The following is a 72089-nucleotide window of genomic DNA, read 5'->3' on the forward strand; positions in this document are numbered from 1 at the left end:
GTGTAAAGATTCAAGTTGACAAACTTAATGCAGCGTCTACAGGTACATTTGAAAGAATGTACTTTTGTCTTCATGCTTGCAAGCAGGGATTTCTTGATGGGTGTAGACCAATTATTGGTCTAGATAGGTGCTTTTTAAAGAGTGCATTTGGTGGCCAATTATTATCTACCTTAAGGAGAGATGGTAATGATAATATGGTCCCAATAGCACTGGCTGTTGTCGAAGTTGAAATGTATGACTCATGGAGGCGGTTCCTACAGCTTTTGCTGGATGATTTAGGATTGGGGATGGACAACATACCTTGGACCTTCATTTCAGATCAACAAAAAGGACTTGTAGCTCTTAGACAGCTTTTTCTTGAGTCTGAGCATAGGTTCTGCATAAGACATATGTATCAAAATTTCAGCCAAAAATTCAAAGGAAAAGAGCTGAAAGACTTATTTTGGGCATGTGCAAGTGCTGGAAATAAGGTAGATTGGTATGTGGCAAAGAAAGACATGGAAAAAGTTGACTCACAAGCATTAGCATGGCTTTCAAAATGACCAGATCACACTTCAGTGAAAGAAGTAAGTGCGACATATTGGTTAACAATTTAAATGAGTCATTTAGCAATTATATTCTTTCGACAAGGGAGTTGGCTATGGTTGAGATGTTTGAATGGATTAAAAGAAGACTAATGCAATGATTCCAGTTAAAGAGGACTAGGATGGAAAATTTTCAAAGTAAAATATGCCCAAATTGAGAAAAATGTAAGATTGAGAACGACATGTGTTGTTGTATGGGTTGATGGCTGGAAATATGAAGTTGATGCTCGTATTAACAAAATTGTAATGGTAGACCTAGAGAATTGGACCTGTACATATGGGTTATTTCAATTAACAGGTTATCCATGTGTCCATGCATGTGTAGCAATATAAGCACGTAAAAAATCAATTGCTAATTTTGTCCACAAATGCTATAGCAAAGAGACTTTTGTAAAGACATATAGGCATGCAATTATGCCCGTATCAAGTACAAGGTATTGGGTGAAGGCCAATGAACGGCCAACTAATTCTCCACTGATAAGAAAGATGCCCAGAAGGCCAAAGAAGGTGCGGAGGACTACACTTGATGAACCAAAGAAGGGACAAATATCAACCAGGAAAGGTGTGACGCCCCGAAAAGAATGAGTGTGAGAATCCGGAAATTTTCTAATTTTCTAGGGTTTATTTTATTTAATTGCCCGCCGAACCCTCTGGTTCGCCTTAGGGGGAGTTGGGGCTGTCACAGTTGGTATCAGAGCCATATGCCGACGGTTGGGACTCTACGTCCTTTTACTGGAAAAGCCCCGAGCCTCTCGTTCGTGAAGAGTCACGAAGCGAAACTCTCCGTAGGGGATGCCCGCGTGCCGGTGGCAAGCTGATAGGTACCTTGTGATGTGACCCTGAGAACTGTCACAGTTGGTATCAGAGCTTAGGCTTCAGATCTCTGTAGTGTATCCTAGGCTTGAAATTTAGGATGCCGGACTGTGGGTTTGATTTGACTCTTAGTGTTTACTTGGAATGCTTGAGTGATTCTTGCGGGATGTCTGGGATGTCTTGACTTGATTGGTACAAGATGGAATGTCGAGGACGACATTCTTTTAAGGAGGGGAGTTTGTGACGCCCCGAAAAGAATGAGTGTGAGAACCCGAAAATTTTCTAATTTTCTAGGGTTTATTTTATTTAATCGTCCGCCTTTTCTACATTTTCTTTATTAGAAAAATTCCCCAGATAAAGTTTATGAGCAAAGATAGTTTGAAAATGATTTTTCTAGTATCGGTTAGTTTTTGAGAAATTAAAAGCGTATTTTGAACATGGGACCCGCAAGTGCGGAAAAGCATTATATTTTTGACAACTTGTTGGAATTTTGTATTAAGTGATATTATTTTACAAAGTGTTAAGATATTTGTATTGGAGAGACAAAAAGATAAGTTTTAAACCAAAAGGTGACACGTGTCACCTTCTTATTCAAAGTTGGACTTTGACTAATTTGCATCACCTTTACTAAACCTCAAAAATTGACCAATTTCTCTCCATTTTAAGCTTGTCTTGGCCGAACCTCTTGGAGCAAAAATACAAGAAGAAAGCCTTCAACTCCAACTCCATTTCTTGCTCAATCTTGTGAATCAACCGTTAAACTTTCAAATTCCTCCACAAAAGTCACTTGTTTAGGAAGATTGAAGGTTGTGGTGGAGTGATTAGAGAAGGCAAAGGACTAAGCCATCAACTTTCTTGATATTTCAAGGTTCATGTCTAGCAATCCTTTCTTTGTTCTTGATTATGCTAAATTAGTGACTTGTGATGGCTAAAGAGATGGTTTGATGGATTATATCTTGAGTTGTGGTTGACTTGATGAAGTTTAATAATTTTTGGGGATTTTTCTGTTTTAATATGAATATGGTTGTGTGGTTATATATGATGATTGGAAATGATGTTTAAGGACTCTATGAGGTGGAAAAAGTGGTTAATTACAATCAATTTCTGTTTTGGAAGAAATTTCAGAAAATTAGGTTTTGTGAAGGAACATTCTGCCTGAATTTTTAGCTCATAGTTAGAGGCCGAATTGGCCTTGAATTAAAACATGAAAGTTGTAGGGAATGACATTTTAGAGGTGCCTACAAAATTTCAGGTCAATCGGAGTAGCGTAGAGTGAGAAAAGTCGAAATTACTATTGCTATTCTGGTTTTACTCGAATGTAAGAATTGCGCCTGTAATTGGTTGTTTTGGCTGGAATTGCTTCCGAATTGGTTGTTGAGGCCTTCTGATGAAATTTGGCCCTGTTTCTTAGCTTTCAGTTGGTTTTGGAATTTCTGGATTTGGACTTGGATAGCCTATTTTATGAAGTTTCCGCTAGAATGCGTTCTGTGAATCTGTTTTTGTGATTCTGGTATAGTATCTTGCATTTTTGACCTGGTTACACTCGAAACTGGGTTGAGTGACCTTCTGTAATATTGTAGCCCTGTCTCTTAGCTTCGAAACGGTGGGTCTTGTACCTTCATCCGACAATCGTAGCGCCTTTGGTACCATTACCGCAAAATGACGTCAAAACCTATTTTTCTGGTTTTGAGCTTAACTTTCATTTCCGGACTTTTCCCTAGCTTGACTTGTACTAGTACTACTTGGAGCTTGCTGAATGGCTATTGGATGAACTTGTTGTTGTGTGTGTACCTTTGGGACTGGCTGAGGAAATAATGAAGCCATGATGGCTGGAAAAGTTAGCAAATTCAGGGGAAGTGCTGTCCGAACTTTGAAGGAACTTGTTTGCATTGAGTTTGTGATTTAAGACTTGGATTTGAGCAAGGCAATGATATTTGATGGATGATTCCTGAGCCATGGAGGTGAGTGACCCTAAACTATTTCCAAAGTACTTGCGAAACGTTTCTTGCATTATTTACTCGAATGCATATCATGCGTGCTTGCATGTGAGTTCATGACAAGTTTTGGCTTTACTGAGTTCTTGGGGAGTCTTGTGCTGGACACCAACGTCTCCACCCTGTTGATGATTCATGTTCATGTTTATCTGGAGCTCAAAAAGGGGCTCCCTCTCTGTTAATGTTAAATGATCTATTTGAGCGTTAGGTGTTCAAGTGCTATGATTTCACTGGCTCACGAGAGCAAAAGACGTACATTTGATCTCTGATTCATGACATCATTGGAATACATTACTGTGCAATATATTTGATGACTGCTTTTACTGGTTACTCGCTGAGCTTCTAGCTCACCCCAAAAATGTTTTATTCCCCTCCACAGGGCTCAAGGCGAAGGAAGGGCTTGTAGTACTTATTCACGTGACTGGATGGCTTATTGGAATTGTTTCCGCTTCGCTTATGACATGTAATTTTTTTTTGGAGAATTTGATGTATATTTGAGATTTATATTGTAATTCATTTGAGGATTGTAGTGAACGACTGAGTCCCGGCGAGAGTTGGGCAGGCGGCCCGCCGAACCCTCTGGTTCGCCTTAGGGGGAGGTGGGGCTGTCACAAAAGGACTTACTATGCATTGTAAAAAATGCTTCAATCCTGGACACAATTCCAGAAGTTACAAGAATCCAATCCATCCAAATTTTACAAGGTATAATCTTCTTATGTATGGTATAGGCTCTTCTTTATTACTAACACTTCATAACTTCTTTGTTTTGATGTCATAGGCAAGTCAAGAGCCTAATGGTGAAACTTCATAACCACAAGGAGCTAACCACTCCGCTAGTCACACTTTAGAACCAGCCTTTTAAAGAAAACTGGTTGATAATCCCAATCCATCTAAATTAAAAGTTCCAAAGAGAAAGGTATATACTCAACCAACAAAGTCTACTGTCAATAAGGTTATCACTAGGAAAATTGCTTCTTCTTAGGTATTATTCATGAACCATAGTACATAATACTTAAAACGTATGTCCTGTTACTAACATGCTTTCATTTAACAGCCTACAGCGATTGGAAGACCTGCTAAGAATATTGCTGGTGGAAGAGTTAGACCTCCAATAGTTGCTGACGTGCTGCATAAAATAAGGGCCAAGAGAACAAGAACAAATCCATCTTCCTAAACTATATATGTGTATAATTCGTAGTTAGGTGATGTGATGCAAACTGGCTTAGATGGTTGCAAATATGCCTAAACTATTTTGTTTTTCGTACTGATTGTTGGGTGTTGATTTTGGTTTAAATAGATAATAATGTGTTCTATTTTTATATGAATGATCTGAATGGCTATTTTTATACGAATGGAAAGATGGATAGCATTTTGTGTCTAGTTTATTATCCTTCTATTGAATAATTGATGGATATCATTTTGCAGGCATTTCAATTCCCTTCTTGTTGAATGGTTGTTTTTGTGTGAATGAATAGATGGAATATCAAAACAGACATTTCATTTCTCTTTCCAGGTTTTAGTTTCATTTATCGTAAGTTGCATGACAAAAAAGGAACATACCCCATCTCAATCACAGTACGAGGTTCACATTTAACAATAGCTATCCAAAAGACAATGATGGCAAATTTTCTTTTTCATTTCTACAAAGCAAAACACGAAATCATTATTGTACACATGAATTTTCATTACACTTTTCCTTCCCCATTCAACATCACTACCAGAACTAAACAAAAGATTAACACATCAGTTTCACATCTTGGACATTAACACTAAGAGTCAAAACACCGACACCATTAGACAACAACAAAGAGCAACTTTAGGCTATTTAGTTCCTCATCCACTTTCTACCAACTTGACATCATGCTAGCTTCCATACTTGGTCGCTCTTACTCCGTTGATTTTCCAATACCAGCTTCCCACCTTGGCTACTTTCGGCTAGTTGGAATACACCAACACTAAAAGACACATTCATCTATTTCACAAAAGAAATACAACATGCCTTTGGTTGGTTTTTCTGATTCAATAATTTTTATCTTATACTTTCTTCCACAATCACTTGGCCTATACTGATATCTCAAATTCTTACTTCCACTCCCACTTCTATAACTTGAGGAAGAAATTCTTGAAAACATCTCAAAATAACCAATTTAGAGTTCTTACCTCTCCTCCTAAATCGATTACATGTTATGAGTAGATCCAAACTTACCAATTTTTCTTCATATGGCTGCGATTTTGGCTTGAAGATGAGCGGACCTAAAATCACCAATTTTGCTTCAGATGGCTGCGATTTTGGGTCAGAGCCAATTTAGGGTTTGGAGAAGAAGAGATTTGGTGGGGAGAATTCTTACTTTGCTTTTGATAAACACACGAGGGTATCTTTGGCAAGTGAAAATATTATTTTTTCTAAAATATTATTCGTCGCAACCACAAGTGCATAGCACTCAAATACTATTATTGTAGATGTTTTCTATTAGATTTTCACTTTAGTTGAAACGACAAGGAGTTAAATTGTAGATTTTCAAATCAGAGGGAGCTAAATTATATATTAGGCAAATCACAGGGGGTTTTTGTTATTTTACCATTTTATTTAAAATAGATGACAAAGCCCTACGCGAATTTCCTAAAATAATTCCCAAAAATAAATTTTTTTAGAAGTGGAAATATTTGGGATGCGTTTGTAATATTAAAGTCGCCGAAATAGGTAAATGCTATGACCCTTTTTTATATATTTTTTTAACTGTCAAACTTGGTGTTTGACACTTTTTTTAGAGAATGTGTGTGCAATGACAGACGTATTTTTTGTTAAACTTTGTTTTTTTTAGAACGTACTTGTTGCCGCACAATCTTATGCAATGACAAACACATTTTTTTAAAACAAATAAGCTTGCATCTTTCTTTATGCTTTTTTAAACATAATTTAAATTTTTTTAAAAAAAATGAACTACGAACTGATCAACACTAAGTTAGAATGCACCTTTTTTAAACTAATACAATTGCACAATTTGTTATCTAAAAATTGTTTAGATTAAATAAAGCCCTTGCACAATTTTTTTATGTACAAATTATACTGATTAATTAAAATCTAGTTAATTAGTTAATGTCCACATAAAGTCATAAAATCGTACAATTGATATAAATAAGTGAAGAGTGTTGTGAAATTTGAAGTGAGGAATTTTAATAAAAATTATTTAAGTGTAAGAGTTTACATGTTAAGAAAAAAAAACTACTAAGTCATACCTAAATGCAGGAACACATGGAGGTGTGAAAAAAATTTTAGTAGGGAGAGTTGGGGTGTAGATAGGGTGTTGTTTTTTGCATGGGTCGAAGTTTGAGTGTACTGACCTATGGGCACTCATCCTCGCGAGGGCCCGCGGCCTGCTTGCGACACCTACCGCCTCAACCATATCCACGTACCTCCCTGGGTAGCTTGTTGATAGGCTCAAGGTGTGGCACATCTTGAGTAGTAGATGGCCCAGCTTCCTGATGGTCAATGGAACGCAGTGCCATCCACATCTCTTGATTAAGATACAGCAATGTCCAAAAGGCCTCATCTTGTATCGACATTAGCCCGAGATGAATATGGCGTGAAGCCGTGAAGGATCGTCTAGGTCAAGTATTTATTGCATATCCATCTTATCTGTAACACCGTATTGACCTGTCTAAAAGATGTTATAAAAGTCTTTCAAATAGTTTGCATATATTTTCAAGAAAAAATGTTATAGCTGAAATGAAAAGAAGATTTTAATAACTTACCAAGTGATCAAACTATCTCGCACACCATTAAAACGTGTATATCAACAGACACACAATGTTTAAAATATTATGTTTAATAAAATTTATTTTGGAAAAAATTGTATCTGCCGCAGCATAAGTGTGTGCAGCAACAAGCACATTAAAAAAAATAAAGTTTTAAGAAAAATTGTGTATGTTGTCACACATGCCCTTATGCGGCGACAGACATATTCTTATAAAAATAACTAGGGGAGTGCCCGCGCATCGCGCGGGTGTTTGGTGCCTGTGGGGAAGGAGGTTTTTTTGTTGAACAAATAATAGTACATTGTGAGAAGAAATAAAACTTAGTATGAAAAGATAAACGATATAATCAATCAATTCACACAGCGTTACAATAAAACTGTGTCAAATTGAAAGTCGTTGATAATGCAGAAAGGCAGAGTAACACAGAAAGCTAACCTTATTCCAGAATCCCCACCAAGAGCTCTTTCTTGCTGTTGCTCCAAACCTATAAGATTATAACCAACCCAAACCAATTGGGGTTAGGCAACGCGAAAAATGCTATCTTGCAGCTAGGCAACGCGATAAGAGTCGCTAATTGTAGGTGCTAAGAACACACCGACAAAATTAAGGGAGGAATTGAAAAATTGGGGGAGGGGTGAAATCTAACCTCACGCTGAACCACCGGGAGTAGCTGGGATTGAAGAGCATTCTGAGCTAATTAATATGAAGCCAGGTAGAATTATCCCAATCTTAGAATGCGAACAGGGAGAAACTGATAATCAACCGTTTAGGCATTAAGATACCAACGGTTCGGCAATGAATTGGGTGTAATTAATGATGAAATAATAGGTAATTTCAGAGTTGAGCTCGAATGGAAGAGAAAACGATGAGGCAAATCGTTGTAGACAAAGGCAAAAAGGGAAAACTTAACTCTTAAAGCTGAAAGGGAATAAAATAACCAACGTTTGTGACTCATCAATGCAGATTATAAATGATAGAGAAACGGGTTCCTACCATTGATAGAGAAATCATTGGCTCATTTCCTAAATTTGATTGCCATTCAAATGTTTCAGACAAAGCAACATCTCAAACGGTTATTTGCGGCTGAAAAGGGAAATTATTGGTAGTTAAGGGATATTCCGATAATTACACCAACACACAAGCATATATGGGTTGTACAAAATGCAAAAACGATTGCACACTAATTACACATTCCATTAATACCCAAATGGCTCATCAATGACAACTTTAAATGTATTAAAATAGGGTCATTTCAGTAAACATACCCAAATACATGCTTCCTTCACTTGTACCTAAAACTTTTAAACGAATACACAACATTTCACATTCTCAGAAAGCCCCCACCTATGCGGTTGAAATTCAACCTATTCTTTGATCAAAACTCAATCTTATATAGTATAAGGAAATAAAATGTCTTAGACACCAAGTTTGACACTTAAAAAAATAAAACATAGAAAGGTTGCCGCATTTGCCTATTTCGATGACATTAATATTGGAAACACCTTTCACATTCCCCACTTTTGAGACAAATCTATTTTTGAGGAATATTGTATGAAATCAGCCCAAAGCCTGCCTAACTTTCTAGTGATAAGGTTTAGCCAATTAGAAATAACCTTTGCCACTTCCAGATTTATGCTACATTAATCACCACTTTTTTACCAGAATATTATATAGGAGTACCAACACTATACATGTAATGTTGGGTCAAAGAAAATTTAGTTTGTTGCTTGACTCAATCTCTCTTCCGTTTGCTCTTTCCCTCTTGTGAGTTTTCGAGTCTCCCATTACATAAAAAACAAGCATTTACTCTACTTAATCAATGTGGCAAAGGATGATGTTTGTTTTACTTAATTGACTGTGGTATATAGCAAACAGCAGAATGAATACACCCATTTCTTTAAGAGGTGGCTCTAGTATAACTTGTTTAATCAATATTTTGACATAGTGGCTGAGATAGGATAACTTTCCAATATGTATGCAAGGTACATATAAATACATGCAAAAATCCTTGGCAGCTTGTGTTACCCAATAATTATCTGTAGCTCTTTATGACAACGGCTTTTACTTGTAGTCGTTATTTAATATTATTAATTGCATGATACTCGTGTATGTTATTAATTATTGTTACCAAAGTACTGCTATGCACATATCTACATTGAACTATTACAAATTAGCATGGAAAAATACGAAATTTTTCTAAATGATCAAGACCTAAAATAAAAAATTTTTTATTAATGGGATCACAATTACAAATTTAGTGAGATAAAGATAAATTTTTGTTAAAAAAAATCACAGCTAATATAAGCATTTTTTTGTCAGTGGGAGCACGTGCCCCACTAGCCAATAGATAGATTTGCTAGTGTTTTGACACATCAAAAATTTCAAATTGTTTCAAAACCAACTTAGAGGTGTACCATATTGGGACCTAAAATCTCTGGACGTTGTTTTGTCCTAGTAATTGTAAGAGAAGAAATCCTGCTGTAGTTGATAATCAAAAGGTTTAATGCAGACAAATTTTTGAGAAATTTAGTTCTTGTCCTTTCTGCACCATTTGATTGAGTAATCCTTTGTTTAACTAATTTCTAAGTCTCGCATGTGGCATTTGTCTGTAATATACGAGATCATGCTAAGCATATGATCAGACTTTGAGTTCCTGATTCAACTTTATATTTGTAAGGAATAACAAAGATATGCACAACTGAAAATTTAAAATGTTTTATTCATTTAATAGATCGACCTTTAATTAAATTTATGAGACATAGAGTTTGTTGAAAAGGGATCCTACAAAGATATTCTTAAGCCGGTGGAGATCTAATGCAAAGTATCTATATCTATATGTATTGCAGAAGGGGCTTTTAGCAGAGATCCTCTCAATGACTTCCAAACTTCTCATTCTTTTTTCTAGTTTTTTGTATTTATTTTAATACATAAAAAGTAGTGAGTTATAACTTATAACCAACTCTATGACTAATCAAATTTAAAATTTAAAACATTCCCATTATTTACTTCATAAACCGTTTGTAGTTTGTTATTTATACTTTAAATTCTTTTTACTCCTTAATTAAAGACAAATGCTCATTCGTATGCTATTTTAATACAATGTTACATTTTTATAATTAAGAAATATTTATCACCACACTAACCCTATAACCACCCCTACAAATGAGTTTTGCAAATTACAATTACGTTTCAAAAAAATCACAAATGTACAACTAAATGTAAAGTTGCGGGGGTAAAGTGTAGCTAAATGTAAAGTTGAGGGGGTAAAGTGCAGTTAAATGTAAAGTTAAGGGGTTTACTATATTTAACCCTAAAAAAAATCCTAAGAACGTAACAAGTAGTGGGTTATAGATTTTTGTATTTATTTTAGGGTTAATCACATTTTATCCCTTAAAGAATACCCCATTTGTCAGTTTACCCCATAACCTTTAATTTTGCTCACTTAACCCCCTTTAGGACAAAATTGCCCTTGCATTATTTTGACTTTTCATTTACCTTGTTTTCTTTTCTTTTATTTCTTTTTCTCTTTCTTCTTTATTTAATTCTTCCTCTTTCCCACAAAAATTTTCACCTTAATAATTGAAATTAAAAAAGAGGAATTGCATAGATCTATCTTCTCCTTAAATGATTAAAAAAATATTCAAATCATTTTCCTAAAATACAATTTTTTTAACCTTTCAATTCTTTTAATTTTGGGTTTTCCTCTTTCCTTTCTAGTTTCTCATTTTATTCTCAAGAAAATATCATAAGATGAAATTGTTTTCCTTTATTTTATTTCTTTTTCTCTTTCTTCTCTCTTTCATCCTTCCCAATAGAAATTTCATTTCAACGAAAATTTTTGTTTTGAGTTTGTAATTGCATATTTTTGGGTGAAGGTTTAAAAGGCATCAAAAACTAATTTTGATTTTTTGTATAATACCACATGTCACAAATTTCAATTGATGATTATTAATCAGGTCATAATTTAATCTTAAGATATTTTCTTGGGAATAAAATGAGAAACTAGAAAGGAAAGAGAAAAATCCAAAATTAAAAGAATTGAAAGGCTAAAAAAATTGTATTTTAGGAAAGTGATTTGAATATTTTTTTTAATCATTTAAGGAGAAGATAGATATTTGCAATTTCTCTTTTTTAATTTCAATCATTAAGGTGAAGATTTTTGTGGGAAAGATGAAGAATTAAATAAAGAAGAAAGAGAAAAAGAAATAAAAGAAAGGAAAACAAGGTAAATGAAAAGTCAAAATAATGCAAGGGCAATTTTGTCCTAAACGGGGTTAAGTGAGCAAAATTAAAGGTTAGGGGGTAAACTGAGAAATTGGGTATTCTTTAAGGGGATAAAATGTGATTAACCCTTTATTTTAATACATAAAAAGTAGTGGGTTATAACCAATCCAATTACTAGTCAAATTTAAAATTTAAAACTTTCTCATAATCTACTTCATAAATTGTTGGGTTAATCACATTTTATCCCCTTAAAGAATATCTCATTTCTCAGTTTACCCCCTAACCTTTAATTTTGCTCACTTAACCCTCTTTAGGACAAAATTGCCCTTGCATTATTTTGACTTTTCATTTACCTTATTTTCCTTTCTTTTATTTCTTTTTTCCTTACTTAATTCTTCCTCTTTCCTACAAAAATTTTCACCTTAATGATTGAAATTAAAAAAGAGGAATTGCAGAGATCTATCTTCTCCTTAAATGATTAAAATAATATTCAAATCACTTTCCTAAAATACAATTTTTTTAGCCTTTCAATTCTTTTAATTTTGGATTTTCCTCTTTCCTTTTTAGTTTCTCATTTTATTCCCAAGAAAATATCTTAAGGTGAAATTCTGACCTGATTAATAATCATCAATTGAAATTTGTGACACGTGACATCATACAAAAAATCAAAATTAGTTTTTGATGCCTTTTAAAGTTTCACCCAGAAATATGCAATTACAAACTCAAAACAAAAATTTTCGTTGAAATGAAATTTCTATTGGAAAAGATGAAAGAGAGAAGAAAGAGAAAAAGAAATAAAAGAAAGGAAAAAAATTTCATCTTATGATATTTTCTTGAGAATAAAATGAGAAACTAGAAAGGAAAGAGGAAAATTCAAAATTAAAATAATTGAAAGGCTAAAAAAATTATATTTTAGGAAAGTGATTTGAATATTTTTTTTTAATTATTTGAGGAGAAGATAGATCTCTGCAATTCTTCTTTTTTAATTTCAATCATTAAGATGAAGATTTTTGTGGGAAAGAGAAAGAATTAAATAAAGAAGAAAGAGAAAATAAAATAAAAGAAAGGAAAACAAGGTACATAAAAAGTCAAAATAATGCAAGGGCAATTTTGTCCTAAAGGGGGTTAAGTGAGCAAAATTAAAGGTTAGGGGGTAAATTGAGAAATGAGGTATTCTTTAAGAGGATAAAATGTGATTAACCCTAAATTGTTTATAATTTGTTACTTATACTTTAAATCTTTTTTACTCCTTAATTAAAGACAAATGCTCATTCACATGCTATTTTAATACAATTTTAATTCGCAAGCATACAATATGATCAAGAAATAGCAGAACCAATTAGGACTAGATTTTGACCAAAAAAAAAAAAATTAGGCCTAGATGGCACTCACGTTGCCGTAACGTGCGATGCCAATTAGGACTATTTAGTGTTTTTTTTTTGCAAGGAGTTAGGACACTGTAAAGCTTATTTAAACAAACTTTGCCTCATCGATGATTTGAGTATCAAGTTATTGAATATACTACAAATCCTATAATATCAGTCTGCTACAAAAAAATAATATTTTACTAGCATGTGGTATTTGTATACGAAATTTCAGAGGTAAATCAAATGTTTTTACTTATACTCTATATAATTTGAATAGTTTTTAAGCGAATATAACCATACTATGCAAGACCATCATTTTGTACAATTGGAGCTAGCAAATTGTATATCAATCACAATTTAGATTTTGCTCGATACCTGCGCAGTTGGTGAGTTCCATCAGTAACACTACATCAAACTTTTAATGTTGTTTCATACTCTTATCAATAGGTATTTCAAAAAATTGTAGGTTTGAAAATGATACATGTGCTAGAAAGTTAGTTACGTGGTTGAGGTCAAGCAATTTTACAACATCACAAGCATTGTTGATGGAAAATTCAAAGAGAATATGGATATTCGAATATACAATCATGCGTACGGTAAACTTACTCTATTTAATTTAATTACTGTATCAATTTTTTAATTTTATAATCATAACCTACACTTTCTTTCATTCTTACTAGGTTAAATATTTTCGAATACTTGCTTACATTCAGAGCATTAACATAGAAAACATGTTCTATGAGCTATGCAAAAATTGTGGATAACTATGTGAAGGTCATTTTTCAAAAACAGGGTGTATGCATTGTAATGACATGGTCGACATTGTTGTTAGGTAATTAATTTCATGTATCTTTAATTTCAACAAATTTTTCTGTATTGTATATAACATTTTATTTGTCAAACAGGTACAATGTTAACATACAAATCAAAGATTCCAGTGGTAACATGCATCTTAATCTACATGATAGACATGCACGATTTATATTTGATTGTAACGTTTCTTATTTCAGAGAATTACAAAGGAAAGTAGAATTTCTTGATATATGTTTATTTTTTATAATGTTATTTATAAACTATGTAAAAAAAATACACTAATTTTGAATTTCGCACGTACTTAATTCTCAGGACAATGGTGATAGGTTGTTCAACCAACAAATCAATTCATGCAAAGATCGTGCATTTTCATTTGTAGTACGCATTCCACAAAATTCAACAGAATTAATTAAATCACTAATTTTGGCTTTTGTACTAAAAGTTGATTGGTATGAAGAGTGTTCGCACCTTCATGCAAGATTATCAAATCGAATGCACAATATTTGTAAGTATTTTATTTTAACAACATTTAATTACATTCATTTTTATTCATATATCATTCATTTTCTAATATAAATTTCTATTATATTTTCAGGATGTATCTTCCGAAAAAAAGGTAATTTTTGAATAATATACACATTCTATCATATTTCAAACTATTGTTAGACAGATATTATATTTTAATTGTGTTGGTACAATTTTTTAACTTTTTTAATTTACCCTTTTATTTTCATTTTTTCAATAATGTCAGTAACGTGCGTAGCACGGGTATTCACACTAGTGGTAAAGTAATTTACATAGCTTCACACGTGTCCGACTTCTAATGGTAATCCACATGAACCTCCTTAATTCTAATAGTGATCCACACGAACCTTTTTAATTAAAAGTTTCTACACTCAATTAGTTTAAACTAAATTAATGCTAGTTATTGCTGGAACACCTCAGACAGATCAATTAGTTTAAACTAAATTAATGCAAGTTATTGCTAGAACACCTCACACAGATTGGCTGAGGAAAAGCCTAATTTTTCACCATAAAAAGCTGTCCCCAATGAGAGAAGAGAAGAGATGTGGTTTTTCCTTATTTTCTTGGACAAATTTATGTATTTTTCTTTTAAGATTTTTCTCAAAAATCTCACAATACAATTTGTGTATCCATTAGTCTTGCTAGCAAAAGCTTGATGGGTTTTTATAAACAAATAAGTTGTTCATATTCTTATGGAAATTGAAACCAATTTTCAATAGGATTCAACTTTTTTATTCTAATAAAACTTTTGTATTTGGAAGACTAAAACTTATTTGGACTACAAGTTCCTCAAGTTTAATTTATCTCACAAATTAAATTATAAGTTATAAAAATTTATCTTTCAAGTCCCTATGTGAAATTCTTTTAATCCAACTAAAGAAGTTCGTAGTGTGTGTGACCTATTAGGCTCTCATATACGTTGGCAACAAGTATGAGTTATAATTCTTAATAAATAAGAACTAAATAAATGAAAAGACCTTTACATTTATTATTGATTCCACTAATTAATCAATTCATTCTTATAAATCAAGATTGGTATCTAGCAATGCATCACGACCATCTAAATAATAAGCAAAGTCAAGTGGATAACTTCACCTTTCAGTGAATATGTACTGCATAGTTAATTTCTTTTTAGTATTCTTGTCTCAAATTAATCTTGGAGTAAGTTGTGCTTATTCGATTATGTAATTAATGTTCATTTCTTATATCAAAATATAACTCCAATGAAGGAATACTTAGAAACACTTTCTCAGACTCTTCCAGTTAGCGGTAAGAATTCTGAATTATACTTTTTCAAGTGATCAGACATGAGATAACTTCTCTTCCATAAGAGGCGGTAAATTCTTATAGACTATTCACTATCTTTTTATGCTTCAAATATATACCCAATTGCTAATGATGTGAGCATTCCTTATTATAGGAGCAATCATATGGGAAATAAAGTATAACCATCCCTATCCAAGATACTATAATAACTTTAAATCTAAGGATCACTTACACAAATGTCACTTAGAGATCAATCCTTTAACACTTAAAGGATATCTCTAAGTAGATCAATCTAATGAATTTGATCATCTTATCAAGCACCCAAATACTAGTTTAGGTGTCTCATACACCATAGTAAATGAGGTCTACTATTTCCCATATAGAAGCGGTATAGTATATGTTAGTCTGATCATATTAACAATACTCTATTTTGTTAATATTTGGACTAGAAATATTTAAGAATAAACCTTATCTATAATCGAATGAATCTCACCATCATAATTCTTATGATTTCATCGATTAGGTTTAATTTCAGGGTTTTAGCATGTAAATATAAATATATAAGCAATCAATATGATAAAAATATCATTTATTATTATATAAATAGTTGAAGTGCATATTAAACCCTAGAAATTGATTGATTTTCGGGCATATGCACTTTCAATGTAAGAGTGATGCAACTATGTTTAATCAAAATTAAGAGTTAACTATTAACTAATCCTGTTAATTTTTCCAACTCAGAAAGTGGGTTGTTTGCTTTCCCTGTTGCACGCATCCCAAAAATATCTTACTACTAGGGTAGGTGCCGCTAAGGAGAGATTTACTTAAAATAATTCGACCTATTCCACTGATTTAGGTGGAAAGGGATTCATATATTAATGGAGAATCACTTAAAGAATTATTGAATAAAAAAAGAAGTTTTGCATTATTGATGTTGATGATGACATGATTAAAGTAGTAATATTTTACTTGCCCATGTTGGCAGCCTACCAAAAGCCAAAATAGGAGCAAAATTTTGGTTTAGCAATGTCATCGAGGATTTTTTTTTTCCCTTTTTGGCTACACGCGCAGAGTTTGTACTAGACTAGCAATTCTAAGGAGGCTTTTGTTTTGCATTCTCGACTTGGAAACAAAATTGTAATTATAATTAACAATGACTACGAGTTTTTGTCATTCTCCATTACTTGTTTGATTTGGGATTGGAATGAGTTTTATTCAACCAATGAGTTAATTATTCCGAAACAAAAATCATCATTGGAGAATGATAAAGGGTAAGATCTAATACTTTCATTTTCATTATATAATCTTTTATAGTTGTCTACCATACAATAGGTATAAATATCAATACTTTTCATATCCATTTATCAGACACCATCTAAGTTTTGCCAATTTCTTAGCTTATTACATCCTAAATTGGAATATTTTAGTTTCAATGGATGACTAGAAAAGGATGACAATCATATATAAACTATTTTTAAAAAGATAATGGACATAAAGTTTAAAGGAGAAGAAATCATGTAACATCCGAAGTCTCTTTTAGAGACAACGAGACAAATATCAACACATTAAAGTAGTAGCAATTAGTGAAAGGACTAAATAAATTGTTTGCATTAATAATTGCTGAACGTCTGCTTTGGTGCTTCATTTTGTCTTTTAAATCCTGATAAGACAGCTCGCAGCACGGGAATGGAGCACCACCATTTATTCTTTTTCATTGTATTGTCTGTGCCAAACATAAAATATAAGAAAATGGTACAGCGAGAGCCCAAATTCTTAAGAGTCAAAAACCGGATTTTGGCAGTGCCAAAAGTTAATGATGAATACCTAAAGGGAATCTGTGAATGTAAGGACAAATCGACACTCTCCACTTGTATACTGCTTAAATGCAAGTGTTATTGGCATTTGTCCTAGTGGTCAGGAAAAATTTTTATAATTCTTCACTAACAAATTTAGGATTTGCAAGTTAAGTCTTACAGTTACGAGTGGGAAGGATACGAGGAGATATAAGTGAGTTTAAAAAAGCAAAAAATTACTCAAAATGTCTCACATTTTATCAAATGAATTTTTTTGTCCTACACTTTTAAAGTATTAACTACATGTACCTTACAAATTCAAGTTAGCAAATTTAGTTCCAAATTAAGTTTTTCACCACCTTTTTAGCATGAAATCACCATGTGACTTACGTGTAGTCATTTTTTTATGTGTAGAAAAGTCAAATCTAAATTTTTAATAACAAAAATGAAAATGGATTGGATCCAATCTCACTCTTTTAAGGAAAAATAAATATGATTTAAATCAGATTTTACTTTTTTAGGATAAAAATGAATATAAATTTGATTATTTGTTCAAGTACAAATGAGAAATGTAACCTTTTGCCCTTAAAAAGATAACCATGTATGGGTTACATGATGGATTCAAGATAAAAAGTATTCAAAAATCTAGATTGTAATTAAATTTTACCTACTTAATTTTGTAAGGGGCCTATCATTTAAAAAATGAAGAATGCAAAAATTCATTTAATAAAATGCGAGAGACGTTTTAAACGATTTTTCCTAAAAAAAAAAAGATAAAAAGTAATAAAAAATCTAGATTGTAATTAAATTTTACCTACTTAATTTTGTAAGGGGCCTATCATTTAAAAAATGAAGAATGCAAAAATTCATTTAATAAAATGCGAGAGACGTTTTAAATGATTTTAATAAAATGCGAGAGACGTTTTAAACGATTTTTCCTAAAAAAAAAAAAGGCTAAAATTCACACTGCACTAGGACTAGAACAATAAATCAACTCTCTTGAGTACAATACTTATATTGGCATTATTGTCCCAAGAAAACATTAGTAAATACAACTACTATCCCCACATAGGTTGTCCTTGACCTTATCCCACTCTTCCTGCTCCCTACCATGTCCTATGATCTCCGACACCCATGCCGGCTTCACGTGAACCGGTTATGGGGGTAATTCCCGGAGTTTATTCCCAGTTTACTAGCTTACAAATCTCCAGGCATTAAACGCAATATCAAAAGCCTGAGACATTCAAGAAAAATATTCAGTGAACATGCTTTGATATGATAGCTCAACTTCATACTTTTAGTCATTGCCTCCCATGGCAGTTTGGCACCCTATTTTAAGCATCCTTCCAATATTAACAATCTCTTCATTTTGTTTTCATACTTAATATGTGCACTTGAGAAATTCCGTGGCCAAAACTGTCTTGGAGTTCTTGTATTATTTAATTGGTAATACAACTTTATATCACCCTTCTTCACAAGTTTCATTGACAAGAATAGTTTTCGAAGTCCAAATCTTTGTGTTTTACAGTATTGATTCAATTTTGTTTCAGTTGCTTCTTGATGGATACCCTTTTTCGTGGGGACGGTCACTCCATAAATGCTGCCAATGAGTTCCCGCAGCTTGACTTTGATCAGCAGCATTCATTGTCTCAAGGAAATCTTGTGAATGGATGCCAATTTGATCATCTGTTCAACAATGTCACGGGCCTTTCAAAGTTATCATCACACCTTGATATCAATTCAACTCCATGTGAAGTAGGGGATGATTCTCCAGTAGAAGGCGATTACTTCGATGGGGTCTTCAAATATCTACAAAGGATGCTTATGGAGGAGGACGACTTGTTGGATAAGCCTTGCATGTTGCAGGACTGCTTGGCTCTCCAAGCTGCGGAGAAGTCCTTCTATGAAGTTCTGAATGAGAATCAGCCTTCTACCCCTAGCAGGTCTCCAAGAGCAACAACAACTTTTGGGGGTCAAACTTTTGATAGCCCAATAGATGATTTTGCTGAAATCTGGCCTAATCATGTCATTGATCATGTTGCTCCTCATCAAACCATTCAATACAATTTTCAGCCAACTTGCATTCCTGGTGACAGCTTGGATCTTAGTGTTGATTACCTGGTGGACACTTGTTTAAGTCCTTCCCAAACTATACAATCCTCCACTAACATCAATACACATGTAATGCCTCAGTTGGGAGAAGATGTTGAAGAGTGTAGAATTGTCAAATTCTACCAGAATAAAATGCCTAGCACACTAGCTGCTGCTGGGGAGCAATCATCACATCATCAATCAAGAAAGAAGAGTACTAACCATGATCGAGAAGGCGGTGATCATGATGAAGATCGTCCTACCAAGCACTTTGCAAGTCACACTGACGAAATTGCTAATACAGATGATTATGATAATGCACTGCTTTGTCCTGCCAGAAATCCCAACTTTTATGGTGAATCTCCATCAAGAGGTGGAATAGAAAGTCCAGATTTAGAGGGGACCAAAAAACAGCAATATGTTCCACCAACAACAGCCAAAAGAGGAAGGCCACGTGCGGGTCAGAAGCGAGACAGCATAAGGGAACTAGTTGATTTGAGGGACCTTCTAACTAGATGTGCACATGCAGTTGCAATATATGACAATTGGACTGCCAATGAATTACTGAAGCAAATTAGGCAGCACTCTTCTCCTTATGGTGATCCTACTGAAAGATTGGCTTATTGTTTTGCCAATGCCCTCGAGGCACGTTTGGCTGGGATGGGAACAACACTCTATTCAGCATTGACCACAACGAGAGCGTCAGCTGCAGATATTCTTAGAGCTTACGGGGCTTATTTAGAAATATGCCCATTCCAAAGAATGTCAAACATTTTTGCTAACAAGTCTATTGCGAAACAAACAAGCACAGTAACAAGAATTCACATTATTGATTTCGGTATTCTATATGGTTTTCAATGGCCATGTTTGATTCATGGAATCTCCCTCAGGCCTGGAGGACCACCAAAGCTTAGAATCACTGGGGTGGATCTTCCACAACCGGGATTTCGACCAGCAGAGAGAATTGAGGAGACAGGGGGTCGCCTGGCGAATTATGCAAAGAGATTTAACGTTCCTTTTGAGTTCAATGCTGTTGCAAAAAGATGGGACACTATCACTGCAGAGGATCTTGCAATTGACGAGGACGAAATGGTGGTGGTTAACTGTCTGTACAGGCTAAGAAATGTTCCTGATGAGACTGTAATACAAAGCAGCCCAAGGGACTCTGTGATGAACTTGATCAAAAAAATCAATCCTGAGATGTTTGTCCATGGAGTCCTTAATGGAACATATGGTGCACCGTTCTTCGTTACACGGTTCAAAGAGGCTTTATACCACTTCTCTTCTCTGTTTGATATGTTTGAGGCCACACTACCACGTGAAGATCAAAATAGGTCAATGTTTGAGAAAGAAGTTATTGGAAGGGAAGTGATGAACGTTATAGCTTGTGAAGGGACTGAAAGAATTGAGAGGCCAGACTCATACAAGCAGTGGCAGGTTCGCAATCAGAGGGCTGGATTCAAGCAGCTCCCATTGAACAGTGAAATCATGAGAGAAGTCAGGGCTAAGGTGAAATCATATTACAATAAGGATTTTCTGATTGATGCAGATGGTGCTTGGATGCTGCAGGGCTGGAAGGGTAGGGTCATCTATGCTCTCTCCTGTTGGAAACCTGCTGGACTATAAGTGGATGTATTTGTAATTATCCTTCTTAGGGAGGATTGGTCAACGAGGATTAGTGTTTTTTTTTTTTTTGAAGTTTTTCACTTCTTGTAGTTCTTCAGGAACTGAATTTGTCAGCATGAGTAATGTCATTTTGCTTAAAGTTTTCAAAAGTTATTTTTCAGCAATAAATTCTTCTAGAATTCTTGTCAGATTTTCTAAATTAAAATGGTAGCCCTCAATATTTTTCTTTTTCTTTTTTGGTAAATATTAAGTTTGGGTAGTTTTAACTCTCATAAACGCCACGGATTAGGTCATGTCCTCAAACCTTTGGTCGCTTATAAAAGTACTTGCCAACGTATACCTCATATTGGCAAGGGCATATTTTCAAATTTTGGGTCGGTAATAAAAGTACTTGTAGTTACCATCTTGGTTATCAGAACTAGCTAGGAAAGATATGGGGGTAGTTACCCCGTTTTGTAATTAACTCTTGTAATTTCAAGTGTTAATATATATAAAATTGGTATCGTTTGTCAAAAACAAAAAATAAATAAAAGTACTTGTAGTTACTCGTCAATATATACCTCACATTGGTAATATTGCTGGACCTTAGGTTGATTGTAAAAGTACTTATAAATTATTCACCAATACATACCTCACATCACCAACAGGATTTAGACACAATTTTTGTGATGAAGCGGTTTATCTTTTATCAATTAAACTAACTTGTATTGACAATCTTCAAATCCATATGTTGTTAATTTTAAGAAACTTACTCGGAAGAAAATTGATGTGATTCTGCAAATTGCAATGGGTCATAATTAGAAGGTAAACATCAATCGACTATTGCTTCTCGATCGGCCAAAATGGAATTCATTGTAGAGCATACTTGCGACTTGCAAGATTTGTCCAGGGTGTCCATCCATTTTTCGGCGATCTACCTCTTTGACTATTTGTCCAGGATGTCCATCCATTTTTTTGCTTCCTTCTTTAACTTGATATGTTATGAAATTAATGAAGTGATAAATATAAATGTTCATTTATTTTTTCAAGATGCTAATTTTTTTTTAGCCACATGCGATGCGTAAGAATGCCCTGGGTCTGTGTTAATCAAGATCAATTAAAGGCAAGTGGATTAATGTAAAATGGTTATATATTTAATACATGATAGGTGTTAGTAACTATGAGAAATTTAACTTTAGGTAAATTGGATATTGTTGCTATTCGTTTACTCATTTGATTTGTAATTTTGTCTAGATATTCAATCATTGGCTTAAGATGTTTGCAAATTCTTGATACTATAAATAAAATGATGCATTCATTTGAAATGTACATGTACATACAAATATCATAAATGTGGTGATACTAACCACTTTTAAAATTGTGCACACGCTATTTGTATCTAGTTAAGAATGAAATAAGTTTAAACAAGTAAAAGTGTTTTTGAAACCTATTATGAATAAATACAACGGTGGTGTTAATTATTTAAAAAGAACAATCATCACATTTCTACTAAATAAAAAATGTCAAGAAATTGAGAATTATTCACGGTATAGTAAAACAAATATGCTTCTAATAATTGCAGCAAAAAATATCATATTGATATGTGTTATTTCTTGTAGTAATCTTTCCAATAGAACACGTCTTCTCAAATTTCTTGCACTCATTGCAACAAATTTTGGGTGTAGTACATAGATCATCATCATCATCATGTTTTTTCTTTGCATCCCCTTTTCTATGCAAAGACAAATAAAAAAGCAGAGATCATTAGTCAATGAGATGAACTTTTCCTTCTTTTCTTTTTTCAAGCATTCTCTAAAGGAGGACTTGAACAAATGATAGTAATTTCAAGACATGCAATATGTAGTATATTTTACCTTATAACCTTAATAACCAATTGGACCTTAACTACTATTTGAATTGCATGAGGATGCCTAGATTTCTGTTTGAAATTGCTACAAAATGCTTGGATTTTTGCTTGAACTTGTTGCAAATTTCTTATACATTTGTGGGAATGCATTAATAGGAGAATTACTTAGGAAGTACTAAACATTAGATAGAACAACTGGAGAAACACATCATATTCAGATTCACTGTAATGTATTATTTCTACCAATGCAAAGCAATAGTATCCTTGCATCTACAAATTGGTCTTAGTGTGGACCATCCAATATTGATTTATAAATGACCAAATTGGGATTTATCTCTACCTTTCTCGTACCATTGAAGATTCTAAAGGTATTTTCCATGTTTCCTTGCTTGCAATACCTATCAATCACGAATCATAACTGACCAGAGTGGAATAACTCACACTTACAAACACATTACATTGTAAGTTGATTTATATATTCTTGATTCTAAAAAAAATAACTGATGAGTTTAATGGGCAAACAAACACCTTCAATAAAATTTTTCCAAACAGATTTAACTTGACCATAGTATTGCACAACTTAAATGCCCCTCCAAACACCCATTTCTAGAATATCAATGAATCAGTGCTGTGTAAGTTCTTGACCAATTCATGAAGAAATTCCTCTACTGTAGCTGTGACAGCCCCACCTTCCCCTAAGGCGAACCAAAGGGTTCGGCGGACCGCCTGTGCAGCTCTCGCCGAGGCTCACTACAGTTCTGAAATAAATTACATCACTCACTTCCAAACATAGGGTACAATCCTTAATAATAAACGAAATAACATTTCCCAAGTTCAGAATGTATACTTACATACATTTCCATCTCAAAAGTAGTACAAACCCAAATGTACAAAGGTTCTCAATTCTTCATACATCCAACCCTTGCCAAGCGCTAGGGCGAGAACCATTACAAAAATTTAAAAGAACTAGACTAGGCTAGTCTGTACAGATCTCTCGTCCTTGCTTGCATCCCCTATTAAGGAAAACAAAACTAACGGAATGAGCTAAAAGCTCAGTGAGGTTCCAGACACATAATCAACTTAAACACGGACATTAGTCATGTAACAACAAGTAATCCAGGAAACATTAACAATATAAAACATTGATAACACATTCATTAAAAGGATACATGCTCACATGGAGCCTTTCGTTCTTTCATTCACCTTTCATTTCCTTATTCCTCCAATCATTTTAAAATACATTTTGTAAGCGAAAACCCCTCCATTGATATTGTCACTTGTTCATTCGTTTCATCTTTCCCCCTTCTGGACATTGGCCAGACTCCACCCGACAACGTGGTAATACTCGAGTATACCAAACTTTCACCCATGGTCACCAAATCGCCCGACCGAGTCCGCTTCTGGCTCGAGTCGACCGGCAACGAAGGGCAAGAGCCCAGTTCAGCCACAATGCTTACATTCATGCACAACTAGCGTATAATCAAATAATCATTGAACATTTCACATTTATTTAGGTCGAGTGCGATAAAGTACACACTGTCTAGCAAAACTCAATTTCAGCAATCATTGAAAACATTTAACAGTTAATCAAACATCCACAACAAGTCACATAGTCAATGGAAACATAACGTACAAAGAACACTCACCTATTTACGCAAAATAACGTCCAAAGTAACCCTCCGGGTAATACCCTCAATCACCAAGGAACCCTAATAATAACCAAGAGAAAATATTACAGTTAAACCATCCAAAGTTTAGGTGAACCAAAGAAAATCCGAATAACTACTAGTACAAGTATAAGTATAGTTTTGGAAATGAAAAGAGTACATTTAAACCAAAGGACATGAGTAAAATATTTGTAAAATTTATGCTCGCTCATAAAACTTTGAAATCTCCATTTAAGTCGAAGAAACGAAGAAAACGTATTTCTATTAGTCGTAAATTTCATTTTTCCAAGGGTACAAGTTTTGGCCAGATTCTAACTTATATACCCCTAAGAAAGAAGACTTGAATACCTTAGATGATTCAAGTTAGTTTCATCCTCAACCTTTACTCAAGTCGCGAGTACATCTACCTTGCCCTCGTGTGCAAATTTGGGTAGCACGCCCTTTGTATTTACCTATTTTTCAGCCATTCATGGCTTCATTATTTTGCTCAATCAATCCCCAAAATCGCACACAAATAATCTCATCACAATAGCCATTCAATAGGCTAAAAGTCATTCCATTACAAAATCAAGGTAGAAAAGTGACCGGAAATAAGGTTTAAAACAAAGAATAAAATGACAGGTTTGACGTTTCTAAGTGTATTGGTCACCACCGAAGCTACACTTATTGGATTGGGGTAAAATTTATACCGTTTCGAAGCTAAGACAAAGGACTACAACTTTGACGAAGACAACTCAACCCAGTTCACAGTGTATCCAGGTCGAATCTACAAACTACAGAACTAGAATTTCACCGTCAGGCTAGTTAACAGCACTGGATTCAAATGACAATAACTCAGGCTACACAAATCCGATTGAGATGTTTTTGGATGCGTTGGAAAGCTAAAACATAAGACTACAACTTTCATGTTTTGACCAACTGCTGATTTTGGAACAGCCCCACCTCCCCCTAAGGCGAACCAGAGGGTTCGATGGACCGCCTGCCTAACTCTCGCCGGGACTCAGTCGAACCTCAATCAAATCCAAAATAAAACCACAACATCAAACGAAATAACAATCCAAAACTTAAAGCGAAACTTATATACATTTCTATCTCAAAAGGAAGTACAAATATCGAATATACAAAGGTTCTCAATTCGTCATACATACAGCCCGTGCCAAGCACTAGGGCGAGAACCATTACAAAACAAAAAAAACTAGACTAGGCTAACCTACACTGGGCTCTCATCCTTGCTCGCATCCCCCTGTTAAGGAAAACAAAACTAAAGGGGTAAGTTAAAAGCTCAGTGAGGTTCCGAACACATATTCAACAACAAAACCAATACATTAACCATCGATAATCCATAATTCAAGAAACATTTACAATGGAAAGCGATAATAACACATACATTAAAAGGATACGGGCTCACAGGAAGCCATTTGTTCGTTCGTTCGTTCGTTCGTTCGTTCTCCTGTCATTCCCCTTATTCCTCCAATCATTTGAAAATGCATTTTTGTAAGTAAAACCCTCGTTCGATCATTCATTTCATTCAGCCCCTCCTGGACGTTGGACAGGCTCTACCAACCTACAAGGTAATACTCGAGTATACCAACGTTCACACCCAGAGTCACCATATCGCCCGACCGAATCCGCTTCTGGCTCGAGTCGATCGGTAACGAAGGGCAGGGCCCAGTTCAGCCAAAAGGCTTACATCATGCACAACTAATGTATCAATCATTAAATCATTGAAAATTTCACGTTTCATTTAGGTCGAGCGCAATAAAATACACGCTCGCCTAGAAAATTCGTTTTGGAAATCATTGGAAACACTTAACACATTATCAAACAATAAAAACAAGTCATGAAGTCAAGGAGAATATAACAAACAAGGAACACTCACCTATGTACGCAAAACAACGTGCAAAATATCCTTCCAGATATTATCCTTAGTCACCGAGAAAACCTAAGATTAAACGGGAAAGAATATTACAGCTCATCTAGCACAAACAATTAGGTGAAATCAAACAAACTCAACAATTGATGAGTAGAACGTATAAAAAGATTTTAAAGTGAAACGAGGACATTTGGACCTGTGGACAAGAATAATTAGGGTTTCGTAGACCAAACGTGCAACCAAACTAAAGACAAGTCGGAATCCAACTAGATAGGCTAAGAAATACTGTTTTCGGAATTGTTTATATGGTTCAAAATCATCTCATATTCAAGTAGATATTATACACTAAAGGTCTTAATAAAATTCATGAAAAAAAGAGGTCAAAATACCCAAGAAAATCCTAAACCACTCCTCTTTATTTGGGTAGGAGTAAGTACACATTTGGAGTTTCCAATTGAAGAAGGATCATGTTTTAAGATGGAAAACGGTCATAGTATTTGCCAAACGAAAAATATACAAGTTCAAATAAAAACTTAGCCCTCGAGCGAAAATTTGGGCAGCACTCCCTTTGTATTTACCTATTTCCCAACCATTTATGGCTTCATTGTTTTCCTCAATCAATCCCAACATTACACACAACATAAATAGCCACTCAATAGGCTCAATGTCATATGATTACCAAATCAAGCTAGGACATGTGCGGAAATGACGTTTAGGTTGGAAAATAAAAGGCAGATTTGTTGTTGCTTAGCGGAACTAACACAACTGAAGAGACACTAGTCTGATTGAGGTGCAATTTACAACGTTTCGAAGCTAAGAGAAAGGGCTACAATATTGAAGAAGGCCACTGAGTCCAGTTTGCAATGTATCTAGGTCAAATTTACCAAAACAACCCCAGATTTTCCAGTTCGCAGTTCAACTAGCAGTCCTGATTCATTCAATCATATCTCAGCACATACAACTCCAATTCAAGTGATTCCAAAGCCATCTGAAAGCTAAGATACCAGTCTATATTTCTGAAGAAGATATCGACAACCAAATCTGTAGTATTCCCGGTCAAACTAACCAATTACAGAAGCTGATTATCAATTTCGGACAGAAACAGGGCAGCAGAGGTATTTCGGTCTTTTCGTAGGCTACGTTGCTCCGATTAGGCTGAAATTTTGTAGGTAACTATAAAATATCATTCTCTACAACTTTTATGTTTTAATCCAAGGCTAATTCGACCTCTAACAAGGAGAAACAGTACCGGGCAGAATGGGGTAAAAAGTGAAACCCTAAACTGGAATTCATGCATTCAAGTGCAAATCTTCCACAAAACAACATTTAAAACAACTAAAAACCACTAATAAGCAATTAATTGAAGTAAAGAGGATGTTCTTGGAAAAATACCTTAAAACCACAAGAAAGGTAGGAGCTTAATCTTTCCCCCTCCAAAATAACTCCACCAATACCTTTAACCTTCCCTAATGATCACTTGTATGGTTTAGTTTGCGATTTGGTTGGTTGGAACTCAAGATTTGAGCAAATTTGGAAGCTAGAAATTGAAGAGCTCTCTCTTGTTTTCCTCCTCAAGAGGTTCGGCCAAGACACAAGAAAAATGGGAGAAAATTGAGTCAAAATTGATTTTAGGAAAGTTAAGAAGGTCTTGGTCAAAAGTCAAGGTCCAATGGTTATGTGACAAATGGTCCTCTAGGGTTTTAATCTTATCCTTTTATCTCTCCAAGATTAAACCATCTAAGTAACCTCTAATTATCTCTTAATACCTAGTATATTAATCCCGGTATACAAAACATAACCTACTCGGTCGAATTTTATCAACTTACCGCACTAGTGGGTCCCACAACCGGTATACGCTCTTAATTTCTCAAAAACTAATTAATACTAGAAAAATCATCGAAAAACTATATTTACTCATACAAATTACCTAGAAAATTTTTCTAATAAAGAAAATGCAGAATAACATGCAATTAATTAACATAAAACCTAGAAAATAAGAAAATGTACGGGTTCTCACAGATTTAATACGGATCAAGGTGAAAAATGAAGCCAGAATGGGGAAATGTCAAAACTGTCCGCAAAACTCTACCAATGGCCGTCAAGGGTATTTTTGTCATTTCACATTCTAAAGTACTCAGAATGAGGTGAAATTTTGTAGACAGCTATAAAACATCATTTCCTACAACTTTTATGTTTTAATATAAGGCTGATTCGGTCTCCATCATGGCCAACTGATCATGGTCAGAACAGGGTAATACAAAACCAAAAAACTGGAATTCATGCATTCAAGTGCTAATCCTCACAATTCTAGCTTGAAACACTACTTCACCTCCTTATCTAAACTTATTCACATCATATTCTATCAAAACAAGAAGAAATATGGCTGAACAAGTCAACCTTAACTCACAAATTCGCCATAATCATCAAAACTACTTGCATAGCTATCAATTAACCAAGAATATGAGTTGTGTAGCAACTTAAGCAAGATTAAGGGAAATAAAGATGATGGACAGCCAATATACCTCACTAAGATGCTTGTAAGAGATATCCACCACCTCTCCTTGTAAAGTTTTAGCACACCAAGCTTCCCAAGTGCTCAAAAAAAGGATTAATCAGTTTAGTTTCTTGATTTTTCACTCAAACAAGATGGATTCAAGGTGAAAGTTGGAGTTTTCTCTCTTGTGTTTTTCTCCCCTCAAAATTTTGTCCAACAAGCCAGAAATGGTGAAGAAATGAGGTTAATTTGGTTATAAGATGATAGGAAATTAATTGGTCAAACAACCATTGGATGGTTGCCACTTGTCACCTTAGGATTCAATCTCATTTTTTTTCTTTTCTTTCCTTTTCCTTAGTCAACAAAGATGGCTGGATTAAGGGGTAATTTAGGGCTGATTAGTCAAGTAAAAACAAGGGGATTAAGGTAATAAAGTGGTGGTCAAGTGGTGTATTCCATCGGTAGAGAATGGTACCCGTCGGTTCCAACCGTTTTTCCTTAAATCGCGTATAATAGTGTTTTAATGTATGATTCACTCACTTAGTGTTAGAACTTCTAATCACACATTTAATATCATCTAAAACTCACTCTTAATCACTAAATTTAATGCACACACTGTACCAATTACTCATACTACGAAAAGACGTAAAAACCCTAATTTATCGTAACAATGAAAGTAAAAAGGAAACCTTTGTTTATATGATTATTTGTAGCTATTGGGGCAGTGAATGTGTAGTAAAGTTATTGTAAAGTAATAAATTCCAAATTAAAGGAAATTTTAAGAAAAATATAAGGAAGTTTACAAGTCCTCACAGTAGCCACACACCTAACTTCCAAAATCAATTGGTGAGAGTAGTACAAGTAATTGGATTAACTCAACCCTCTGACATGGTTCCCTTTTTCCGTGAGAAGTTTGAACCCAAACTAAGATCAGTACGTTTCACCAGGACTGCCACAACAAAAGCATCTGGAAACTAAAGGGATGCCCTTCTGCCGAAGCTTATCATCTAAAGGGAGCCAGCCACGAAGTAGCCTCCAAACGAAGAAAGAGACTTTAAGCGGGACCATTGGACTCCAAACCCTCGTATCCACGAGAGAGAGGTTGCGCCATTGGCGAAGCTCATCCCACTTAAAGTCATATGACAAGCACCATATGAATTCATGATAAGAGCAACAAATGTTCCTGCATAATCCAAGCATGTTTTAGAAAACCCTGATAGCTTCAAACAAATTTCTTGGAAAAGCATAAATAATCAAATTATAAGTCATCAATTCTCAAAATACGAACATCAAATAATTTCCTTATACACCATCCAGAACCGTATTATCTTATCTGATTTCAATATATGACTCAAAAAGTTATTCAATGCATGAACAGAAACCAAAAAGCCCTCCACTCAACTTCTTGATGACCTCATAAACACCCAGGGCAAAGTCAAGTTCAGTGCACCCCCACACAAGTGCTTTTGAAACTGCACTACTTGAAAAAACTCATCCTTAGCTATTAGGCAATATATCCAGAGCAGCAAAAGGTGAGCATATCCATACGCTAGCATCAATTATTTCACCAAAGACAATGCATCATCCTACTTTCCGGAATTCACTGGGACATGAATGAGTACAACATAACAACTCGGACATTAAAAAGACAATCCATAGATACCACACATGGCACTAAAACCAAAATGCTTTACAAATAGATATGGTGACGTAATATTTGCTATGCATATGTTAGTCTCGTGTAGAAAACTAAAGCTAAATTTCACATTATTTTTTGTAGTATGATCAATTCACTCAAGTACAAATTTAAAGCCAAGGACCTTGAGAATGATAATTATCCATCTAGAGTACAATAAATCTTTGGTAGGGATAAATATTTGTTATCGCCATATCTACATACGTACAAAAACATAAAGTATCATTATCTGAATAAGCTTTTATTACACTAAAAAAATCATTAGGAAGCAACAAGTATACATCATGTAACAAGATTTCGGCTGTGAATTAGTCAGTTGACCAACTTAACGAGTCAACTGGTTTGGCACTTTAACTCTTCTTTTGTTCAAGAAATCAAAATCTTTCAAGAACAGTTAAAAGAAAGAAAAGATTAATATAAAAGAACTTACCACAATGATATTTTTTTCCAGTGCTCTCCTGTTTCCTGTAAAAGGTACAAGAGTTCAGGTTGTTATTGGCTAGAAGGGAAGTGAAATGCCACATCAAGCCGAAACAACATGTGCTTGGTCATTCTATTTTCCATCTTCAGTCGAGTTAAAAGTGACTGATGCATTTATTAGAAGCCTTTCTAATTTTGCTCTTTTTTTTTTTCAATTCTAAGTTCCTAGAAAGATATACATATGGAAGGAAAAGATAAAGGGCTAACAAATAAAAAGGCATAAAGCTAAACTTTCTCCAAGAAATTAAAATAATTCATCCAAAGAAAAGTACCATATTAAACTCCAATATTGCGGTTTAATATAATGAAAGCTCTCCCATACTTAGTCAATCAATACACAACCTACAACATTATCACCTTGTCTCATTAGACGTTTTACAAAAATTTCTAAAGCTCCAGAAAGATCCAATTTGATAAGTTATTGTGTTAGAAAGTTATTTCCAAGGCTAATAGAATAAGTCCAAGGAATTGGCCACAACTAAGCAAAAAATTTAGGTGAAAACTATGCAATGCTCAAACTATTATGACTTGGAATAAAGAGATAATTATCAACACGTATGGTGCTAGGAATCTAGTAGAACAAGAAAATAAATCATGCAATAATGAGTAAATAAAGGTTAAGTAAAAAAACCTTTGGCCTTCAAATTCAATCAATTGGCATGATAGTTGATAATAACCGATAGCATGGCTAATCATCAAACTGTCAAAAGAGAACAGCAACGGGAAAGAAAAGAGAAGGAAGCAAAATATAAGTTAGCAAACAACACAAAATAGAGGAACTTGAGCTCAGCAGCAAGGACTAGAGACAGATTGATAACATCTTACTTTTAATAACTGTCTCTATCGAAGTGCAGCAAGAAGAAGAGAAGGAATGATGCCTTCCACTATCAAAACGATTAGTGAAGCAAAGGAAAACAGTAAGTGGTGACATTTGAGTTTTGTAGTCTCACCGGTTCTGCAAAAGCTTAATAACTTCAATAAGAAAGTTTACCTTGTTCAATTATATAAGCAAATATAGGTCATCGACAACGAAAATGAAATTTTACCTACATAATATGTGATATGGAATCTAGTTGGTTTTGAAGCTTATTAGGTCCGTTTGCATCAAGCTAGGGTCATCACGTTGTGTCTTGGCCGAATGGTCTAGTTTATTAGCTATTTGTCATTTGTTTCCATTGTTCATGTCCTTTCGTTAATTCAGCTTTGAGTTTAATCGTTTAACTCACTTAGTTTAGTTAAATAAAAGGCTTAGTGATGTTGACCAAAGATAATAGCCGAATTAGAGTTAATTCTTAGGGTTGAGAGTTTAGTTTTGCGTCTTCTAGTTGGATTAGGAGTTGGTTCTGTAAAAGGCTATAAAAGGCCTTAGTTTCTAACATTTTTAGTAGAGAATCAGATTTTGAGAAAATTTTCCAGAATTCTTTCGTGAGAGAAAGAGCTCTTTTGGGTTTGTGAAAGCCGTCTTGAACATTTTAGAGTAGGCCTAAGGTGTTTCGTTGACTTATCAGTCGAGTATTCACCTTGATTGTGGTATCGTTCTACCTATTCTAATCAATCTCGAACTTGTCCTTGATTGATTACGAATTCCATTCCCAAACGTTGATCGTTAACCTAGATCCAGGGCTTGTGGTTCATGTTCTTAATTCATCTTGGCGTATCGAGAATTATATCAGTTGGTATCAAAGCTAGGTTGGAGGTATCAACGTTACATCCCTTTTGTTTTGTTTAGTTCTAGGGTTTCGTTTGTTTATCTTGTTGTCCGAATTTGTGCAGTCCAATTCGTGACTTATTTGTGTTGTTCCTTCGTTTATCTTGTCTTGTATTGGTCAAAAAAAAAAAATACTGTCCGTACCTCTTGTGATAGAAACGCTATGGTTTCTTGAGTTTTCCATAGCTGTTCGCGTGTCTCTATTGCTGTCCATTTCTTGTTGCAATGTTTAGGTCGAGTTTGTCTTGTTGTCGTGTGTCTTGAAGTCTTGCATCACTTAGAGTTAAGAAAACACCAAAAAAAAAAAGATTTCGGTTCCTTGAGTTATTAAGCAATCCGTGGTTGTTTCTTGTCACCAAGTGCAATCCGTGGCTGATTTCCTTGATTTCTTGAAAAGCATTTATAGTTATTGAAATTTCTGGACAAAGTCTTGAATTTCTTGAAGTTTCTTGATCAATTTCTTCGAAATCTTGAAGTTCTTGGATTGAAAATAGGGGTTTCTTGAAAATCTTGAACCAAGTTTTCCAAGCCTTGAGATTCTTGAAAACCTAGTTCATCATCTTGAACCTGGAAATTTATGGCTGTTCTTGCTCTTGTTTCTTGAGTTGATCCGTGAATAAAAAAAAAAGAAGGGGAAGAAAAAGTGTGAGAACCCCGAAAAAAAAAATACATATATAAATATATATATATATATATATATATATATATATATATATTCATGCATATTTCACTTGCACTTTGACTCTTTAATAAATTCTAGCATTATTTCTACTTGTCTTTAAATAAGTGCGTAAAAACAATTTTTATATGATAAATAATATAATTGTGCCAAAATATTAAAGTACTTGGTTTTGTCAAGATAAATTAATATTTCTTGATGTAGATTATTTATTACCTTAATATTAATTCCTTGAATGTCGACAGCTAATTTTAAGTGTTAATAATGTTAAGTGCCATCGGAAACCTTAGAATTAAGATGGAATCGATTCTAGGTCAAAACCCTTTATAATTACACTTAGGACGTTAAAATCTCGATAATTGAATTTTTGCGAGATTAGTATACTAGTAAGTAGTCAAATTTCATTTGGGATCAATTTTCGGAATTAGATTACGAATGAGGACTTAAGTGAAAATTCGGACAAGATGTGAAAAGATTTAATTAGCCTTCTTCCATCTCGAATTAACCAGGCATGTATTATTTTCATTTTCGCCGTTAGAATTATTAAATACTAATTCATAGATTAATTAAACGTTTAAATTTAAAACGTATAAAACAAACTGTACGAACCAAATAAAAACATGGGGTATACCGTAACTGATATGAATTAAATATATTTTAGTGCTAAGCTACTTGTTTTATTGATTTCCTAAAAATTAAATGTGTGAGAATTTATGAGATTAAGGAGATAGAAATAATATTAGGAGTTAACAAGTGAGTTAAGGAAAAATTTCAGTTTGGTAAAATAAATGATATAATGTTAAAGGACTAAACTAAACTTTCACTCTAGCAAATTCACCATGCGACCAGTGGACTATGGATTGAGTGGAAAGCTTAGGAATCATCAAACCACTAACTGAAGAAGCCTTGTGTTCCTACCTTGATATTAACGGCTGAGGGGAAATAAAAGAAAGAAGACAGAGAGCAAAGCTTCACTCCATCTTCATACCCAAAGCCATGAGAAAGAGTGAGAGAGAGAACTCTGCATTTTTTTTTCTCTTAGGCTGCAACAACCGAGAGAAAGGAAATGCTCTGCCATTGTGGACTTCAACCGAGAGCAAAACCAAGAGAGGAAACAAATAGGAGTCGGCTGTTTCATTTGATAGCAGAAACCGTGAGGAGCAAAAGAGAGAAACAGAGTGTGAAGCTTTCTTCCTCCTCCAACCACAAAATCGTGAGCAAAAGTGCGAGATAGGGAGAGAATTGAGAGCAAAAGAAATTCCATTTCCATCTATTCCTGATCAGCCGAGAGAATGACATTATTTCAGCCAAAATTTCTCCAAATCCTCCATAATCCATAGAGCGAAAACCGAGAAAGGAGAACTAAGAAGCTGGAGAGGGCAGCCTGATACTCATTTCACCATTCCCAGTTAGTATTGAGCCAAGAACAATCTGGAAATCCAGCTTTGAGGCCGAGAGAGGAACAAGTGCAGCAATTCTTCATTTTACAGCTTTCTCTGGTCAAAACAGGGGTAAAACTTCCTTAAATCTCCATGTCTTTCACAAGCAAAGAAGATAACTGGTTGCATGTTAGTTTAGTAAATAATCTTGTGGTTCTTTTTGAAGATTAAAATCAAACTACCGTTGATTTGAGTTAATCTGGCCGCTTTGACATAATACTGCATTTGCAAACTTTTGCTTCCAGTTTTGAGTAAATTCACTAGACAAACATAAAATATGTCCTGTATACTCTTTATTTGGTGATGCATGTAAGTTTTATGGTGACAAGCTTGAGTTTTGTTGCTGGAATTCTTGTTTGGAGGACTACATGGTTGCTGGAAAAATTCCAGCTTAGCCGATGGTGGTTCTTTTGAGTTGTAATGGATGTTTTGGTGAATTGAAGCTGGAAAATCATGTTGTATGCCCTATACGACCTATATCTAGTATTGCATGCTGAATTTTCTGGATGGAAACCTTGTTGAAAATTTCGAAGTAGCTTTGCTGGAAAACTCTGTGATGGTCGAGAGAGTGGAGCTGGAATTGCAGCTTGTTACCAGAATTTTCTTTGGAGAATTACGCTAGGAATGTGTGAAATATGTTCATCTCTGATCTTACAGGATATCTATATGTGGAACTAGTAAAAATGTTGATAGTTTCGGCTTGAAATGTTGAAAGAAAGCTGCTGGAGTTTCTTAGCTTTTGTCGAAACAAAGAGATAAAGAATTTCCAGCTTCCTCTATGAATTTTGGTTCCAAACGTGTATATTGAGGTTCAATACATTACATAATACTTTAATCTTAACATGCATGTTAGATTTAAGTGTGAAATGAAGAGTTCATTTGCCTTAATCCTTGAATATTGGATAGAAAATGATTTAATCTTAGTCTAAACATCTTACAAGACTTTAAACTTGGTATATATGTATATTCTTTGGTTTCTGTTGAAATTTGACGCTTGAATTATGTTAAAATTGCTGGTATGAATGTCATACTTAAATGTATGGATGGTTTGAATAAAAGTCTAATGGTTTTAAAAGAGAAAAAGGAGTTTTTCATAAGTGAAAAATGAGTTTCCAGATTTTCGGATTTCACTGACCAGTCTCAGTAAAATGCTTATATCTTGGTGTAGGAAAATCCGATTGAGGTACCGTCAGTGGCATTTGAAACTAGAATCATGGGCCTTTGTTTTGTAGAAATTTCATATTTTTCCTCCATGTGTACTGCTGTACGTGACTCCTCAAAGTGGGCTGTCCTGCTTGAATGTCCCGTTTCTTCAGGAAAATGAATTTTTGACTTGGATCGAATATTTAGCCTATTTGTGATTTGAATCTCTGAAAAGTGTCTTCTGGGATGTGATAGTACTAAAAATCTATTTTGCAACAGTATAACTTTCATAATTGTTTGATTTGTGGAACTCGAGTTGCGAATTTTTAAACTTTACTGCTACTATTCATCTGCGGAGACACCTGAAGCATAGAAACGGGCTTCTTGACTTTAAAACCTCAGACGGCCTACTTCCAACCTCTCACCTTGATTTTCCCACTTCCTTGACATCAAATATATCCCTATTGAACTTCTCTTGCTAATGTATCTCTCAGTTCTTCAAAGCTTTACTCTTTTAACAAGTTACCTTAATTAAAACGGTCAAGATTTGTACTTAGCTTTTAGCCATCATTTCTGAATTTGCAAGTGAAGCTTACATGCTAAAATTGTCTTGTGTGTGAATGACATTGAGCCTAGTGAAAGGCTATTGTGGTAATCTGAGTTTAGATGTGTATCTAGCTAACTAAAATCTGAATTTCTAGAGTTATTTAAGAGTTAAGTTAGCTGTGACTTTCCTCTTTGTCTTGAGTTGAATTTCTGGTTGAATTGTAGTAGGAAGTGATTGTTGAGGTCAAGAGCTAATGATTGGCGAAGCTCTTGGCCATTTGAGTAATTTTTGCAAGAGTTAAATCCTTGGTGGAATTGTTTAAGTGGTTTGGCCGAAATGTACTTGGAAGGTCCATGAATTTTGGTTTGGAATCGTTTGATATCTTGGACTTCCTTTGTTTAATTTTGATTAGAATTGAATCTGTTGAGACCTAGGGCTAATGATTGATGAAGCCCTAGTGAAATTGATATTTAAATTGTGATTTTGCTATATTGGCAACTTGGTATATAATGTGCAAATGAAGTGGGAATCGTAAAGTCCCTTTTGGTCGTTAGAATTTGAGTACTTTTAAACCAAGCTTGGTTGATCTATTTTGTCTTAATATCAAGCTATAGAAATTGAGCATTGTACGATAATGCCAAATTTGAGTGTCGGGACTTTTAAAACCTTGCCGACTAGTTAATTCTTTTCTTTGCTTAAATTAGTTTTATTATCTTTAGGAAATAATTGCATTAACTTCCAAACTTTAAGTTTTTCATAAAATTATCCTTGGCTAGTTGTTTTAGAGGAAAATTGTTAAAAAAAAATACTAGATTTGATTAATTTCAAAAAGAAAGGCTTAGAAAACTTGTTTGGCAAGAAAACTTGTTTGAACTAATTTGGATCCCGTTTACCAAAGAACCACACGAAACATTTTATTCCTTTATTAGTCTTGATTCTAAGAGATTTATTGATTTGTTTCGAGAAAATAAACTATTTATATACTAGAGAATCTTTTATATTTATAAACCTAGAACTTGGATAGAAAACTTATAGTTCTTAAAACTTGGTTTTCTAGGTTTTAGCGAGGACGTGGATTTTGATTCCCAGCTTGACTTATGACTTCACTCTTGGTGAGTGTCCCTGCTTGTTCTATGCCTATTTGGTTAAAGTGTTTTCTTGACTCAATATGTGGTAATTGCCAAAAATGATTTCTGATCCATCGAAGTGAGCAGTGTGTACTTTATCACACTAGCCGTTCGAGTGGTGACTTGTGTGAAGTGTTTTTCGTGAATATTTTGCTTGCGCTTGCTATAAGTTTTGGACGTAAAGTCGTTGGGTGAATCCCTCGACTAGTTTCTCCAGGGGGTATACTCGAGTACTACCGCTCTCATCTATCTTATCGTCGTTGGGTGAATCCCTCGACTAATTATCCAAAGGGTATATTCGAATATTACTGCTTTCTTATTTCGTGACGTCGTTGGGTGAATCCCTCGACTAGTTTATCCAGGGGGTATACTCGAGTGTTACCGCTCTCATTTATTTTGTCGTGCGGGCTCGGAGCTGGGGTATGATCGGTGGCTGGAGTTAAGTAAAATAAGGAGTTCTACATGGACCGTAAGTAGTGAGAGTTGACGGAGGGTCAACTACGGTAAATTTTGATCAAGTGCGGAAAATGGCTCCTGAGAGCCCCCGTATCCTACTTTGTACTGTTATGCGCTTTCCTAGTTGTTTACTTCAGTTGAAATCAATACGTGTTAGTTGTTTTATTTAATTGCATGTTTTGGGGCACCACTGAGCTTTAGCTCACCCCACGTTTATTTGTTTTCCTTGACAGGTCTTGAAGTTTGAGAATTCTGAGCTACTTATATTTTCTTATGAATGTATTTGAACTTTATTACTTTGTTTTGCAGTTTGTAATGTATTTGAATTAAACGATATAGTTTTGTTTTGGGGTTGCCACTTGAAGCTGGAAAAGTGTAAACCCTAATTCTGATATTTGGCTATCTTCAGATGCTGTTATCTCTGAAGTTAATGTTGTGTTAGCAATTGGTTTATTTTGGGAGATTCGTTATTGTAATAGTTTAGGTTATTCTTGGAAAGGTTTTAGGTTAGATTGCTTGCTTGAGTCTTGGCGAGAGCTAGGCAGACGGCCCGCCAACCCTCTGGTTCGCCTTAGGGGGAAGTGGGGTCGCCACAAAAAGAATCTAATCTTGTTCTGCGAAAAAAAAAATACAATAGGAGGACAAAATATACAGATCACAATCTTTTTGAAAGTTCTGGATCATAATCTTGAATTTGGTAACAAGAAGACAATTGTGAATTGGAAACCAAAGTTGACTCGAATCTTTGTTTCCAAAAGCTGGACAACGAAACCTAGTTCAATTAGGCTTACAATATCCAGCTGCAAAACCGGAAAATACACCTGGGAAATATACCAAACAAACACCTTATCTCTGAAAGATAAAGCCCATAACCATTCGCGGCAACTTCCAAATTTCCAGCCATCACACCAAGTCGGGTAGAGTTTTCTAGGCTCCAAAAAAATTCTGCTGCATTGTGTCCTCTTATTCCAAATTTTAAGTTGATAGTCCAGCCACAAATAATTCATCCTTGAGTCTTATTTCCAGTTTATAGTCGATTCTTGATAGTCCATATAACTCCAAATCAGTCTTGGACTATAAAAGTTACTAGTTTCCTAATTCTAGTTTCTTTGTCCAAGTCCAACACCTTCCTGAAATCTTTGTGTCAATGTTGTCCAAGTCCAAACAGGTTGTGTAGTCTAATAATTGATGGTGATAATTGCACCAATGTAGCGAGCTTGTACATGGTTGAGAAATTGGTTCTTTCAACCACCGAGCACCCTAAGCCATGTCGACTCCAATGGTTAAATAATGATGGTGGTGAACAAGTTTATTGGCAAGTGAAGGTACCATTCCGCATTGGTAAGTATGAAGATGAAATGGTATGTGACGTAGTACCAATGCAAGCAAGTCACTTGATCTCCTTGGCAATACAACAAAGCTGTCCACTTTGACGGTCGCTTGAATAAATATTCCTTCATGCATTATAATAGAAAAGTTACCCTTGTTCCCTTTACCCCTAGACAAGTTCAAGAGGATCAAGTGAGATTACATGAGGAATATGAGTCAGAGTGTGAGTTGAGGAAAAAGGAAAAGAGTGAGACCGAGAGTGATGATGAGAGAAAGGCATTAGTTAGTTCGTGTGACGACCCCATCTCCTTCTAGGGCGTACCCCAAAAGTTAGCGGGTCGCTTGCCTGGTTCTCGCCAGGGCTCACCAATTTCACATCAACTTCAGAGATAATAGTTGGATAACTCCCACTAATTTTTACATTAACTTTAGAGATACCGTTTTGATAAAACAAAAAAACCAACCATTCAAGTCCTTTTTACATTACCTAGTTGAATACAAAAACTTCAACCGTAATATGATACTAAAGGGATGCACAAACACAAAAGTCTTCACGCTAACTTTCTAAGATAGCTCGTTCAATCCCCGACCACCAACTCCTGTAAGGAAAATAAAACTAAAAGGTTGAGCTGGAGCTCAGTGAGGTTTGCCGAGCAAGTAACATTTAACAAATACTTAAATCAGTACAATTAAGCAAGTAGTGCACATTTCACTGTACAATCAATTTCAAAAGGATACAAACTCCTCCTGGGAGTCGTTTCAATATCATTGTACATTCACTTCAGTGCCATGAGACACTCATTTCAATGTCATTGTACACCCCGTCAATTCACCTCCTTATGTCCTCCAAGACAATAAACAATCCCCTACAGTCAATGATCAGTTCAATAATCTACCAGTTTCAAGGTAATACTTGAGTATACCGAAATATTTACCCAGAGCTTCCGTCCTATCCGACCAAGCCCTTTTGCAGGCTCAAATAGTCCGTTGAACAAAGGGTTTTGGGCCTAGTTTAGCTGATGCGGTAAAGCACACATACAGCTTACATTCATGCACACATACAATAACATTTGACCAATTTTCAACCCTCAAACTCATCTAAGTCGAGTGCAATAAAGTACACCCCCGACTTAGAAGGCGAGGGACAATTGATTTAGACATCACAAGGAATCGCTAGCAATATTCGTAATAAGTACATTTATCACATAATTTCATTTAAGAAACATAAACAGTTAAGCACATAGTTCGGCAACACTCACCAAATATTCAAATAACTACTCTCGAGCTTCGAGGTGGTTTCTTGGCTCACAGCTACTTCCTCAAGCAAGTTAATAAATTCAAGGTAACTACATAATTTGTAGATGTTTACTTATTATTTATTACCCAATTATTTAACCTATTAAAATCAAGTTTGACCTTAAAATACAACATATAATATATATTCACTATTCATTCTACCTTTTATTTCGAAACTCATTGACTTTATCATTTTAACCAAGAAATATACATATACTCTAAGGTTATAATTTATAAATATTTAAATTAGGATTAAACTATTTTTCACTTAAGATTTTAAGGTTCAAGCTTAGGTACACTCCATTGGTTCCCGTTTAACTAGCTAGATTCTAAGCCTTCTGTAGTTAAATTTTATTGTACTATACCAGCCTCTCAAGTTATATAGTTTTCAAAATGCTTGTGATCAAGATTAAGTAATTAGAAGCTATTTTATATATATAGCTATAACAAGTTACCTTATATTCTCTATAAATATCATAGAAGCTTATTTCATCATCACCTCGGCCAACTACAAAAATTCCAGCAATATTACCTCCAATTTTCAGCAAAAACTCCATCTTTCACTTGCTTAAAGCACTAAATACGTAACATACATTTGGTCCAGCTTAAACCAATGCAAATAACACCTAATTTCAGCAGATTGTTCAACCAAAAGCCCCGCACAAAACCTGTCATCAGCTATGGCATTAATCATTAACTCTTCCAGCAATATAGCAGTTTGGTTTACAGCTTTTTCCTCCCTAATTTCTTCAGTTTAACCCCGACTCATTGTGCTAAATACAACCATTAAACTACAGAGTAGCCTTAAATGTTAGATATGAAAATTCTCAGAGTTGGAATTTGAAAGGAAAACTGATAAGGAACTTATTCTCCCTCTCGGCCATCTTAGCAGATTTCATTAGCTTTCTTCGCCAAATTCAGCTAGAATTTCCAAGGTTTTTATTAGCTTCAAATGCAAATATATGTTAAAACAAGAGATTAAACATATCTCGTGCATTTGTTGGTAAGTGTCTCCAAAATATCAAGCAACAGTTGCATAATCTGTCCTCATTCCCTCGACACAACATTTTGCAGCAGGTAAGTAGTAACTAATCAAGCTTTCCTTTAGCATAACTTACCAGTATCTAAAATTCATCATGCATGCTGGGATTAATGTGTTAGAAAGTGTTTGAGCCACAAGATGATATTCTGCAATCAAATTCTATAGAGAAAGCTGGGAAATTTCCATCTTCCTCCTTCGGTCAGCTTAGCAGAACATCCAATTACTTCTTGCGCAAACTCCCTCTCAAGTTACCAACTCTGCTTTAAATCCTTAGATAGAGTAAGAGTGTGAACTTATAGCCTGTATTTTTAGAAGAAAATTGTTCCATACTTTCGATTAATAAGCTGCACAACCAGTTCCTTTCTCTCGGATGGAGCTGAAAGAATTCCAGCAGGTCACTACAAGAAATTTAGCCTTTTATGACAACATTCTCAGTGACAATAGAGAAACTTGTCACAATTGAGCAAATTTAGTGACGACTTTTGATGTCGTCATAATTGACTGAGGATAGACTCGTCATCAGTGACAACATGGGATTAGTCGTCATAATATGGGTGGCACGCAACTGACCGTTGCGGCGGAAAATCACCATTGTGACAACTTCGAAAAATGTTGTCACTGAAATGGGTCCTACAGTGACAACTTACAATGTCGTCACAATAGGGGTTACCAATTCAGAGTTAGTGACAACAATTAGTCGTCACTGTTTAAAGTGCTTGTTCCTAACTCACTTTCATTATTTCTACTATGCCACCCAAATTTTTTCAATATGACTCATATGTGATAAATAAATTTTATTAACTTTATTATGACACCCTAAATTTTACATTTTAATCCCATATGTAATAAACTAATTTCATTAACTCTATCATGACACCTTATCTTTTGCAATTTACCCTCGTATGTGATAAACTGATTTCATTAATTCTATTATGGCACCCTATCCTTTACACTTTAGCCGATGTTTTTCATTAGCAAAATGAGGAAGGCATTGTAATAAAAAAATGTATACATATTTTATAATTGTTCCAAACTTAGCTAATAACTTGTACCAAACTTGATTCTCTTGACAACACATAGAAAATTATTGATTAGCATAGTGTGTAAAATAATGGCAAAGAACAATAAAATTCAATATGAAATAAAGTAAAATCTTGACAATTGCATGGCTAGAGTTTATTATTAATTACAATAGTCACATTATTTATGGTTTATAAATAGGTACTGGTACCAAATACATTTAGTGTTTCATGCCTGTATTAGCAAACTATTTTAGTTATTTGATCAACTAAACAGATTGTTAGGTCTTGTCAGACCACAATTTCGTACATAATTGATAAAATTATTAAATTAATACCAAAAATATTTGCATTAAAAGATTTTTTTGAATCATAAATATATTTTTAATAAGCTTTTTAGTTTTTGAATATTATTTTTTCATAGAGATAAAAAAAATCTACGTTAGTAAAAAAAATTATCCAAAAACACTAAATTTTCAAAGTTTTAATGTAACAAATCAAGTTCCAGATACAACTTGCGAGCTAAAAAAGATCAAAATAATAACAACCTTAATTATACAACGATTGGGGAAAGAAAAAGATAAATAGTAGAGAAGGTGATATTACTTATTATTATAAAGAAAGGTTCAAATAGTTTGTACAAAAGAGGATGAAACTGTATTTTTTGGTCTTAGCTAAAATGGAAGCGGGAAGCTGAAAATTGAAAGAGTATACGCGGGCGGGTGAACAAATGAAGCAGAAATGACGTCGTTTTGGCTTTGTTGTTTAACAAAAACGCTCATAACACTTGCAAAAATTTTGGACAAAACTTTCTTTCCCTCTTCTTGCCAGCTTCGGACACTATCATCTTCTTTTTCTCTCAACTACCATCTTGCTGAAATTATCCAAAAAATCACTTTAAGCCACCATTTTCATCCCTAATTTGAGCTACCCAAAAGATTTGTGCAGATTTAGTGGAGTTGCAAAGAGCAAAAATCCCTATATCGATGCAGCACTTGCTTGCTGGCAAGAACATAGGAAAATGACCATGAATTTTGGGGGAAAGCCAGAGTTAGAAGATTGAATCTTGAGGAAAACAAGACCTAAGGTTGTCACGGCATAATTTGAGGTAAATAATCTCAATTTTTCCATCTAATTTAGATATTTTCTATCAAATGTTGGTCGAGTGAGGTAAATCGTGAGTTTATGGGCCCAATTTTCCATTTAATCTTTCAATGGTGTGTGATTGAGATAGTTGTGAGAGTGAAACGAAGTGGAAGGAAGGGTCTTTAGTTAGCAATCCCTTGTGAAACGAACTGTCTTCAGCTGTTAGTCAATAGTACTTATTAGCATAGTTTAGTCAACACTTGTCTTCAGCTGAAGTTGGTTAGTGCTGATCTAACACGAAATTAAAGTACGTGGTGGAGAGATGAAAGCACAAGAATCCGCCAAGAGCTTTGTGCCTATTGATGTTAATAAACAAATATCTCATCTGTTCATGTAGCCAATGCAACATATTTTACTTTTTAAAAATCAATTTTGGTATCTGCATTTCTTCCCATGTTGCAAGATGTTTGGTATTGTCTTACTAAAGGGTTGTCAAACTACGAGGAAAAATCTGTGGGTTTATCTTTATCATTGTTGTTCACTAATAAGGTTGGGAGGGATGATGGAAAAAAGATGAAGGATTTGAAAGAATTGAGAATGGAGGATCCGGAGGTTTATAAGGAGCTTTCTCCTGACATGGAAATGTTTGTGACGCATTTATACAATAAAGAGTGCTTTAAGGATTCGAATTTCTTGCCCAGGAATAGGCTTGATATTACTTGTTTTGAGAATAGTTATGCTAGAGATTTTATCTAGTTTGCAGCTAAGCAGTTTGGCAAGGATAATCAGGAGGTTGCAAAGTAAGGATTTTGTTCTTGTTATAAGGCAGAGATATAATTTGCTCGTTTCTTGGCATCCTAGATTGTCTGTGAATTCCTTGCATTTGTATACTGAAGCACTAATCTATAAATATTGAGTGGTTGATTTCTAGATATCAGATGTAATTTTTTAAATTCTTCAATCTGATTATGAGAATAACAGGATGAGTTTTCCAGTAATATGCTTTCTCCTGTGTACTTAGATTATAATTTGAGACAGTGAGTTGCTTGTAGTCATGTTAATGCAATTGTAGGAATGGTATTTTTTGGCGTGGACTAATGAATGTTCTGCTTTCTTTGGATTATTTTCTTGAATGTATTAACTATTAAGAGGGGAACGGAAAGAAGATACTCACTTTTTATCTCAAACTTAGGATTAGTTATATAATGCTTAAGAATGGATATCCGATGGAACCTTGCTTTCTTCAAACTTTTGGACAAGAAGGTTGCCTATTTCATTTCCTGACATCTTCCTCTTCCCTCTGTAGTGGCTCCAATTTTTTATGCACGAACTGTAATGAGGGCATGGAAATACTGCCCTATTCGTTTTTTTTTTTGTGAACAAGTGTTTTGATGAAATTCTGTTGCTAGGTTGTCAGCTTGTATCCCTTCATTTTTTGGGCTTTTGCCTACTACTACCCTGCTATTAATCCTTTTTGTCCTATTTGTAACTAATCTTTGAGAAAGCAAGAAGAGAAAAATGTAAATAGAAGTGAGTTAGCAAGCAAACAAGAGGATGGACATCATGCTTTTTATTTTCAAATCAAGTAGAATGGTTAAGGACATTGTTGCGAGAACATTGGGGGTACATTGCAATTCATTGCAAATTCAATTATGTGCTACATGTGAAGATCACATAATTTAATGGCCATTTGTGCTCAAGTTGTAGTTATGCTTGACTATTTTCATTTTAACAAGTCATTGCATCCAAAAACACAATACAATTATCAAGTCAAGCGACGTGGTAACTGAGGGGGAAAAATTTTTTGGTTCCTTGACGTGAAGCAATGAGTAACTTTTTAAGTTGTGCTCAGTATTTGTACTATTATAGAGTGGAGTAGATTGCTAAAGTACAGGTGTAATTCTTTGTATGTTGCATATTCTGTTGAATTTGGAGTGAAACAGTCTACCATTGCTTGGCCTTCTAATAAGTTCCTGCTCTAGCTTCTTTTGATACAAGTTTTATATGTCACAGAGATTAGTAAAGCATTTTTAATGTATTGAGTTCCTAGCTTGCATCTTCTCCGTCTCAATCTTGTGAATTGGATTTTCAAATGGATGTCACACTGTGAGTCGATTTTCTTTTGCTCTTCATTTTGTAAACCATTTAAATTTTGTAAATGGTTGGTTTAGAACTGAAGCTGGAAAAATGTTAGTTTAGTTGTTCTCTTGTGCAGCTATTAAACTGGAAGAGATGTTTTTGACTGAAAGCATTTTCAAAACTACATAAGATATATCTGTTTTCCACATGATATATCACCTGGGACTTTAAAGGGTCGGGGGCTATGCAATTTGGAGGTTAAATCTTACTAAACTTTGCACCTTTGAGTTTTGAACGTGGCAGCATTAGCCAATTAAATTCTTGATAAGATGCCGCATCCTTTGTAACTACATTTTGAGATGGAACAAAATTTATAACATTCCTGCAAAACTTTTTAGAAGGATTTTGTTGTATGTAATTGTGTTCATAACTGTGAAAAATAAATTATTGGTGTGGCTTTATTTGGATTGTTCAAAGTGATCATGTAATTGTCTTTTTCACTGCTACTGTCTTAAATTATCTCAATCATTCAACTTTTATCTATTTCAACAAATGAAGTTGCCTGGCACAAGGTCCCAATTTGAGTTTCCATGTAATTGTCATGTCGGATATGAATTTGAAGAGAGCAATATCAGTGATTTTTTTTCTGGCCAATATGCAAAAGAGGAACGGAGTTGTGCTTTTCGAACTCATTTTCGAATAAACTCGAATAATGTTGATTATGCTGTTAAAAGTGCTTACCTGTTTGCACCATATGTTGTTTGAGAGGAAAGTATGGTAATCATTTTATTTGATTCAACCATATTCACGGGATGGTGGATCTGTGACAAGTATAGTTCTTCCCTTGGATACATATCTGGATAGCTTCGTAGCCGTAGCACAACCAAGAAGCAAGCAATTGAGCTTGACCACTTGAGGAGTGAAATTGAAGAGCATTGAAGAAGGGCAAATGCGGCAGAGCAATGAGCTACACAAATTGCAGAGGAATTCAATACTCAAAAGGAGCTAATTAAGAGCTTGCAAGAGCAGCAACTTGAAACTAGGGGCTGTACGAGGAGTTGATTGCCCAAATGAAAGACTTGCGCAAATGATAAACTTCAAAAAAGGTGAGGAGATAAATTCTTTGCTTTTATTTTGGCTGAAACTCTATTTTTGACTGATTAAAGTATATCTAATAGCATATTTTCTGATTAAAGTATACTCTAATGCATTTAATAGTTTATTTTCAATGCAGTCCAGCTTCATATTGATCATGAGAAGGCTATTGGATATGCTGATAGAGATGATTGAAATATGACATTGGTGCTGCAATCTATGCTTTAGTTTAGAAATCTAGTACTCTATCTTTTGGGAAGGATATGTATTGGTCATTACTACTTGAACTGATTATGTGGGATTTTGGACCCAACATTTGTGGTTCACTTTTGTTTTAATTAATTTAAAGATGTGTTATGGCCATATATATGAATTTCCGGCATATATTCTACGTTGATTTTACTTTTTGTCAAAATGAATGTTCTGCTATAATTGTTGAAAATGCCATGGCAATACTATATAACTCTTGAAGGCAATACTGACATGCAAGTTCACTAAACCTTTTGTCAGGTTGAGTTTTGCTATAATTGTCGGAAATGCTGTGACAATGTTGTATTTGTAATGAACAATTGCAGCTCTTCAAAAAAAAGTTCAATGACAATCTTTAATGGTTGTCACTGACATGCAAGTTCACTAAGTGACAACTATTCTTGTCACTGAATACTAGGATTGATAGTGACAAGTTCAAGTCGTCACTATAGACTTCAAATTTGTGATGACTTTTGTTACATTTATGATAAAAAAAATATGTGAAACAGTGACAAGAAAATTAGTCACAGAATAATAACTGTTAGTGACGACTTCGTTCTCGTCATTAAATAACAAGATTTAGTGACGACTTTCAAAGGGTTATCACATAGACCCATTTGTGACATAGAATTAGTGACAACCATGTGACAATGGAAAAAGTCGTCACTATACTCATATAAGACGACTTTTTGATTTTTAGTGATGACTTTTTTTTTGTCACAAAAGGCCAAATTTCTTATAGTGGGTTTCTTTATTTGTTTTCAACTCAAGGTTTCAACTTTCACAGGTTTCCATAGCTAAACTTTATTTAATGCCAGAAATAAATATTTTCATGCATTTCCTATAATATTCTTCCATTTTTCCATTGATAACCAGCTACAATTCATTTAGCCATCTCTCGGTTCCAAGAGATACAGTCCAGTTCCACTTTTACTCCTTCATCAGATTTCTCCTCGGTGAAAACTTATTATTCCATGCTAAAACCTAACATGCAGTCTATATATTCAGTTATATTCAAGAAATAAAAAGGAGGTTACAAGATTCTTACCTTTTTCTGTTAAGTTTTAATAGTTGCAAATTGCTCCTGCTCCTAGCTTCGGTCCCTCTAACTTTTGCACCAGCTTTCCTCTTTTTTTTCCTCACTGATGTAGTTGATACGTGAAGTTGCAAGCTGGTTTCTCTTTTTATCACTCACTTAGCTCTCAGTTTAGGATGGTTAAGAAATGACAGAAGAAGATGCTGTTCGGTTCTCATTTTCTCCTCTCGGTGGCTGAATTCTCAAAGCTTCTTCACTCGGTGGCGATCATTCCAAAGTTTCTCCACTCAGTTCTTACTTCTAAAGCTCTGATAACCTGCTAGTCGCATGGTAGTTTAACTAGGATGAAGGTTAGGTCATTTGATATCTGTAACAGCCCCACTTTCCCCTAAGGCGAACCAAAGGGGTTAGCGGACTGCCTGCCCAGCTCTCGCCAGGACTAACGAGTAGTAACACGCGATCTAAAACATTTCGGGAAAGTAAAAGCGCGCTCGAACAAGCCACAAGAACCAAAATAACAAAATATAAAAAAAAACGAAAACGATGAATAGTGCCTGGAATAGTAGAATTTGAAATCCCACCAAACATTAATACATTGCAATTCAACATTTACAACCAAATTGGCATGTCAAAAACTATTCATCATGGATATACATGTTCGGATTGCCAATCAAAAGTCATTGAACCCAATACACATTAGGGTTTCATTCAAAGAGCTAAACAAAAGACATTTACACTAGCTCAACTTGGCAATCGACTATCCAATCCAATCCCAAAAGTAATTATATCCCTGTAAGGAAAACAAATGGAACGGAATGAGCTTAAGCCCAGTGATATACTACCACATAAGCAACAAAGATCACTTAAGCATAACCTTTCATTTCAAGTACACAACTAAGGAATAAAACAAATCAGTAAAAAGGATACGGACGGCTCTCAAGAGCCCATTTCCACGCTTACATTCTTGATCCAACCTCATTGACCCTCCGTCAATGTTTAAGAATACCCGACCGTAGACCTCACTTCACTTCCATTCCTTCCACCCAACATACCCCAACCGGGCCCGCACTCCAAGCAGTAGCTTTAGGTGATACTCGAGTACACCGGAACCAAGGGTCTCATTACCACAAGATTCCCATTTCAGTCCCCGTGGCTAGTCAATTTTCACGAGCAAGCCCTCGCTGGCTCGATTCAATTGACTACCAACGGGGTCGAGCTCAGTAGTACAATAGGGCCGTTGGATACTCGTCCAACCGACACCCAAACAGTTTCCCATGAATGAAATTCAATATCTCATATAGCAAGTGCAGTATTACAGTGAAACGGTAAACAGGCATTAACAAGATAAAAGGATGAGGGCGGTCAAGTACACCCTCACCTTAATCATTTCCAATAGCCAAACAAGCCTTCAAGGCATCACAATCACATATAGCAAAGCCACATTAAAAGTGAGTAGTATACTCACCAATCAAGTAGGTGATGTTTCATGCACCGTCGTTAAAAGGATGTCGTGAACCCCCGTCACGTCCTAAAACATACAAACAAATACAATGAGACTCGATAACGAGTCATAAAGCCATGTCAATCACAACCCCAATAGGGTTTCATATGCATATATAAGCATTATAGCAAACCAGAAATTTCGAAAATGTAACTAATTTGGCCCTAACAAAAAAAAAATATTTTTGTCCTCATTTTGCGGTAATGGTCCAAATTGCACTACGATTATCGGATTAGGGTGTAAGACCCACCATATTGAAGCTAAAAGACAGGGCTACGACAATGTAGAAGGCCACTCAGTCCAAATCCTAGCACAACTAGGTCAAATATGCAAAATACCAAACCAGAACCTTAATTGCAGGTTTACAAATTACACTATGCTGTAATTAGTCCAACTCAGTCTATACAAGTCCAAATTCATTGATTCCAAAGGCATATGGTAGCTAAGACATCAAGATACATTTCATCAGAAGACCTCAACAACCAAATCCAAAGCAATTCCAGTCAAAAACAGCCAATTACAGGCGCAGTTCGGCCATCCTGAAGAACCCAGAACAGCAACAGTAAAATCGACTTTTCTCACTCTACACAACTCTGATGAACCTAAAATTTTACAGGCACCTCAAACACATCAATACCTACAACTTTCATGTTTTAAGACAAAGCCAATTCGTCCTCTAACCATGAGATACAAAACCAGACAGAATTGGGGATATAAAACCCTAACTTTCTCAAATTCCTTCCAAACCCAAAATTGCTTGCAATTACCAATCATGTACACCTACTAGAGTCATTACCCTTCATTACCAACCATCATAGATAAACACAACATCATGATCACATTAAACCAGAAAATACACCATTAAATTGAAAACTTCATCATTTCATCCAAAAGCAAGAAATAAATCACAAAAGTCATCACTTTAGCTTCCACTAAGCACAACTCAAGCTTCATTAAGTGTAGGAGGAAGTTCAAACACCACTTACCTAGAACACAAGAGAGGGAGAGTTGTAGGACACCTTAGCTTCCTTGAACACTTCCACAATATCACTTACTAGCACCAAATGGAGGGATTTTATGGAGTAGAAACAAATTTAAGCAATTGGTTTGGATGATTTGCACTAGATGGTAGCTAAAATTTTGAAGAGTTCTCTTCCTTCCTTTGCTCAAGAGTGCCGACCAAGAGGGAGAAGAAAAGAGTGAATTTTGGTGATTTTTTTGAGATATTTAATCACTTGGTAAGACAAGTCAAAAAGTTTTGTCAACAAAGACAACCAATGGCCATGTGACACTTGTCACTCCATTAATGCATTCCTATCCTTCTTTTTTTCCTCTCACATCAATCACATCACAACCTCTACTTATCTCTTAATACCCGATAAATTTCAACTAGTATCCGAAACTCAACCTAATTGGCCGAATTTTTCCGAACTTTTCGCACTAGTGGGTCCCACGTCCGTTATATATCCATAATTTTTCAAAAACTATCCAATACTAGAAAAATCATCTAAAAACTATAATTACTCATAAAATCCACCAAGAAAATTTTCCTAAGCTAGAAAATGCAGAAAACATGCAATTAAAGGGGAAAAATCCTAGGAAAATTATTAGGGAATTTACGGGTTCTCACAATATCAACTTATTTGCTTGCTAATGGGCTGTGGTTTCATTAATTCATACATTAACTCATAACTTTATTTGTATTTCCTTGATCTAGTAATTTTCACACATTTGGTTTTAAAGAAAATTAACTAGACATGTAACTTATTCGGCTATAATATTTTCAAATGACACAAATTGCAATATGCATATCATATGTTTATTTGATCCATATAATAAAATTTTTTCTACACTATTCTAGGATATTTCTAAATCCTCAATTTACTAGAAATTAAATTTTAGACATTTAATTTAACCAATTATTTATTATATAATATTTCTAGTAACAAAATGAAGGTAATACTTGCAATGCTTGCACAAAATTTTCTCGAGTTCTCACAGTTCGGCCAAAGGGGTGTATGAAGATAGGAAACATAACTTGTTAGTAAGAGTTGAGCTTGATAAGGTTCCTTCTTGTAACTTTACTAACTTGTTTGCTACTAGTTTTCTCTCTTTTTGGCAAGTTAAGCAAACGTACGTGGATCTGCAAGATTGTTGTCCGAATTCAACTTCCCTTGCCGCCATTCTTTATTATGAAGATGGGGACGAAGCAATTCCAGAAATTTCTATCTTATTGCCTTCATTTCTTTTTTCATATCGTGTTCATGCTTCTTAAGTACATTTAACTCATTTTTGTAGACAATAGGGCTGATCGGGTACAAGTAGATAGTTTCCGTGAAGCGTCAATAGCATGAAGATACCTCTTCATTGAGCATGAAGAGGTCAGTTTCATAGAAAATTCTACACATCAATTTGAGGATCAATATCTCATTGATACACAAGCATCGAAGTTGGTCCACGAGCTTCAAGGTGTTGCAATCGGTCATTTCCACCATTGCACATGGTGGTCCTTGTGTTAGATGCAATTGTTGATCGTGTTCATCATGAGATTGTCCTGATGGCATGTAACTTTTCTTGTGTCCTTTCGTACATTGATTTGTGATCAAATCGCTTTCAAGAGGAGGGGAATGATATGAAATCTAGTTGGTCTTGAAGTTTATCAAGTCCGTTTGCATCAAGCTAGGGTCATCACATTGTGTCTTGGCCGATTGGTCTAGTTTATTAGCTATTTGTCATTTGTTTTCATTGTTCATGTCATTTGATTAATTCCAGCTTTGAGTTTAATCATTTAAGTCACTTAGTTTAGTTAAATAAAAGACTTAGGTCATGTTGACCAAAGATAATAGCCGAACTAAAGTTAGTTCTTAGGGTTAAGAGTTCAGTTTTGAGTCTTCTAATTGGATTAGGAGTTGGTCATGTAAAAGACTATAAAAGGCCTTAGTTTCTAACGTTTTTAGCAGTGAATCAGATTTTGAGAAAATTTGCCAGAATTCTCTCATGAGAAAAAGAGCTCTTTTGGGCTTGTGAAAGCTGTCTTAAACATCTTAAAGTAGGTCTAAGGTGTTTCGTCGACTTATCCATCGAGTATTCACCTTGATTGTGGTGTCTTCTACCCATTCTAATCAATCTCGAGCTGTTCTTGATTGATTACAAATTCTGTCCCCAAACATTAATCCTTAATCTATATCCAAAGCTTGTGATTCTACGTTCTTGATTTGTCTTGGCGTATCGAGAATTGTATCAAGCCATGGCTGCAAGTCAAAATCTAATAGACGTTCCTTCCTATTATACTATAATTTCTATTCAGCAAGTCAACTATTTGAAATATTTGATGAAAAAGATTAAATAAGATGGCAAAAGTCTGAAGAAATTGAAAGACCTACCTTATAGATAGCTTCATGCATTCATCACCCTCACGTGATAAACAAAAAATGATGGGAAGAGCTTGTTTGTGGGAAAACCTACCTATGATGTATTTCTTGAAATGCATGTTGTGATCTGAAAGCTTTGTGGAGAATTGGGTGATGAACTTTAAAAAGCCATGGTTTGTGCGTAAGGGATTGATGGATAATTCTATTGTAGTAATCTCATTCCTTAGGGCAAGCTCTGTCTGATAGTTAGTAGCTAATTTAGGGCTTAGTCTTTAGTGGTGGTGGTGATGGTTTTGAAGATGACTGAGGCTGGAGAACTGTGTTTTTCTTTATTTGAGTTTATTCCTCAGTGGTGGTGGTAATGGTGGTAATGGTGGTAATGCTTGTGGAGATTAGCCGACAGAGGTGGAGGAAGAGGCCATGTGTAAGATGGGAGGGAGATGGAATCATGGAAGAGTAACGGGAGAAATCTAGAGGATGGGGTACAAGATGGCTTTAACATATGTAGGGATGGCAATTGGAGCGGGTGTCCGTGGGGGGCTAATGGGGAGGAGGTTGGGGCGAGATGGGGGGAAATTTTTTACCCCCATTAAGAAACGGGGCGGAGGAGTACACCCTTGCTCCGCTAGCCATTAGAATATATATATATAGATATGTATATATTTATATGTGTATATATGATATTTAATTTAATTAGTTACAAACTTATAATAATGATATTATTAGTTATAAGTATTATATAATGTATTTTAGTATGTATAATATAATTGATATTATCAATTATACTAATAATTATACATGTCTACTAATAGAAATTATTAATTAGTTATACTAAATTTACTAATACATTTATACTAAATTCCTAATTACACTTAACACAATAACACATTTTTCTCAAAAAAAAATACAATAATGACTTAGTGATTGTATTTATTTCAAAAGTAAAAACTTGACTACTTTAGTTGTATATGTTTCATCATATTGGATTGTATTCAAATAGTTTTTATTTGATTGTTTTTATGGGTTTCAATTGTAAAATTATAAAAGATAATGACTTGGTAATGTGTTGACATTTTAGTACTTAATTATTTGTTAAAATTTGACTACAATGAAATTATATAACAAATTTTAATTAACCTCACGGGGGAAGCGGGGCGGGGTGGGGGAGCGGAGGATCGGGGGCGGGGCAAGGGCGAGGTGAAGTAGTGGGCAGCGGGGAGGGGGGTGAGCATGTATAATAATAAATACCTACTCAAATAATATATATGTTTTGTGTATAGTGATAAACAGGGTTGAATCCACAGAGACTAGGGAATTTCGTTTCCTCTTGAGTTCAATGTATAGGGGAATTTTTATGGAAATGGAGATAACTAAATAGCTCAAATAGAAATAAAAATAAATAAATAAATAAAAACTAAGTGACAATTTGTTAAAATTAAATCAATAGTAAATAAGCTCTAGCCAAGGAATAACTTCGGAAATGGTTCACTTAATTGATCATCAATGCAATGATAACCTCGATTATTAACTGATAAACAAATTATAACTGCCAAATAAGCGATGACAGTCAACCTCTCCTTACTATATCGGTGATTAAGTTACGATTGTTAATCACTACTTTAATTGAGAAATAACCCTAGGTACGACCTTAGAATTCAATTTTCCAATTGCCTTACGAACTAGAAACTCTATTCTAACCAAATAACACGCTACAAGGGTTATTTTAAGGTAGTTTGTATATTTTCCTGATACAAACCTAATCATGCCAATTGCTACTATTTTAAAACAATTAAACAATTACGGATTTAATGTTTTAATTGGTTGTAGGTTATTAAACTAATCTAAATTCCAAGCCCTGGATATTCAATTAATATAACAACCATAAGAAATAAAATCAGAGAATATACGAATACCAATAAATAAAAAAAATAAATAAAATTAATTCGATCTCACAATTTCAAACAAACCAAATCCTCCGTTGTTCCTTGACTGGAAATAGAGATTTAGTTCATCCTTGTTGAGAAAATCCCACTTGAAATTGTAGAGTTAATTGTTGAAAGCATTCCTCAATTAGAGATGAAAAATCCGATGAAAAGGAAAAGAAAAACAAAAGAAGTCTCTGTTGTATATTGCGGCTGACCAAGAAAAAGATAACAAAACCTAATAACTAGTTGACTTGTCATGTGCGGCCACAAGGAATCCATATTTCCTAATTGACTAGTCTCCTATTACTACTAAACTACTTTTTCTAATTCAAATCAAATTAGAAAGTCTATAACAATCATCTGCTAAAACATCTGTGACCCTACTTTCGAGACTTCAATGCACGGTTGGATAATATGCATCCATTCCCTAGCCTTCTTAGTACGTGCAGAATTTAACTTTGATGTGACCATGCCCGATCAATAAATTTAGTGAAAAAAAATCACGTCTTTTTTTTCTTTTTATCCAAATCTCTGCAACCAGCACAATTTACCAAAAGTAAATAGAATCCGCCAATTAATGCAATATTTGGTGAGATAAAAGAGAAAATTAATTATAAAATTAATGGCAAAAATGCAACCTATTAGCGGGGGAGGGGTCCCTTGACATATGGATAAAACCCGCCCCGTTGCCATTCCTTAGCATATGGCCCTCCACCAAGACAAGAAGACGCCGTGGTGGTAATACAGAGGGAGAGGGGAAAGAATTCTAGGATTTGAACTCTGAAGCAGGAGGGCAAGCCGAGGCAACTTCCAATGAAATGCCACTAGAATTGTCGAAATTGAATAACCAGTCTATCTGCTTATGAAAATGGTACTCAAGTTGCTCGAAATTACTAGATAAACGGTCCATAGGTACTGTAGTAACTCCAACTCGCACACTTAGTATAGTAATAATATATTGGAATATTCATCTCCCTACAAGATTCATTGATATTATCTTCTCGTAATTCATTATCCTATCATTATTTTTAAGGTGTAAATCTATTACTATTTTCAAGGTGATAAACCCATCACTAGTTTCAAGATGACAAACTTGTCATAATAAATCATGTTACACATTTTCTAGAGAATTAACCATTATTCCTTTGGAATTAATTAATTAAGTACATTGAAGCTTCTAATATATAATCCCTCTTGAGATTTGAGTTGGTTCCAAAGTTGTTGAAATACAATTAGGCATTTTTGCTGTTAAAAGCCGAAATAGGGGATTGACTAATTAGGGATATTTTGGTCATTTTCCATTCTATACATATCAAAACGAAATGATAAGAATTATAGTTAGTTGATCTAATTTGAACTCTTCTGTATTCCCCTATAAATAAGGGTCACATTCTCTTATATCAGTGATACAGAATGCAAGACCATTTATTTATTTATTTTTTTCGAAACGATAGGATCATTTCATTCATTATAAAGGGAATTTACATGTGTGAGCAAAGGCTCGAAGAGCTATACAACTAGTGCTCAATGGCACTGAGAAAAATACCATTCCTTATCCAAAAAAATGCCTGAGGCATAGGAACTTAATCTTTTACTATTTTCCATATTGTTTTCACTAACCAAGCAAAAAGAGCACATGCGAAATATCTTCTGCATATCAGCAATGTCATCAATCACGGTTGCTACTCTACTGTCTGAGGGGCTCTGGTGCCTTAACTGTCTCAGGAACTCCTTGTTGTGAGAGAGAATTTTAATCCTACTCCACTGCTGTTCAAGAGCTTTGCTTAAGACAAGTTTAAATGCTACCGCTTCATCTAAGACTTTGTTTCCCAGAGTTATCTCTTTCAGCACCATTCCGCAATCCTTGTGTTTGGATGTATCTTAGCTATAACTCCAATTCCCAGTGAGACCTGTCTGTGCTGGCTTGTTGTAGTCACTTCCAGTACTATGGTCCCCTCAGATTCCTGATCCTGGTGTTGTTCTTCATGATTGAATGCTGTTTCTCCTATGCTCATTCTGTCCTTAGTTTTCTCTACCTCCTCTTGTTCGAGCCACTCTTTATGAGCCTTGTCTATTGTCTTCACTGGTGGACACCTGTTTTGGTTCTCAAATTCCTTTTTGTTTCTTTCTTTCCACACTTGCACAAAATGTTAGCAGTCAGTCCAATATGTTTTGCCCCTTCTGGTCTTCTCCTTGCCTCTGAGATTTTACTCCACCAGCGTTTGAAGTCTCCTTGTTGATCTTTAGCTCCATCCCATTGTATAGGGGCCGCCTTCTATATTTCCAAAGTGTGCGGGCAGCTCAGAAGCAGATGTTCCACTGTTTCCAGGCCCTCCCCACAGGATCTGCATACTGGATCTCCCACTCCTGTCCTCCTAAAGATAGCTTCTCTAACTGGCAATGCATCTTTAATGCATTTCCATTTGAAAAGCTTGATTTTGTGTTTTATGTTGAGCTTCCAGAGAGTGTTCCACATCTGCTTGATCTGTTGGCTTCCTTCTATTACACTTGGACCAATTTCACATGTTTTTCCTTTCTCTGTACTAGCACTGTCTTCCATCAGGAGTTTGAAGCCTGAGCTGATTGTATATGATCCTCCCGCATTGTGTTGCCAAAAGTAACTGTCTTCCCTGCTTGTCAAACTTAAGGGAATGTTCAAGATCCTCTCTGCATCACTCTGATTGAAGGTTCTAAAGATGGTGTTTCTGTTCCATCTTTTATGACTAATTAGCTCCTGCACCATCTTTAAGTCACTGTTGAGGGGTCTTGGGGAAGCAAGCTTGCCAGAAGTTGATCCAGGAATCCTTTTATGCTCCCAAATGTTTGTACTTCTCCCATTGCCAATCCTTCTAATCAAACCTTTTTCAATTAAGCTTCTGGCTCCTAGTAGACCTTGCCAAATCCAAGAGGCATTCTTATGAGGCTTGCATTTGAATATGGAATCCTTAGGGAAGTACCTAGCTCTCAGCACTTTGCTGATCAATAGGTTTGGCTTGGTTAGAATCCTCCAAATCTGCTTGCCCAACAATGCCTTATTGAAAGCTTCTAGGTCATTGAATTCCAGCCCTCTTTCAGTTCTCTTCAGTGCCATTTTTTTCCAAGACAGCCAATGCATTTTGTTTTTACCATCTGTTTCTCCCCACCAGTAATTGGCCATAGCAGCAATAATATCTTTACACAGCTTCCTTCGCAGTTTAAAGCAGGACATCGCATAAGTAGGCATTGCCATAGAGACTGCCTTTAGCATTACCTCTTTGCCTGATGTGCTGAGTAGCTTGTTTTTCCAGTCCTAAAACTTTCTCTATATGTTTTCTCTGATAAAGCCAAATATCTGGTCCTTTGTTCTAGATATCACCATTGGGAGGCCTAAATATTTCCTTTGTTTCATTTCTGCCATTCCCCCCAATGAGCTACATACTTCTTTCCTTTGCTCCAAGGGCATATTTTTACTAAAGAATACAACAGATTTATCAAGGTTGATCAGCTGTCCTGAAGCTTCTTTATAGGTTTTGAGAATCTTCATGATTTCATTGGCCTGTTGCATGCTAGCTTTACAAAAAATGAGGGAATCATCTGCAAAGAAGAGATGAGTAATGATTGGGCCTTGCTTGCTAATCCTCAGTCCTTTTCTCTCGTTCCTTGCCTCTGCTTTTCTCAATAAATTAGAGAAACCTTCTGAACAGATTAAAAAAAGGTAGGGAGACAAGGGGTCTCCCTGTCTTATTCCCCTACCTGGTTTTAGAAAGCCTTAGTTTCCCCATTGCAGTTAAAAGAATATGTGACAGTCTTCATGCAACTAGTAATCCAGTTGATCCATTTTGCACAAAAGCCCATCTTCTGCATCATAGCTTGCAAAAAATGCCACTCCACTCTATCATAGGCTTTAGCCATGTCTAACTTGATTGCCATGTATCCTTCTTTTCCTTGCCTTTTATTTTTGAGGTGGTGCATGTACTCATGGGCTAGGATCACATTATCTAAAATCTGCCTATCTGGGAAGAAAGCAGATTGAGTGTTGCTTATGCATTTGTCCAGAACAGGCTTCAGTCTATTGGCTAGTATGTTGGAAATCATTTTGTATATCACACTGCACAGGCTAATAGGTCTAAAGTTTTTCAACCAAGTTGGGTTCAGAACTTTGGGGATGAGAGAAATGACAGTGTGATTGACAGATTTAAGCATAAAACTAGAGCTAAAACAGGATTGGATAGCAGGGATGACATCACCCTTGATAATGCTCCATAACCTTTGAAAGAACGAGGAGACATGCCATCCTGTCCTGGAGCTTTATTAGGCTGCATGGAGAAAAGTGCTGCTTTGATTTCATCCTCCTCTACAAGTTTAGTTAGCTTAGTGTTCATTTCTTGAGTTATGGAGTGGGGAATACCCTCTAGAATCTCTAACATATTTGTCCTCCCTCCATTGGTAAACAACTCTCTAAAGAAGTTTGAAATTTCCGAGACTAACTCCTCCTCATTTTCTGTCCATGAACCATTCTCCTTTTGTAGTTTCCTGATCCTATTATTTGTTCTTCTCCCCTTCACATGGGCATGGAAATACTTTGTATTCTTATCTCCTACTTTCAGCCAATTAATTCTAGCTTTTTGGCTCCAGAAATTCTCTTCCTCTGTGTAAGCTGCTTTTAACTGGGCTTTGAGCTCAGTTACTTTCTCCTTTCTGTTCACAGAATCTGATTCTTTCACTCCTTCCAATTCCTTTGTAATCTCCTCAATCCTTCTTTTAGAATTTGCTTGGAAGGTATTTCTCCATTTTAGTAGTTCAACTCTGCAGTTTCTGACCTTCTTAGTGACCTTGAACATGTGTGAGCTAGGTTCTTCCTTCTGCCAAGCTCTCTCCACAACTTGATGCACCCCTTCCCTTTGAAGCCATCTTTTATCGAAGTGAAATATTTTCTTCTTTTTTTCCTTTTATGTTTCTGTGTCTAAGCATAGTATACTATGATCAGAGGCATAAGTCTCAATGTGCTGGCATCTTGCCTTTTCAAAAGTCTAGAACCACTCAAAACTACCCAAACATCTGTCTAATCTTTGCCTTACCTCTCCTTCATTATCCTAGTGATTGCTCCAAGTCCAAGAGTGACCTTCAAAACCTATGTCTATCAGGTTATTCTTATCCATAAGGTCCTTGAAATCCTTAAAGCTCCTCTCCTCTCTAGCTGCTCCACCCATTTTTCCTCATTAGACAAAATATCGTTGAAGTCCCCAGCAATCATAAATCTACTTCCCCACAACCTTCTCCTTTCACTCAGAACCTTCCATTGGTTCTTCCTGATCCCCAGCAAGACCATTTAAGTAAATAAAAAAATAGTTCTTCTTTCTTGTTTACTTTTCTCTTTTCCTAAGTTCATCAATTTTTTTTATTTTCTTAGCATGGTGCCCACTATATAAATAACACAAATCTTACATCAAATTAGTATTAGTTTTATAACACATTATCAGTGTGAGTCACTACTTCTAAGCAAAAGTGAAATGAGTCTATACCTTTGAGCAAACATGATGCACACAAGACTCTACTTTTGAACAATCAAATATAAGTTTCGATTTCAAATGATTGTTGTTGTTAAACACGTATTTTCAATTTTAAAACTCTCTTTGAGATGAGTTTCTTCTTTACAAATTATTTCAATTTCTTATGACTAACTTTTGAATAATCATAAAGTACAACTGCCTACTATTAAACAATCACTAAACACAAACATATACTTTTAAGCATCTTTGAGGTAATATTTATTCTTTCAATTCTATTCATTTACAATACATCCTGATGCAATCAATTTTGGAGACACTATTACAGAAAATCCATTATGCTTGAGGATTCACTTGTTCTTTGAAATAATTAAAAGAAAAAGATTTGATTACCTAAACATAATCATTCTTTCAAAATCTTAGTATGTTAAATTTACCCATGGTTGCAAGATTTTAAATCAATTGATGAATATAATTTTGCAATTTTCAAAATTTCTTCTCAGTTGAAATTGTGTAGAGAAAAAATTGCATGATTTTAAGAGTCGACAAGTACTCATACATACCACTTTATATTATGTGTGACTCTAACAGAAATTTGAAAATCTATGTCGGGTATGAATCACCCTTTACAATTAGACATCGTGAAATATTAATGGGTGATTTATTTATTGAATGTGTAAGGATCGAAGACAACCTAAGAGGGGGGTGAATTAGGCTTTCAAAAAACCTACTAAGATATAGTCCACTTTTTCACAGACTACCTTTCTTTTCTCAAATACCTCCCAATGAATGAGATAACACAAGAGCACAAGTATTCGTGAAATGAAGAGAAGAACAGTTTAAGTAGAAAAGCAGTAAATGAAAGTAAAGAAACAAACCAGGCTTCAAACACAACTGAGGTTTGAACACCACTTTTATATACCAAATTACTTCAAGTTGAACAAACTTGCAACCAATCTTTTGTGTACAAGGAAGGGATCACTTCCTTCTTGCCCCAAACCACACTTGGTCAAGCAAGGAAGTTTTACAAACACTCGCAACCCTCACTATGCTACACTATTGAAGAAGCTGTGTCACACTTGAAAAAACTACACGAAGATTACACAAGCAAAGAGTACAAATGTTCCTTTTGAGTATTCTAGCACTAGAATCACTCACAATCTGATGTAGGCTTGATGTGCAAAGTTCTCTTTAGGTGGTTGACTTTGTTCTACTTATAGGAGACCAGAAGGTTGTTCAATTAATGCTGTCAACGGGTAGAAGGCAACTGAAGAGTCAACTAGCCGTTGGTGCTGTCGGACGTCCGACACACAGGTGTTGAGCGTCCGATCCTGATCAGTAATCAAGTAACTCCTGGCTTGTCTTCTTCGGACGTCCGAGTCTGAGTTCTTTACTCGTCCGAAGATACTCAAAGAATGTCGGACGTCCGATACTCTCCTTTTGTGCGTCCGACATCATCCTCAGCAGACTTCATTCTTTTTTATCTTCTTTTTCTGCTTTAAATCCACAGACCTGTTTGGTTCATTTCTGAAAAAGGATCTCTACAAAAGGTATTAGAAACATCCAATTGTTTTGTAATCATTAAAAGATATGAGTTGAGATAAACAGAATGATTCATTGATTTTGTGATGAGCTATAATTTCTGATATTAAGGGAAGCAAATGATCAACCGAAAAAGGAAATCACTTTAAAAAAATCATTGGATTTCCTTGATTCTCATACGAAATAATGTAAACTGAAAATTCAAAAGATTATTTCTTTACAGAAAATTATAGATATATTTACAGACTCTAGAAGAGTTATTAAATCAAATATTCTTACAAAAAATATTTTGGTTAAAATTGATGTCCTTGAAGGATACATACAAGTGTTAGAAATGAATTTAAGATCAGCCTACCTTAAATAGACATCTTGATTTCAAATATCTCTGGAGATTAAATAAATGTCATATGAAGAAATTTCTCTTGAAGAGAATGAAATCATAGAAAATTTAAAACTAAAGTCCAAATGTATAGAAATAAATATTTTTATGTATAACATAGCACTTGCTATTATGGGAGATAACGAGGATCATGAATCTAAATCAATTGATGAATGTTGGCATAGAAATGATTGACCAAAATAGAAAGATGTGATTCAATTTAAAATAGATTCACTAGCAAAATGAAAAGTTTTTGGAACCTTAGGCCATACACCTAGAAGTTGTAAAGCCTGTGGGATATAAATGAGTGTTTATAAGAAATGAGAAAAATGAAATTGTGAGATAGATTTGTAGCCCCAAGAATTTTCACAAAAACCTGAATTTGATTATGATGAGATGTATTCACCTGTAGTAGATGTGATCACATTTAGATACCTTATGAACTTAGCAATACATGAACAACTAAATATGCGTCTAATGGAAGTAGCCACTTCTTATTTATATGAAAATTTTGATAATGATATTTATATGAGAATCCTTGAAGGATTTAACATGTCTGAAGCGTGTACAGATTCTAAAGATATTTATTCTATTAAATTACGAAGGTCTTTGTATGGATTTAAGTAATCTGGACGTATGTGAATCAAATATTCACTGAATACAAATCCTAAAGATATTTGGTATAATCGTTTCAGTGACCGTTTGATTAAAGAAGGTTACACCAATGACCCAATATGCCTATGAGCTTTTATAAAGAAAAAATGGGTCAAATTTTATAATTATTGCAGTATATATTGATGATCTTAATTTGGTTGGATCTCTTGAAGAGTTCCAAAAGACTATTGAATATTTAAAGATAGAATTTGAGATCAAATATATTGGAAGACTAAATTTTGCCTTTGTTTACAAATTGACTATTTATAAAGTGAAATTTTTGTCCACCAAACTGCTTATACTCAGAAGGTATTAAAGTGATTTTTATATAGATAAAACACATCCATTAAGTACCCCAATGGTTGTCTGGTCATTTGATCCTAATAAAGATCTTTTAGACTGCGAGAGATAGATGAAGAGATACTTGATCATAAAGTACCCCTTATGTAACTGGGGCACTAATAATGTATCTTGCGAATTATACAAGATCAGATATATCATTTGCAATGAATTTATTAGCAAGATTTAGTCCCTCTTCTACAAAATGACATTGGAATGGTATTAAACATATTTTTCGCTATCTTCAAGAATAATTGATCTTGGCTTATTTTACTTAGATAATCTCAACTTGAATTACTTGGTTATATTGATGTTGGGTATTTATCTGACCTACAAAAAGCAAGACCTCAAACGAACTATATCTTTACATGTGGTGGTACAGCTATTTCGTGGTGATCTACAAAGCAATCAATAGCTGTCACTTCTCTAAATCATGTTGAAATAATAGCAATTCATGATACTGGTCAAGAATATATTTGCTTAAAATCAATGACCCGTTATATCTGGAAGAATTGTGGGTTATCTTTTGAGACAGAAAATCCTCTAACTATATTGTATGAAGAAAATGTAGCAAGTATAGCTCAATCAAAAGGAAAATATATTAAAAGAGGTATAATGAAATATATTTCACCAAAATTCTTCTTTACTCATGATTTGCAAAAGAATAGTAAACTTGATGTGGCACAAATTCAATCAAGTGATACTATGACAGATTTATTTATCAAGGCATTACTGATTGCAACACTTGAGAAATTGGTGAAAAATATTAGAATACATCAATTAAAAGATCTCAAATAATGTTTGCGTTAGGGGAAGAAATTAATAGACAAGAATAGTGTACTCTTTTTTCTTCACTAAGATTTTTTTCTCACTAGGATTTCCCCGTAATAAGGTTTTAACGAGGCATATTTTTTGTGCAATAAACATCCAAGTGAGAGTGTTATGAAATTAATGAAGTGATAAATGTAGATGTTCATTTATCTTTTCAAGGTATGCATTAAAATATTCAATTCCCTGCAAGGTTCATTGGTACATTGATGTATCTTCTTGTAAGTCATTATCCAATCACTATTTTTGAGATGATAAACCAATCACTATCTTAGAAATGATAAATTTGTCACTATGTTCGAGAAGATCTTATCACTATCTTGATAAGAATTATAGTCAGTTGTTGTACTTTGAACTTTTTTGTACTCCCTTATAAATAGAGGTCACCCTCTCTTGTATCAATGATACAAAATTCAAGATTATTTGAGTAAATAAAAGAATAGTTCTTCTTTCTTACTTACTTTCCTCCTTTTCTAAATTCATCAGTTTTCTTGATTTTCTTAGGCACAGTGTCCATTATATAAACAACACAAATCTTATATCATATTAGTATTAGTTTTATATTATGTTATATTAGTTTTATAACATGATACCATATCTTTCTAGTTTTCTTACCAAATAAATAGAAACCAAGGCTAGACAAAAATTTTCCCCTTTCCTTAAGCATGGGATTGTGTTAAAGCTTTAAGTGCATAACTATGGTCTACAAATGATGGACTGATCGTCAATATGTTCCTGCCTTCACAGGCTACATTGAGAAGAAAAGGAGTTGTAAATTGACCTTTTACTTTGGTCTAGGCCTCCTAGAAAAATGGCCCAGTAGCTTGTAAGCATGCACTAGGTCTTTATTTGTTGCCTTTTGTTTTCATTTGCTATATCTTTAGCATTTAGTTTTTCAATCAATCCCTCACTTTCTTCCTTGTTTGAGTTTTCAATTTCTTTGCCATTTTTATATAGTAAGCCTTCAACTTTTCATTTTCATCCTTAACTTGTTTAGTTTCAAGCATAAAGTCATCTACTCGAGATTTCAAAGTTTTATTTATAATATTAGTCCTTTTTAACTTTTCATGCAATTTTTGGTAATCATTTCACCTAAAATATCATTTATTTGTTCTTTTCCTTGTGAACTTGATGTTGTGCAATCTTATGTTTTTAAACTCGAACCGGACTGACGGGTCCAATTGGTCAAATCACAGACCGGCCAAATGTCTAGTTCGAGTTGTCCTGAAAACTTGAATGGTAGAAACTCGGTCAATCCATTCAAAAATTGGATTTGATTGAAAAACATTAAAAGCGGTAAAAACCTAAGTTTTTCATTTTTCTTTTTTGTTGACTTTTTCCCGTGTCTCTAACTCCGAATGTGACAGCCCCACCTTCCCCTAAGGCGAACCAAAGGGTTTGGCGGACTGCCTGCCCAGCTCTCGCCAGGACTCGATCGCTCTCATCAAGTGAAATAAGATATAACCTCGAGACTAAGCGAAAAACAATTCCCAAACTTGAAACATATACTTACATTCATATTCATCTCAAACAGAAATACAATCCCAATTAGAACAAAAGCTTTAAATTCTTACTACATCCAACATTATCCAAGCACTAGCGCGAGAACAATAAAAAAATAAAATTTCAAAAAACTAGACCAAGCTAGTCTGCATAGGATCACACCCTCGTTCGCATCCCCTGTAAGGAAAACAAAGCTAACGGAATGAGCTGAAATTTTATAGAAAGCTATAAAACATCATTTCCTACAACTTTCATGTTTTAAACTAAGCCCAATTCGGCCTCCATCATGGCCGAATGAAACTGGTCAGAACAGGGTAGTACAAAAACTTAAAGCTGGAATTAATGCAAACCAACCAGAAATTTCTTTAGGCAAAGTAAACTAGCACCTAAACACAAGATTTTCCATACATCAAAGCTAGTAAATCATGACCAACCATTACACTTCACATGTGAGCAGAAATTACACCATAAAACTGAAAATTTTCATATCACTACCTCAACTCATGAAATATTGCATAAAACTATCAAAATCTCAACCATAAGCTACTAGTTGGCACATATTGAAAGTAGGGAAAAGTTGCTAGCCAAAAATACCTTGTAACCTCAAGAAAAATGGTAGTTTAGTCTTTCCCCCTCCAAAATAACTCCATCAAAGCCTTTAAACTTCTCTAGTGATCACTTGTATGGAGTAGTTTCAAATTTGGTTGGCTAAAACACAAGATCCAAGCTAGCAAGTGAGGTAGAAAATGGAGTTTTCTCTCTTGTTTTTCTCCTCAAAACAGCCGGCCAAGAAGAAGAAAAATGGAGGAAATTTTGGGTCAAAATTTGTTTTAGTAAAGTGAAGAAAATTAGGTCAAAGTCTAATCTCCAATGATGTAGTGACACTTGGCCTTTCTAGTGTTTTCTCTAATCCTTTGTCTTCCAATGGTTACATCATATAACAAACCTCTAATTATCCTCTAGCACCTTGTATAATAAATATCACTTAGCACAAAACTCACTTAGTCACCAAAATTTTATCGCACTAGCGGGTCCTACATCTATAATGCTCTTCAATTTTAACGTACACTAACTTATGCTAGGAAAATGATTTAAAACTGTACTTACTTATAAAAATGCATAGGAAATTCAATATTTTAAAGGCAAGTATAAAAATGTAGGCAAAATAAAATAATACCTAAAAAATGTGAAAATTTTCAGGTTCTCACACCGAATCTCTCTTCTCAGCAAATCTATTTTCACCTTTTTCAATTTCTTCAATTCAGCCATCAAAATCAATGCTTGATACCCTTCCTTAAACAAGATCTAATTCTAAATGTTGCATACAAAGGGAGAAAAGATCCAAAAAAATAGCAAAAAGAGAGATGGAGAAGAGAGAAGTTTGAAGAAAACGGATAAAAGTTCGATATTTTGTGAGTTTGAGAATAAATAACAAATAAAATAAGAATGGAAATGAAAATTAAGAAAAGGAGTCAATAAAATTGCAAGTGAAGAGGAAGAAGATGATGTAGGATGTAACGCCCCGAAAAGAATGAGAGTGAGAACCCGGAAATTTTCTAATTTTCTAGGGTTTATTATTTTTTTTTAATCGCCCGCCTTTTTTACATTTTATTTATTAGAAAAATTCCCCAAATAAAGTTTATGAGCAAAGATAGTTTTAAAATGATTTTTCTAGTATCGGTTAGTTTTTGAGAAATTAAGAGCGTATTTTGAACGTGGGATCCGCAAGTGCGGTAAATGCATTATATTTTTGACAACTTGTTGAAATTTTGTATCAAGTGATATTATTTTACAAGGTGTTAAGATATTGTATTGGAGAGACAAAAAGATAAGTTTTAAACCTAAAGGTGACAAGTGTCACCATAAGATTTAGTCTTGAGTTTGACTATTATTCATAACTTTACCATTTAATTGAAATTGACCAAAAATCTCTTCATTTTACAAGCTTCTTGGCCAAATTTTTGAGGAGGAGAAACAAGAAGAAAGCCTTCAACTCCAACTCCATTTCTTGCTCAATCTTGTGAATCAACCGTTAAACTTTCAAATTCCTCCACAAAAGTCACTTGTTTAGGAAAGGTAGTGGTGGAGTGATTAGAGAAGGCAAAGGACTAAGCCATCAACTTTCTTGATATTTCAAGGTTCATGTCTAGCAATCCTTTCTTTGTTCTTGATTATGCTAAATTAGTGACTTGTGATGGCTAAAGAGATGGTTTGATGGATTATATCTTGATTTTGGTTGAATTGATGAAGTTTTATAATTATTGGGGATTTTTCTATTTTCATATGGATATGATTATGTGGTCATGTATGATGATTGGAAATGATATTTAAGGAAGCTAGAAGGTGGAAAAAGTGGATAATTGCAAACAATTTCTGTTTTGAAAGAAATTTTGGAAAGTTAGGGTTTATGATTGTGCATTCTGCCCGAATTTTTAGCTCCTAGTTAGAGGCCTAATTGGCCTTGGCTTAAAACATGAAAGTTGTAGGGAATGACATTTTAGAGGTGCCTGCAAAATTTCAGGTCAATCAGAGCAGCGTAGCTTGAGAAAAGTTGAAATTACTATTGCTGTCCTGGTTTTACCCGAATGTAAGAATTGCGCCGGTAATTGGTTGTTTTGGCTGGAATTGCTTCCGAATTGATTGTTGAGGTCTTCTGATGAAATTTTTCCCTATTTCTTAGCTTTCAACTGATTTTGGAATTTCTGGATTTGGACTTGGATAGCCTGATTTATGATGTTTGCACCAGAATGCATTCTGTGAATCTGTTTTTGTGATTCTGGTGTAGTATCTTGCATTTTTGACCTGGTTACACTCGAAACTGGGCTGAGTGACCTTCTGCAATATTGTAGCCTTATCTCTTAGCTTCGAAACTGTGGGTCTTGGACCTTCATCCGACAATCGTAGCGCCTTTGGTACCATTACCGTAAAATGACGTCAAAACTATTTTTCTGGTTTTGAGCTTAACTTTCATTTCCGGACTTTTTCCTAGCTTGACTTGTACTAGTACTACTTGGAGCTTGCTGAATGGCTATTGGATGAACTTGTTGTTGTGTGTGTACCTTTGGGTTGGAATGAGGAAATAATGAAGCCATGATGGCTGGAAAAGTTAGAAATTCAGGGGAAGTGCTGTTCGAGCTTTGAAGGGACTTGTTTGCATTGAGTTTGTGATCTAAGACTTGGATTTGAGCAAGGCAATGATATATGATGGATGGTTTCTGAGCCGTGGAGGTGAGTGACCCTAAACTATTTCCAAAGTACTTGTGAAATGTTTCTTGCATTATTTACTCGATTGCATCTCATGCGTGCTTGCATGTGAATTCATGACATGATTTGGCTTCAATGAGTTCTTGGGGAGTCTTGTGCTGGACACCAACGTCTCCACCCTGTTTATGGTTCATGTTCATGTTTATCTGGAGCTCAAAAAAAGGGGCTCCCTCTTAATGTTAATGTTAATGTTAAATGATCTATTTGAGCGTTGGGTGTTCAAGTGCTATGATTTCACTGGCTCACGAGAGCAAAAGACGTACATTTGATCTCTGAATTATGACATCATCGAAATCATCGAAATGCAACATTGTGAAATATATTTGTTTAATGATTTTCCTGGTTACTCGGTGAGCTTCTAGCTCACCCCAAAAATATTTTATTCCCCTCCACAGGGCTCAAAGCGAAGGAAGGACTTGTTGTGCTTATTCATGTGTCTGGATGGCCTATATCTTGTACAGTTTGGATTTGGAATCATTTTATGTATAGTTTGGGAAATTGTTTCCGCTTCGCTTATGACATGTAATTCTTGGAGAATTTGATGTATATTGGAGATTTATATTATAATATTTGAGATGTATATTGCAATTTATTTGAGGAATGTAGTGAACGACTGAGTCCCGGCGAGAGCTGGGCAGGTGGCCCGCCGAACCCTCTGGTTCGCCTTAGGGGGAGGTGGGGCTGTCACATAGGAGTAGTGGGACTGTTGCATCAGCGATTAATGTTTTGATCCCTAGGGTATTGAAAACTATTAATATGCCTGAAATATTTCATAGTCTATGAATGTTATCCCAAAGTTCGGTGTTATTCTTCAAACAAGTCCATAATTTTAGTTCGAAACTTGTTCATGTTCATTGAATAATATAAATTGCTACTTGATTGTTCTAATTTTTTGTATTTTCTTGTTAAATAGATTTGAAACATCAAATACATATGAATATACCTTTGTTGATATCGACATGCGCTTAGATATATTACATAGTATTTAAATTTTTAAATAATATTTATTAATGCCATCATCCGATTCTTTGCTCCCGTCCAACCTGATTGAACCCTTTAACCTCCAATCTCCGCCAAGTTATTGTCCAGTTCAAGTTTTAGAACACTGGTGCAATCTTCTTTTTCATCTCTATATTTAAGATTTTTTTCTTCATATGCCTCTTGTAATTTTCTACAAATTTCTTTAGCATTTTAAGTTCTGTTACTTTTTTAATGTATTTTCATCTAAGGCATCAAAATAATATTCATAAATTTGTGCCATTATTTTTTATATTTTCTATTTAACTCTTTATTAGTCTTTTCCATAGTTTTACTTTTCTTTATTGTTATAAATCTAAATGGACCATCTCTAATTATGTAGTGTAATGTGTAACGCCTTGAGTCCACGGGTTGACCCAAATTATTTGGTAGCTCATAGACTCAAGGTTATATAAATATGGAACTTGGGTCAGAAAAATATAAAGTCTAAGTAGTTTGCTCATGAAAGTAGAGAAGCTTTAAAGGGTAACTATTTCAATCTAAATAAGTCTTTAATTAGATCTAGATTACAAAAGCAGACTAAATTTTATTATGGAAAAAATGCACTTTTCATCCCTAATGTTTAAGGTGTTAACCGATTTCGTCCCAAACATTTTATGCAAAACATATTTCATCCTTGTAATTTTATAATTTTGATTAATTTCACACTTAAAGCTTCACGCAAACACATTTCATCATCATAGTTTCATAAATTTAGCTAATTGAAGACAATTGATGGATTGTCAAGCAATTTAAATGAAATATCGTCACTTGATCACAGCATGCCTATTAGTAAAAAAAAAATATTGGATCAACAAAAAGCTCAAAAATCTTTTCTTAATTCACTTTCTCATTTTAGTACAAAAAAAAACCTAAGAAATTTTTAACCACTATTACTCTCTTATTAATCACAATCGAATAAGAAAATCTAAAGAAAATGAAATCGTGGAAAAGAAACAACCCTATTGTAGCCAATTGAAGAAAAATGTCAAAGAACCCCATTACAACTAATTGGAGAAAAATATTAATGCAAAAGAAGGAATGCTTTGGATAGTCATTTATTTGCAAAATTTTGTTTTGTTGCATCACATACAAGTTTTTCAATCATCTATTTATCTTTCAATCTATTTGTTTTATCTCAAGTACATCATATCACAAGTTTTTTTTTTTTTTAAAAAAAAGAGAGAGATAGTCTCCTATCCAAAAACACTTGTTGTTATTTTTATAATTTAATCAATGACTAAATTAAGTATTAATAATACAATTACTAACAGGACAAATGATGATATTTTGTCCAAATTGGTCAACAATCATTTAATTTTCCTCAATTGGTAGAATATGAGACTATGAGGATGAAATGTGTTCTACATAAACTTTAGGGACAAAATTGATCAAAATTCTAAAACTATGAAGATGAAATATGTTTTGCATGAAATTTTAGGGATGAAATCGGTTAGCACCTTAAACATTTGGGATGAAAAGTGCATTTTTTTCGTTTTATTATTGATATGCATGATCCACTAGCGATAGCAGGTATTATAATATTAGGAAATTTAACTATAGTTTGGCATAAGAAGTTAATCAATTGACAAAGAAAATTTGAAAATTTATCCATATATTTCACATTTTATCCAGAAGATTGAATGTGTCACATTTACCTTATTATTGATTGATTCATGTGTTTAACTGCTTTCTTTATAATTTAAGTGCATAAGAATATTTTAAATTATTGTATGATTATCTTTATAAAAATTATACTAATTAGAACAAATTAATGGGGCAATAGTGTGACCACTATAATTATTTGACCATAGTTGAATAATGTCTTGACACAAAATACATGCATTTGACAAACGTCAAGATTCTTGCCAAGTGTTAAAATTATTGCTGAATGACCAAATTGGCATCTGAATATACCTAACTACCATGCAACCATTTGACCAAGACAAACTTATTCAACCAACCATCTTGCCTTTTCTTTTGTCTTGACACCGAGAGGGAGAGGGAGAGATTTAGCTCTATTTTCTTCTTTCACTTGAAGA

At 34.6% G+C, this 72089-nt stretch overlaps 1 protein-coding gene and 1 long non-coding RNA gene across 2 annotated transcripts; both read left to right on the forward strand.

The window, feature by feature from the left end:
- The first annotated feature begins 18695 nt into the window (after nucleotides 1-18695).
- LOC113768228 (scarecrow-like protein 33) lies at nucleotides 18696-20852 on the forward strand. The gene has a single exon (XM_027312502.1). It carries the CDS (start codon nucleotides 18696-18698, stop codon nucleotides 20850-20852), a length of 2157 nt encoding a protein of 718 aa, XP_027168303.1.
- Nucleotides 20853-43545: 22693 nt separating this feature from the next.
- Nucleotides 43546-47208, forward strand: LOC113765817. The gene is made up of 3 exons (XR_003467789.1): nucleotides 43546-43801; nucleotides 46695-46964; nucleotides 47093-47208. It is a non-coding gene; the product is annotated as an uncharacterized LOC113765817 (long non-coding RNA).
- Nucleotides 47209-72089: the final 24881 nt, after the last annotated feature.

This window comes from Coffea eugenioides, chromosome 1 (assembly GCF_003713205.1).
Source record: "Coffea eugenioides isolate CCC68of chromosome 1, Ceug_1.0, whole genome shotgun sequence".
NCBI classification, from domain to species: domain Eukaryota; kingdom Viridiplantae; phylum Streptophyta; class Magnoliopsida; order Gentianales; family Rubiaceae; genus Coffea; species Coffea eugenioides.

What these genes read in the sequence shown, in the direction of transcription:
- LOC113768228 (XM_027312502.1), top strand. Translation starts at nt 18,696, where the DNA reads ATGGATACCCTTTTTCGTGGGGACGGTCACTCCATAAATGCTGCCAAT.